Below are 72089 nucleotides of genomic sequence, written 5' to 3'. Positions count from 1 at the left end.
TCTCTGTCCATTCACCACCAGGTGGCACCCCGAAGGGTTCTGAACACAACTGGAGGTCCTCCGCCTGGTCGGAGGGGTGTAGAGACTCAGGAGTAACCTCTGCTTCGGAGTACACTAGGTTGGACTCACTGGACGAAGCGAGCGAGGTATCAGGTACAGAGTATAGGAGAGTCTCTGTCCTTTCGCTACCAGGTAGCACCCCGAAGGGTTCAGGAGACAACTGGAGATCCTCCGCCTGGTCGGAGGGGTGTAGAGACTCGGAGGTAACTACCACTTTGGGGTACCCATTGTCAGGCTCACAGGACGAAGCGGACAAAGTATTGTGTACCGGGTGTAGAGAAGTCTCTCTCCATTTGTCATCGAGTGGTATCCCGGAGGGTTCAGGAGGCAACAGGGGATCCTCCGCCAGGTAGTAGAGGTGCACAGACTCTGAGGTAACCACAGCTTTGGAGCATCCTTGGACATGCACACCGGTTAAAGAGAAAGAAGCATCTGATGCCGGGTGCAGGAATTTCTCCTGTGTGGAGTCTGGATGGGCAGAAGTCTCTTCGACCAGGAGAACTGGTGCACTACCCACGCACATTACCCATTGGGGTTTCTCCGGGATACAGGGAGATGAAGCTTCAGTAGGGACTTCAAGGTTGGGGTCAGGAGGTCTCAGGGAGGACAGACCCTGGCGTGACGGCTTGCCTCTAAGTCTAGCACGTCTGGACTGCCTCTTGAGGTTGAGAGAAGTATTCCGGAAAGCGTAGTCACCCTGTGAGGATTCTGGGTGGGCAGTAGTCTCATTGGGCTGGAGGACTATTGCGCTACCCACACACATTACCCGTCGGGGCTGCTCCGGGATATTGGGAAGTGAAGCTTCAGCAGGGGCTTTAGAGTTAGGGTCCTCGAAGACCATACGAAAGGCCACCAGGAAGGCCTGCAGGTCAAGGATGACAGGATCCCATGCTTCCCATAGGGGGGTGACCCATTTCAAGGCATCACCCGCTAGGTAGTCAATCATAAAGGCCACTTTAGCCCAATCGGAAGGAAAATAGAGAGGGTAGGCCTTAAAGTGTAGCATGCATTGCTCCACAAAAGCACGACACTGTCTTGGATCCCCATAGTAACGTGGCGGATCCGCAGGAACGAGGGCTGATAGATCCATCTGGACGGGTGCGTAACTCGCCTGGAACTGAGCTAAAGGGGGAAAAAAATTTTATTTTAATGCATGTATTCGCTGGAAAAACTTCTCAAAGAGCGAAGGCCGTGGGGCTCAACGGGAACCATGGCCTGAGCATGCTGTTATGCACACGCCCGGGCTAAGCGGCGTATGCGTGTGTTTGGTCGTGATTCCACTGGACCGTGCCGGAGAGTGAATGCCTGGAGGGGCGTGACTAAGTATTCACCCGATCCGACCAGGGTCGCACGACGGCATACGACGCCAGTGCACCAAGGAGGAACCGAGCAGAGGGACCAGGTGCTACTCCAGGACAGACCCCGGACACGGCTGTTGACCCACACAGGGGAATACAGGAACAGGCTGGTAGGCTGGCACACAGACTGGTGGGTATAGGCAGGCACGACTGGTATGCAGGCAGGCGGGTATGCAGGCAGGGGGGTAAAGGCAAGCACAGCTAGAGTGCAGACAGGGAGGCACTAGCAGGTAGGAACACAGGCGGGATAGGACCCAGTACACACCGGGACTCAGGAACAATACAGGCAGAGGGGTACAGGCAGGGCAGGACAGGACTGCCGGAGCAGCGGGCAGAAGCAGGGCAGGACAGGACTGCCGGAGCAGCGGGCAGAAGCAGGGCAGGACAGGACTGCCGGAGCAGCGGGCAGAAGCAGGGCAGGACAGGACTGCCGGAGCAGCGGCCAGAAGCAGGGCAGGACAGGACTGCCGGAGCAGCGGCCAGAAGCAGGGCAGGACAGGACTCTGTTCACACGGAACAGACAGGAAGGGAAAGACTGAGCCAGACACCCACAGGGTACTTGCAGAGACAACAAGCAGGAGTTAGGTACGAGTTCAGACTCTGCAGAAAAAGGAAGGGAACGGACATAGAGGCAAAACAGGTAAAGGACAGGAGAGAGTTCAGACTGGAACTGAGTGTACGGAGGAGACCGACACTGCAGAGGGATACAGGAGCGGGTCTGGGAATACGGCCCCCAGAGAGGCGGAACGAACAGGCAAGAAGCGTGTTCAGACAGGACAGACCAGACGCAGGAGCGGGTCTAGGAAATCGGCCACTAGAAGGCGGAAAGAACAGGCAAGGAGCGTGTTCAGACAGGACAGACCAGACACAGGAGCGGGTCTAGGAAATCGGCCACTAGAAGGCGAGAGGAACAGGCTAGGAGCGTGTTCAGACAGGACAGACAAGAGAGCACAGAAAGGACTCAGTTCAGACACGGGAGCTGATACCGCAAAGCAGGAGACATACAGGACTCAGTTCAGACACGGGAGCTGATACCGCAAAGCAGGAGACATACAGGACTCAGTTCAGACACGGGAGCTGATACCGCAAAGCAGGAGACATACAGGACACAGTTCAGACACGGGAGCTGATACCGCAAAGCAGGAGACATACAGGACTCAGTTCAGACACGGGAACTGATACAAAAAGCAGGAGACATACAGGACTCAGTTCAGACACGGGAACTGATACAAAAAGCAGGAGACATACAGGACTCAGTTCAGACACGGGAACTGATACAAAAAGCAGGAGACATACAGGACTCAGTTCAGACAGGCCTGGAAATACAGCCTCCAGGAAAGGCAGACAAGGAAACAAAGACGGGACCTGGCACCTTCAGAGTGCAAACACACACTGAAGGAAACAATATGCTCAGGCAGGGATAGAAGGGAGCTGCTGAGCTATATACCAAGTGTCAGACAGCAATAGGCTGAGGACGCACAAGGGGTGTGACCCACAGCAGGTACAAAAAGCAGGAAGTGATCGGGCGCCGCCCTTAAGCAGCAGAGACAGACACAAACAGACAGCATGGAGGGAAGCCAGAGAGACATTCTGGACAGGAGATCAAGTGCGCGCTCCTGCACAGTGGGAGATGGACCACTATGCAAGGACGCCGCCAGGTATGTTACACAGATGTTAGCCCTTCCGCATACAACTCCACCTCCTCTACTTCCTCCACCTCCTCTTGTGCCACCACCTGACTCCGAATTCTGTTTAACATGTGCTCCAGCATGTAAATCACCGGAATAGTCATGCTGATAATGGCATCTTCAGCACTAAACATCTTCGTCGCCATTTCAAAACTGTGCAGAAGGGTGCATAGGACCCTGATCTGAGAGCACTCCTCCAGCGTGATTTGCCCCACCTCTGGATCTAGTTGGCCCAGGCTATACGTCAGAACGTATTGCACCAGGGCTTGTCGGTGCTGCCACAGTCGCTGCAACATGTGCAGAGTTGAATTCCACCGGGTAGGCACATCGCATTTTAGCCGGTGATGTGGCAGGCCCAACGACTTCTGTAGAGATGTAAGTCACTGAGCTGCGGGATGCGAACGGCGGAAGTGAGCACACAGCGACCGTGCCCTCTGCAGAAGGCCTTCTAGTCCAGAATAGTGGGCTAAAAATTGATGGACAACCTGGTTCAACATGTGAGCTATACAAGGCACGTGTGTGACATTGCCCCGGTGAAGGGCCGCACCCAAGTTTGCAGCATTGTCGCACACGGCCTTCCCTGGTTTCAGGTCCAGTGGAGACAACCATTCATGTAATTGGTTCTCCAGAGCTGACCACAACTCCTCAGCTGTGTGACTCACATTTCCCAGACATTTCAAAGTAAAAACCGCCTGATGACGTTGAGCACTACTGCCAGCATAGTAAGGAGGTGTGCAGGATCCCTTCTGCGCAGTTAGAAAGCTTGTGGCATGACCAGACAGGCTTTGGGTGCAGGTGGAGGACCGAGAGGAGGTTGAGGAGGCAGAAGCAGTGGAGGAACTTTGAGATAAAGAGGATTGACGCACAACTCGTGGGGACGGCAAGACTTGGACAGCAGCCCTTTGTCCTGCTGTCACCATAGTTACCCAGTGCCCAGTCAGCGACATGTAACGCCCCTGACCATGCCTACTCATCCAAGTATCTGTGGTGAAATGCATCCTGTCACACACAGAGTTTCTCAAAGAAGCGGTGATGTTGTGTGCGACATGCTGGTGGAGCGCAGGCACACCTTTCTTTGAGAAGTAGTGCCGACTGGGCATCTTGTACTGGGGCACTGCGACGGACATAAGGTCTCGAAAATCCTCTGTGTCCACCAGGCGGAAAGGCAGCATTTCTGTAGCCAAGAGCTTGCAGATGGTGAAATTCAACCTCTTAGCTTTCTCATGGCTAGGAGGAAATGGTCTTTTACTTGTCCACATCTGAGGGACCGAGGGCTGGCTATTGTGCTTAGACGGGGTTGATAAGGGTGTCCCCGGCAAACTGCCGGTCTGTGAGGAAGATGCAGGTGGACATGTTAGGTTGCCTTGATCCAAAGGTGGTGCTATCGATGTCGGACAGCGCTCAATACCAGCTGGTGTTACCACCTCCAAAGAAAATGATGACCTGCCAATCACGCTGGCTGTTGCGGGTAAAGAGGTGGCAGGTCTGAGTCCCAAAACAGGTGTGACTGCTGTCCCCCCAGTCACAGAGGATGAAGAGGCCGCGGATGCACAAGATATGGCAGACGGTGGTTGGCCCGGCCGGCTAGGCCGCATTGTAGCACAGTGAGCTTCCCACTGCAACTTATGCTTCATGTCCAAGTGCCGGTTAATGCATGAAGTACTCAAACTAAGTATTTTTTGGCCTCTACTTAGCCTTTGCTGACAAATGTTACAGATAACACGAGTTGGGTCATCTTTATCGATCTGAAAAAATGCCCAGGCTATGCAAGGCTTAGCACCCATGCGACCTGAAGAGCCACCACGACTTGTGGTGAGAGGCAGAGTTGTGTTTGAGGATGCAGTTGTTGACGTGCTTCCAGTACTACGTCTCTGTCCAGGAAGGCGCAACCTGACTTTGTCGTCACTAGCATTCTCCTCCAACTCCTCTGCTGATCTCATCTCTTGGTTGACTGTGGGTTGACAGTAAGTGGGATCTCCAACCTCATCATCATCACCCTGTGCGTTGTCACACCCGTCGTCCTCAGAGCCAACCTGTTCCTGCCCTGGCAAAAAACTAAAGTTGTCGCTCCAATCAGGTATTTGAGTCTCATCATCGTCTTCCTCATTGTCTCCACCAACATGAGTTACAGTTTGGGAATGAGGGTCTACATTATGGTCAGAACCTTCAATGTCTGGTCCTGGATCCGACTCATAAAGATTCTGGGCATCAGTGCAGATCATTTCCTCGTCTGGATTCACAGAAGTGCTGGAGCCGACCTCTGATTCCCAGGCTATAGTATGAGTAAACAGCTCTGCAGACTCAACCATCTGTTCTACCTAATACTCAGACAGGCAGCTGGAGATTTGGGAGCTGTGAGGAAGCAAGTGCGATTGGGGTGACACCTTTGAGGACTGGAGTATTTGTGATGTTGAAGTTGATGTGGAGGAGAGCCCACTTAAAGGAGCACTTGATATCTGTTGAAGCACCTGCTGTTTTTGTGCCTCATCTGGAATTTGTAGCGATTGGCGTGGCCGTAAGAAAGGGATCTTATCACATTGTCCGCTAAAAGAAGTAGACATTTTAGTTTGGCTGGAAGATGGTCTTTCTTCTGCAGATGTTACTGCTGCTTTAACACCTACCCCACGGACACAACTTTTTTTCCCCTTCCCAACACTCCTATTCCCCTTTCCACCAGCAGCAGGCCTTTTTCCACTCATTTTGGTGGTTAACTAATTCACAACTCTGGAGTTGTTTGCACAAAAAACAATGGATGGTAACCGAGCAGAGCTGAGTGGCCAAACTGTGGTATTAGGCCAAAACTATAGGCTGGGTTAGATGCAGAAAAAAAATATATTCAATTTGCAACCTGATGGAGGTCAGTATAGATGGACTAATAGACCAAGTCCCACACACTGCTAGAAGCCTAAATATTTTTTCAGAGCTAGATGCAGAAATTTTTTTTATTCAATTTGCAACCTGATGGAGGTCAGTATAGATGGACTAATAGACCAAGTTCCACGCACTGCTAGAAGCCCAAATATTTTTTCAGAGCTAGATGCAGAAAAAAATTATATTCAATTTGCAACCTGATGGAGGTCAGTATAGATGGACTAATAGAACAAGTCCCACACACTGCTATAAGCCCAAATATTTTTTCAGGGCTAGATGCAGAAAAAAATTATATTGAATTTGCAACCTGATGGAGGTCAGTATAGATGGACTAATAGACCAAGTCCCACACACTGCTAGAAGCCCAAATATTTTTTCAGAGCTAGATGCAGAAAAAAAATATTTTTAATTTGCAACCTGATGGAGGTCAGTATAGATGGACTAATAGACAAAGTCCCACACACTGCTAGAAGCCCAAATATTTTTTCAGAGCTAGATGCAGAAAAAAAATATTTTTAATTTGCAACCTGATGGAGGTCAGTATAGATGGACAAATAGACCAAGTCCCACACACAGATAGAAGCCCAAATATTTTTTCAGAGCTAGATGCAGAAAAAAATTATTTTTAATTTGCAGCCTGATGGAGGTCAGTATAGATGGACTAATAGAACAAGTCCCACACACTGCTAGAAGCTCAAATATTTTTTCAGAGCTAGATGCAGAAAAAAATGATATTCAATTTGCAACCTGATGGAGGTCTGTATAGGGGGACTAATAGAACTAGTCCCACACACTGCTAAAAGCCCAAATATTTTTTCAGAGCTAGATGAAGAAAAAGTTATTTTTAATTTGCAACGTGATGGAGGTCAGTATAGATGGACTAATAGACCAAGGCCCACACACTGCTAGAAGCCCAAATATTTTTTTCAGAGCTAGATGCAGAAAAAAATATTTTTTAATTTGCAACCTGATGGAGGTCAGTATTGATGGACTTATAGACCAAGTCCCACACACTGCTAGAAGCCCAAATATTTTTTCAGAGCTAGATGCAGAAAAAAAATTTATTCAATTTGCAACCTGATGGAGGTCAGTATATATGGACTAATAGAACAAGTCCCACACACTGCTAGAAGCCCAAATATTTTTTCAGAGCTAGATGAAGAAAAAAATTATTTTTAATTTGCAACCTGATGGAGGTCAGTATAGATGGACTAATAGACCAAGTCCCACACACTGCTAGAAGCCCAAATATGTTTTCAGAGCTAGATGCAGAAAAAAATTATATTCAATTTGCAACCTGATGGAGGTCAGTATAGATGGACTAATAGAACAAGTCCCACACACTGCTAGAAGCCCAAATATTTTTTCAGAGCTAGATGCAGAAAAAAAATATTTTTAATTTGCAACCTGATGGAGGTCAGTATAGATGGACTAATAGAACAAGTCCCACACACTACTAGAAGCTTAAATATTTTTTCAGAGCTAGATGCAGAAAAAAATTATATTCAATTTGCAACCTGATGGAGGTCAGTATAGATGGACTAATAGACCCAGTCCCACACACTTGTAGAAGCCCAAATAATTTTTCTGAGCTAGATGTAGAAAAAAATTATATTCAATTTGCAACCTGATGGAGGTCAGTATAGATGGACTAATAGAACCAGTCCCACACACTGCTAGAAGCCCAAATATTTTTTCAGAGCTAGATGCAGAAAAAAATTATATTGAATTTGCAACCTGATGGAGGTCAGTATAGATGGACTAATAGAACAAGTCCCACACACTGCTAGAAGCCCAAATATTTTTTCAGAGCTAAATGCAGAAAAAAATTATATTCAATTTGCAACCTGATGGAGGTCAGTATAGATGGACTAATAGAACCAGTCCCACACACTGCTAGAAGCCCAAATATTTTTTCAGAGCTAGATGCAGATAAAAATTATCTTTAATTTGCAACCTGATGGAGGTCAGTATAGATGGACTAATAGACCAAGTCCCACACACTGCTAGAAGCCCAAATATTTTTTCAGAGCTAGATGCAGATAAAAATTATTTTTAATTTGCAACCTGATGGAGGTCAGTATAGATGGACTAATAGAACAAGTCCCACACACTGTTAGAAGCCCAAATATTTTTTCAGAGCTAGATGCAGAAAAAAATTATATTCAATTTGCAACCTTATGGAGTTCAGTATAGATGGACTAATAGAATGATGCTATGCCCAAAAGATTTTACTTCACTCGGTGCAGTAAAAAAATTGGTATTCTATACACAGGTGGTGTAGCTTGCAACACAGATAGGCTACTCCACTGACTAACACACTCTGCAATAGGCCAAAAAGGATTAGCTTTGCTAGATTTAGCCAAATGCTGTGAAAAAAAAATTGCACAGCACTGGCACAGACCTGCCTGGCAAAAACTGATAGGAACTGATGTAACTTAGTCATGAAAAGGACTGCAATTACAATTAGTCTTTACTCCCAACCTATCTATTTAAGAGCACAGACCTGCCTGTTAAAAGTCATAGGAAATGCTGTAACCTAGTCGTTAAAAGGACTGCAATCACAACTCTTCCCTACTCCCAAGCTATCTGTAGATTTGTGCGAAAATTGGTTTGAAATTAACAAGGTATAGCGCACACAGCAACAGCGGTGCCGTCTAACACGCAGCTGCAGCAGTGAGAAAATGGTGGCGACGGGGAAAATGGCTAGGTCTTATAGGGCAAGGACATGTGACATACACTGCCAATGACACATGCCCTTGCTTGTGTGAAAAAAAGCAGTTCGCTCCGTGTGTGCTCTGCTGATAGGCTGACAGATTGTACCTCCCCACTGTAAATGCGGGAAAGAGAAAAAAAAATGGAGATCTTCATTATTCCTGCAGAGATCCATCGCCTGCCCCTCCCCCCGCCCCGCTGAACACTCAAACTGCGGATTAACATTAATTTTCAGCATTACTGAGAAAAAATCCAGTTATGATTTTGGTGCACGAACAGTTATCGAACATAACCTCGAACAGCCGAATTTTTTTCAAATTGTTTGTGTTCGCCGAACGGCTCGAACACCGCTCAAAACAGCACCAATTTGAGATTGGCGAACAGTTCGAGTCGAACAACGCTCATCTCCAGTCTCCACCTTCCACAAGCGCGGGTCCCAGAAAATTACCCGTGCCCTCCCCAGTGCATTTACTGCGAAGGACAGCCTAACCACAAACACGTGGACAGGTGAATGTTGCCAGAGACAGTAGATTTCACCGACGCATCTCACTGGGTTAAAATTGTGCTCGGTCTCCTAGACAACAACCAAATTATTCATGAAGGTTTGATCATCCATCTCCTTAACTTTTTGTTCCTTGTTATGCAAGAGCAAGTATGCAGCCAGCCAGCCAGCCACCCACCCACAGGCTGCAATCATAAACTGCCACATTTCTGGACTACTTGCACTTGAAATGTTGCCTTTTTGGCTCGTGGAGGTGGAAGCTTTCCAAAACCTCATGGCGGCGGTCAGCTGTCCATACTCGGTTCCCAGCCACCACTATTTCTCCCGGTATCGTCTCCGCCTTCCACAAGTGCAGAATATTCAGAATATTACCAGTGCCCTCCCCACTGCACTTAAGTGGGAAGGACTGCCTAATCACAAAAACGTGGACAAGGAATGTGGCCCGGGACTGTACATCTCCCTGACGCATTCTACTGGGTTAATATTGTGGAAGCTGGGACCCAGTGGGACCCTGGGACAGAACCTGTCCTCCCGACGCAGAGGATTGCAGGCACTTTGTCAATCAGCGTTGCCCCTACATTCTGCAGCTCCTGCCCCACCTCCTCCTCTTCCTCTTTAGCCTCCATCTCCATCACTTGATTCATTTTTTCAGGACATATTCCAGATTATTTACTTAAACTTTGTGTGTGCAATAGCAATAAGCAGGACTGTATGATTAGGTGACAAACCGCACACTGTTGCAGAGTTGTTGAAAGATGTATCAGAAAACCTGGTGTGAGCTCTGAAGCTAGGCAAGTTCGCATATGTACTATGCCTGGCCCATGTGCTCAACTTAGTGGTTCTGCAGTTTCTCAAAATCTACAGGGATCTGTTAAAGCTGCTTGTGAAAGTACGCTGCATGTGTGTGTAGCACCCCGAGGGCTCGGCTGCTACAGGGGTATTGCACCTCAAACCAGAGGTGTGATATTCCACTCCCGGGTAAGGATGAAGTGTGGACCAGGACTCAGTAAGCTGCATGCACCACACACACCCCATTTCCGAGGGACAGCTCAACGGTGCTCCCACTAGACAGAAGTGCAGGCACGACAGCATCTGTTCCTGGCTGGAGTGGGGAGGGGGAGGAAAACCCAGTGGTGTAGGAGCAGATAGGGGTGGGTCTCTGAGCATAGGTAGGAGCCCATTGGTTGCTAGTCACCTGGACTCGGGTGTTAGAAGGAGGTATATAAGGTGGGCACCATCTTAGGACAGTAGTCAGTGCAGTGCAGAGAAGAAGTCAAGAGGGAGAGGAGAAGACAAGAAGCAGAGCCCCTGCATGGGCTCTGCTCCGCAGGCAGGCCTTGTCAGGAGGCCGGAGCCTGAGAGAGAGAGAAAGGAGAATGAACAGAAAGGAAAGTAAGAAAGGAAGCAAGGAACAGGAACACAGAGAAAGGCCCAGAGACACGAGGACAGAAGGAACCCCATATGCCCAGGAGATACAGGGTGAAGGGTTGGCAGAGCAGGGTACCGGAACCCAAATTGGTGGAGGCGACTAATCCTCAGCCAAAACCGGAGGTTGTGACCACATCTTGGTGCGACCCCTCACTACATCCACCAGGAAGGCATACCACATAGGGTCAGGGAAACCGGAGAGAGGTTTCGCCAACAGAAGGCCCGAGGAAGCTGGACAAAGGTGGGTCACTGGTGGGGACAGCCAGAGAAAGGAAAGGAAGGGAGTCCTGTGCCACGCTCTGGAATTGCCTGGGAGTTGGTCGAGCCCCTTGCCTGGTGGACGCAGCACGGCTTGGGCAGTCGCCGCCGGTACCGAGGTGACTAGAACCAGTAAAGAACTGTGAGTAAAGCATTGGAAACTGCAACCACACGTCTCTGTGTTTCATCGCCGCACCAGCACCATTAGTACTGGGACGCTCATACCATTACCACCATCATCCACATTAGCTGCCCTGAGGCAATACTTCTCCCGTGGGGAGTTATCCCATACTCGGCTGCGCAAACAACATCAGCCTCAGCAGTCGGCAGCGCAGCGGCGGTCCCCACTGACCGCAATCCACGGGTGGCGTAGTCGGACATTGTTCTTACCTATAGACTGCCACTAGTTTGACCACCCTGGGCACGGACCGGGTCAGCGCCACGGAGACTACAACCCCAAGCATCCTACAACAGGCCCGGTTCTGGGTTCCCCAGCACAGCACAGGCCCAGGGGGCACGTCAACTTTGGCGCAGTCGGCAGGATCGAGACCAACCCGCCACAAACGGGTATTGTGTGCCTGAAGAAAATTGTACATGTACCTGGAAAAGAAGTCTCCCGCCATTTCCCGAAGTTTCCCGCCGTCCGGAGAAGATTCCCGCCATCAGACGCCATCTTGGACCGTTTCCCGCCATCGGACGCCATCTTGGGTCGTTTCCCGCCGTCTTCTGCCGTCTTCCTGCTGTCCGCAGCCGCTTCCCGCCGTCGGGCGCCATCTTCGGGACGCCGCGCGGGAAGAAGAGGGGCGTGGACGCCGAAAGCGTGCGAGATCTGAAGCTCCGCCCCACGCACCGACGCTGCGTAAGGTCCTGGAAGGGAGAGGGAGCGACGCTGACGTCACAGGAGCGCGACGCAAGGTCCTCAACCCCGACGATCGACTGCGGAGCCGCGGCCTACGGAGGAAGATCAACGGAAGGTAGGCCACGGTCCACCAGGGGGGAGGAGGACACCAGGAACGGAGAGCAAGATGGCGGACCGGCAGCAGACTAAGCTGCCCAGCATCGGCAGTGCCCCAGCCGTCGCGGGCCCCGACCAGCGCCAGGAGAAGACGCGTGATGTAGGAGCGGTCGCGGGAGCAGGTAAAAGGAGTCTCCCTGTCCCGGACGCTGCCAGCGTCAGCCTGCTCCCGGGCCCCCTGGTGGAGCCGCCAATCCTGGGCGCTGCAGACACCGACCTGCTCCAGACCCCGCAATAAGCCCCACAGCCGAGCCCTCCAGCCCTGGGCACTGCCACCACCAGCCCGCGCCCAGGCCCAAAGTCGCTCCCTCTGACCCCGGGCGTCATTAACAGCGACCTTCTCCAGGCCCGGTCGCAAGGCCTGCTACACAAGGGCGCAAAGGGACTGTATGCCCTCCATGTCCACCATCTAACAGAGGAAGAACTGCGGTACCGCCCAGACATGGACTACCTTGAGGGCCAGGACGGGTCTGAAGAGTACAAGGAGGAAGCATCAGGAGGACACTGTTACAAGTGAATGGTAAATGGAACTGTATATAGTTACCCGTAAGGGTATAGAAACTGTTGCTGAGTGGAGTGTGGTCCCCTTTGGGACTGATATAGAACTGTGTAGAAGTTACCCCCTATATCCCTTATCTGGCTGGGGACTGAGAGCAGCCATTCCCCTAAGAAGAAAGAACACCTGGTCGCAAGTCGCACCACGGCCAGAACTCAAGAATGTGTTTTTGAAAAAAAAAAAAAAAAATGTTTTACTTAAGAATGTCTTATACTGAAAAAGTTTCATATGCTGCTAAAGGAGTTTATAGTATTCTATATGTGTGTGAAGAAAGTCTTATAATGTTTTACGATGTTTATACCAGTAACGTTTAAAAGGAAAAGAGTACCTCCCTTAAAGGGATGGGTTAATTGTTGAATGTCTTATATGCGAATGCATTCTAAAAATTTGTATGTTTTCAAATTGTTTTGTTCTCTTCCAGCCCGAGGACGTGCTGTGATTTACCAGGGGGGAATGTAGCACCCCGAGGGCTCGGCTGCTACAGGGGTATTGCACCTCAAACCGGAGGTGTGATATTCCACTCCTGGCTAAGGATGGAGTGTGGACCAGGACTCAGTAAGCTGCATGCACCACACACACCCCATTTCCAAGGGACAGCTCAACGGTGCTCCCACTAGACAGAAGTGCAGGCACGACAGCATCCGTTCCTGGCTGGAGTGGGGAGGGGGAGGAAAACCCAGTGGTGTAGGAGCAGATAGGGGTGGGTCTCTGGGCATAGGTAGGAGCCCATTGGTTGCTAGTCACCTGGGCTCGGGTGTTAGAAGGAGGTATATAAGGTGGGCACCATCTTAGGACAGTAGTCAGTGCAGTGCAGAGAAGAAGTCAAGAGGGAGAGGAGAAGACAAGAAGCAGAGCCCCTGCATGGGCTCTGCTCCGCAGGCAGGCCTTGTCAGGAGGCCGGAGCCTGAGAGAGAGAGAAAGGAGAATGAACAGAAAGGAAAGTAAGAAAGGAAGCAAGGAACAGGAACACAGAGAAAGGCCCAGAGACACGAGGACAGAAGGAACCCCATATGCCCAGGAGATCCAGGGTGAAGGGTTGGCAGAGCAGGGTACCGGAACCCAAATTGGTGGAGGCGACTAATACTCAGCCAAAACCGTAGGTTGTGACCACATCTTGGTGCGACCCCTCACTACATCCACCAGGAAGGCATACCACATAGGGTCAGGGAAACCGGAGAGAGGTTTCGCCAACAGAAGGCCCGAGGAAGCTGGACAAAGGTGGGTCACAGGTGGGGACAGCCAGAGAAAGGAAAGGAAGGGAGTCCTGTGCCACGCTCTGGAATTGCCTGGGAGTTGGTCGAGCACCTTGCCTGGTGGACGCAGCACGGCTTGGGCAGTCACCGCCGGTACCGAGGTAAAGCATTGGAAACTGCAACCACACGTCTCTGTGTTTCATCGTCGCACCAGCACCATTAGTACTGGGACGCTCACACCATTACCACCATCATCCACATTAGCTGCCCTGAGGCAATACTTCTCCCGTGGGGAGTTATCCCATACTCGGCTGCGCAAACAACATCAGCCTCAGCTGTCGGCAGCGCAGCGGCGGTCCCCACTGACCGCAATCCACGGGTGGCGTAGTCGGACATTGTTCTTACCTATAGACTGCCACTGGTTTGACCACCCTGGGCACGGACCGGGTCACCGCCACACGGAGACTACAACCCCCAGCATCCCACCAGCGATCCGGCTCCGGGTATCCCCCGCACAACACAGGCCCAGGGGGCGCGTCATGTGCATATTTAAGAAAGTCAGCTACAGCTTCTGCCGCCCTGGCAGGGTTTCAGAAACATTTTCAGCTTCCTGCTCACCGACTAGTGTGCGATGTGATTATGCATAGGAAATCAATGTTGCAGAGGTTTGGAATGATGTTGAGCAGCAGAGAGCAGTTGCTGAGCATCAGTTTCAACACGTCCGTCGGCATTCAGGTCAGCCTCCGCACATAAGAGATGATGAGTGGGCATGGATGACTGACATCTGTGCCCTCCTCCAAATCTTTGAGGACTCCACAATGATAGTGAGCGGCGATAATTAGCGTCATCATCCCGCTTCTCTGTCTACTGAAACGCTCGCTGCTCACAATTAAAGAGGAGGCATTGCAGGGGGAGCAAGGAACTGTACAGGGTGATGCTACCCAGCCCAGTCTCATCTCAGTGCACATTGGGTGATAATGAAGAGGAGCAGTAAAAGAACATAGACAGTAATACTCTTGGTGAGAACAGGGAAGTCTTGGCTGTTGGCAGTCTGGCACACAAGGCCGACTTTGTGTTACCCTGCCTTTACCGTGACTATTGCATTGTACGCATTTTGGCATTTACAGAAAATTGGCACGGCATGAGAGAATTCTCGGAGATGGAGGTTCTTATTAAGGAGGATGTCTGTCTTAGATCAGTTGCAGAACAGAGGGCACAGGAGGGGTGATACACAGAATTGAGGGAAGAGATATAGGCTGGTGCAGAACTGTGGACAGCTTGATGGGTGAGAGAGATGAGTTTGTATTGTATTCTGTAGTGATTGTTTAACCTAACCCATGCAATGACTGGCACAGGGTAGAGGCATCCGTGAAGCAGTTTGATAGAAATACAACCCTGGCTGCTACATTCAGAAGGGATTGGAGAGAAGACAGTTTGTTTAGAAGGAGACAGATTAGAAGAGAGTTGCACTAGTGAAAAAGAGTGACAGTAAAAGTTTTTGCAGTATCAAAAGTGAGAAATTCTTCTGGAGAAGTTTTTAAGGTTCAGGTGACATGAGCGAGTGAGTGATTTTCCAAGCTGAATAAGGGATAGGTGTGTGTCAAATATGACTCCAAGATAGCAGGCATGCCGAGTGGGAGATCTGTCCCTACTATAAGACTCAGCTGAATCCCTACGATGTAACAGGGAACCTGATCCTGCGATCAGACCTGCTAAAGTCCTAATCTAGTCTGTACGGAGACCTATAGATGTGAGGAGGGAATCCCTACAAGTACTAAGGACTGGGAGGAATATGGGACACCTCCTAACAGAAATAGTAGCAGACAGACGAACAAACAAAATAGATAGAACATAGAGGTCCGTAGACCAAGCAAACTAACAGAGTTAGATACAGAGCACAGGCTAGCTAGAAAGTAGATATACAATGAAGTCCAGCAAAGCCAGAAGGGCGGAGCAGGATTAAATAGGCCAACAAGGTCATGTGACCAGCAAAGGAAAAAAAACCTAACAGCAAGGTTCTAACAGTACCCCCCCTTCTAAGAGGATCCTCTGGATCCCCTAGGACCAGGCTTATCAGGAAATCTCCTGTGAAACGCTCTGATAAGTCTGGACGCGGAAACATCATCTGACCTCACCCAAGAGTTATCCTCGGGTCCGAAACCTTTCCAGGCCACAAGATACTGCAAACTACCTCTATACCGTCTAGAGTCAAGGATGCGAGAAATTTCATATTCCCCGTCCTCCACCACCGGAGGAACAGAGGCAGAGGCGTCACCATCCGACACAACAGCTTTTTTTAACAGAGAGACATGAAAGACCGGATTAATTCTCCAGGAGGTAGGAACCTCCAACCTAACAGCAGATTGGTTGACAACCTGAAGCACCTTAAAGGGCCCTACAAACTTGGGACCCAATTTCTTAGAAGGAATCCTCAACCGCAGATTCCTAGAGGACAACCAAACCATGTCACCAACAGCGAACAAAACCTCCTGTCGTTTCCTATCAAAGTAGTCTTTAGATTTTCTGTTGGCCTCCTGAAGATTACCACGCACATCCGTCCAAACTCTTTCCAAATCACCGGAAAAATTCTCCTCCTCAGGCACGGCAGATCCCAACTTGGAGAACGACCCAAACGACGGATGTCTCCCAGAACAACAAAAAAAAGGCGAACAACCAGCAGAAGAAGATGTATGATTGTTCAGAGCAAATTCGGCAAGTGGCAGAAACTCAGACCACCCCTCTTGATTGTCTGCCACAAAACAACGCAAGAACTGCTCAACATCCTGGTTTTTCCTTTCTGTCTGGCCATTAGATTCAGGATGATATCCGGACGAAAACGACAAATGAATTCCCAACCTGTCACAAAAGGCACGCCAAAAACGAGCCACGAACTGAGGACCCCTATCAGAAACAATGTCAGTAGGAACGCCATGAAGTCTGACAATTTCCTTGACAAAGGCCTTAGCGAGAGTTTTAGCGCAGGGCAGTTTGACGAAGGGAACCAAGTGACACATCTTGCTAAAACGGTCCACGACCACCCAGATGACAGTAAAACCCTCAGAGGAGGGAAGGTCAGTTATAAAGTCCATAGCCAAATGTGTCCAAGGAGCACTGGGGACCTCCAAAGGACAAAGCAACCCCGCAGCAGGAGTATGTGAGGACTTAGATCTAGCACATATAGTACATTGGCGCACCCACTTAATGACTTCCTTCTGCCATCCAGGCCACCAAAAACTGCGACCCACCAGTCTCTTGGTCTCAGAGATTCCGGGATGACCTGCCAACCGAGATTCGTGACACTCAACAAACAAATCTCTCCTAAAGGTCCCAGGCACAAACAACCTCCCATGAGGAGTGTTAGATGGGGCATTCTCCTGTGCTTTAAGAATCTCATCTTCCAAAACGGAGTCTAAAGCAGCTATCACAACACCTTCTTGTAAAATGTTTTCCTCTTTCTCAGCACCGACTATGGGAGAAAAACTGCGAGACAAGGCATCCGCCTTAACATTCTTAGTACCAGGGATGTAAGTAACGGAGAAATTAAACCGCGAGAAAAACTGTGCCCACCTAGCCTGACGGGCATTCAGGCGCTTGGCAGCATCAAGATATATCAGATTTTTATGATCCGTAAGAACCTGAACGGGAAATTCCGCACCTTCCAAGAAGTGGCGCCAGTGTTCAAATGCGAGTTTAATAGCCAATAATTCCCGATTACCAATATCGTAATTCAGTTCAGTCTCCGAAAAATTTTTTGAAAAAAAGGCACAGGGATGTAATCCATCCCCGTTATCCTGAGACAATACTGCGCCAACCCCCACAGAGGAAGCATCAACCTCAACCAAAAACGGCCTAGTAACATCAGGCTGCATAAGGATGGGAGCAGAGGTGAACCTCTCCTTGAGATACACAAAAGCTTCAATGGCCTCAGAAGACCACTGAACCGCATCAGCACCTTTCCTGGTGAGATCGGTCAGAGGTTTGACAATACTAGAAAAATTTTTTATGAATTTTCTGTAGTAATTGGCGAAACCCAAAAACCTCTGTATCGATTTCAAACCAATAGGCCTAGGCCATTCCTGCACAGCCTGAACCTTAACCGGATCCATCTCAAAACCTTTGCTGGAGATAATGTAGCCCAAAAAACTAATTCTCTGTACAGCGAACTCACATTTCTCCAGCTTAGCAAAAAGCGAATTGTCCATTAAAAACTGTAATACCTCACGCACGCTCCGCCAATGAGACTCCAGATCTGGCGAATAAATCAAAATGTCATCCAAATAGACAACCACATTTTTACCGATCAAAGGTCTAAGGATGTCATTAATCAGATTCTGAAAAAATGCAGGAGCATTAGTAAGACCAAAAGGCATAACCAGATTCTCAAAATGACCCACAGGAGTGTTAAAAGCAGTCTTCCATTCATCACCCTCCTTCATGCGCAACAGATTGTATGCCCCCTTAAGGTCAATTTTAGAGAACCACTTGGCCCCCAATAACTGGTTAAACAGATCAGGAATCAATGGCAGTGGGTAAGGATTGCGTACCGTAATTTTGTTAATCTCACGAAAATCCAGACAAGGACGTAAACCGCCGTCCTTTTTTTTTACAAAAAAAAATCCAACCGCCACAGGAGACTTAGAGGGCCTAATGTGACCGGCGGCCAAACTTGTCTGTATGTATTCCTCCAAAGCCTTCCTCTCAGGAATGGTAAGGTTAAATAAACGACTTTTAGGAAGAGTCGCTCCAGGGACAAATTCAATAGAACAATCATAGTCTCTATGGGGAGGCAAAACCTGCGATTCCTTCTCAGAAAAAACTCTCCAAAAATCCTGAATAGCAACAGGCAATTCTCCCCTATCCAAAGCTGCAATACGCCCGTTACAACACTTGTCATAACATTTATGGCTCCAGGATTTAATTTCACTGGTAGACCAATCCAGTACAGGATTGTGAAATTTTAACCAGGGCAAACCCAATATTACTGGAGAAGGCAAGTTATTCAACACTACCAAATCCAATTTCTCATGGTGAACACCATTAATAGTGAGAGGAAATTCACTGACCTTGAGAGTAATATTCTTCAAAGGGGAGCCATCCACAGAAACCACAGCAATGGGGGATGATAAAGGTTCAGGTTTTAAATTGAGTTTTTCCACGAATCCCCCATCAATTACATTCAGTGTAGACCCGCAATCAACAAACACCCGAAATTCCATTAATTTTTCCTGAGCAATCGTGGAAGCAGCTAAAAATATACCCTTGGAATTTAAACAGGCAATACGGGCGTGACTGACCATTTTTTTTTCTTTCTTCATACGAAGCTCACAGCCTTTAATCAAATGACCAGATTTTCCGCAATAGAAACACAAGCCTTCTGAAAAACGATGGTCTTTTTCTTGAGAGCGAGGTCCCACCGATCCAATCTCCATCGGTTCACCACTGTTAGTACACACATTATCATAACCAGAAACTGACATAGCAGAGGATTTGCTCTCATTAACCCTAGCACGCAGTCTTCTATCCACCCGTATAGCTAATTGCATAGCCTGTTGCAAATCCTCAGGTGTAGGATAAGCAATTAGCAGGTCTTTAACCCTTTCACTGAGCCCAGCAAGAAATAGACTTTTCAGAGCAGAATCGTTCCACCCTGTTTGAGTGGACCAACGACGAAAATGAGTACAATATTTTTCGACATTACCTGATCCTTGTTTTAAACGTCTCAACTCAGTCTCAGCTGATGCCACACGGTCAGGATCATCATATAATAGTCCTAAAGCAGAAAAAAAACTATCCACTGATCTGAAGCATGTATCACTAGGTTGCAAAGAAAAGGCCCACTCCTGAGGCTCTTTGCGCAAAAGTGACATTATGAACCCTACGCGCTGGGATTCATCCCCAGAGGACTTGGGTCTCAAACGAAAATACAATAAGCAAGCATTTTTAAATGAAAAAAATTCTCGATGTTCACCAAAAAATAAATCCAGCAAACATACCTTAGGCTCCAAGAAATATGCTCCAGGACAGTTACTCACGTGCTGACGGAGCTCGGCCACTTCCAGAGAGAGCCCCTGCAGGTGTTTAGCCAAATCCTGAACCGACACCATGATGGAACAAAAAAAAAAAAAAAAAAAAAATATCTTTCCTTAGAGAATTTGCAGGCTGGACTTACTGTTATGTTCTGCTACCAAAGCTAAGGAAAGAGAGGAGATCTGTCCCTACTATAAGACTCAGCTGAATCCCTACGATGTAACAGGGAACCTGATCCTGCGATCAGACCTGCTAAAGTCCTAATCTAGTCTGTACGGAGACCTATAGATGTGAGGAGGGAATCCCTACAAGTACTAAGGACTGGGAGGAATATGGGACACCTCCTAACAGAAATAGTAGCAGACAGACGAACAAACAAAATAGATAGAACATAGAGGTCCGTAGACCAAGCAAACTAACAGAGTTAGATACAGAGCACAGGCTAGCTAGAAAGTAGATATACAATGAAGTCCAGCAAAGCCAGAAGGGCGGAGCAGGATTAAATAGGCCAAAAAGGTCATGTGACCAGCAAAGGAAAAAAAAACCTAACAGCAAGGTTCTAACAATCGCAGGTTTTGCCTCCCCATAGAGACTATGATTGTTCTATTGAATTTGTCCCTGGAGCGACTCTTCCTAAAAGTCGTTTATTTAACCTTACTATTCCTGAGAGGAAGGCTTTGGAGGAATACATACAGACAAGTTTGGCCGCCGGTCACATTAGGCCCTCTAAGTCTCCTGTGGCGGTTGGATTTTTTTTTGTAAAAAAAAAGGACGGCGGTTTACGTCCTTGTCTGGATTTTCGTGAGATTAACAAAATTACGGTACGCAATCCTTACCCACTGCCATTGATTCCTGATCTGTTTAACCAGTTATTGGGGGCCAAGTGGTTCTCTAAAATTGACCTTAAGGGGGCATACAATCTGTTGCGCATGAAGGAGGGTGATGAATGGAAGACTGCTTTTAACACTCCTGTGGGTCATTTTGAGAATCTGGTTATGCCTTTTGGTCTTACTAATGCTCCTGCATTTTTTCAGAATCTGATTAATGACATCCTTAGACCTTTGATCGGTAAAAATGTGGTTGTGTATTTGGATGACATTTTGATTTATTCGCCAGATCTGGAGTCTCATTGGCGGAGCGTGCGTGAGGTATTACAGTTATTAATGGACAATTCGCTTTTTGCTAAGCTGGAGAAATGTGAGTTCGCTGTACAGAGAATTAGTTTTTTGGGCTACATTATCTCCAGCAAAGGTTTTGAGATGGATCCGGTTAAGGTTCAGGCTGTGCAGGAATGGCCTAGGCCTATTGGTTTGAAATCGATACAGAGGTTTTTGGGTTTCGCCAATTACTATAGAAAATTCATAAAAAATTTTTCTAGTATTGTCAAACCTCTGACCGATCTCACCAGGAAAGGTGCTGATGCGGTTCAGTGGTCTTCTGAGGCCATTGAAGCTTTTGTGTATCTCAAGGAGAGGTTCACCTCTGCTCCCATCCTTATGCAGCCTGATGTTACTAGGCCGTTTTTGGTTGAGGTTGATGCTTCCTCTGTGGGGGTTGGCGCAGTATTGTCTCAGGATAACGGGGATGGATTACATCCCTGTGCCTTTTTTTCAAAAAAATTTTCGGAGACTGAATTGAATTACGATGTTGGTAATCGGGAATTATTGGCTATTAAACTCGCATTTGAACACTGGCGCCACTTCTTGGAAGGTGCGGAATTTCCCGTTCAGGTTCTTACGGATCATAAAAATCTGATATATCTTGATGCTGCCAAGCGCCTGAATGCCCGTCAGGCTAGGTGGGCACTGTTTTTCTCGCGGTTTAATTTCTCCGTTACTTACATCCCTGGTACTAAGAATGTTAAGGCGGATGCCTTGTCTCGCAGTTTTTCTCCCATAGTCGGTGCTGAGAAAGAGGAAAACATTTTACAAGAAGGTGTTGTGATAGCTGCTTTAAACTCCGTTTTGGAAGATGAGATTCTTAAAGCTCAGGAGAATGCCCCATCTAACACTCCTCATGGGAGGTTGTTTGTGCCTGGGACCTTTAGGAGAGATTTGTTTGAGTGTCACGAATCTCGGTTGGCAGGTCATCCCGGAATCTCTGAGACCAAGAGACTGGTGGGTCGCAGTTTTTGGTGGCCTGGATGGCAGAAGGAAGTCATTAAGTGGGTGCGCCAATGTACTATATGTGCTAGATCTAAGTCCTCACATACTCCTGCTGCGGGGTTGCTTTGTCCTTTGGAGGTCCCCAGTGCTCCTTGGACACATTTGGCTATGGACTTTATAACTGACCTTCCCCCCTCTGAGGGTTTTACTGTCATCTGGGTGGTCGTGGACTGTTTTAGCAAGATGTGTCACTTGGTTCCCTTTGTCAAACTGCCCTGCGCTAAAACTCTCGCTAAGACCTTTGTCAAAGAAATTGTCAGACTTCATGGCGTTCCTACTGACATTGTTTCTGATAGGGGTCCTCAGTTCGTGGCTCGTTTTTGGCGTGCCTTTTGTGACAGGTTGGGAATTCATTTGTCGTTTTCGTCCGGATATCATCCTGAATCTAATGGCCAGACAGAAAGGAAAAACCAGGATGTTGAGCAGTTCTTGCGTTGTTTTGTGGCAGACAATCAAGAGGGGTGGTCTGAGTTTCTGCCACTTGCCGAATTTGCTCTGAACAATCATACATCTTCTTCTGCTGGTTGTTCGCCTTTTTTTTGTTGTTCTGGGAGACATCCGTCGTTTGGGTCGTTCTCCAAGTTGGGATCTGCCGTGCCTGAGGAGGAGAATTTTTCCGGTGATTTGGAAAGAGTTTGGACGGATGTGCGTGGTAATCTTCAGGAGGCCAACAGAAAATCTAAAGACTACTTTGATAGGAAACGACAGGAGGTTTTGTTCGCTGTTGGTGACATGGTTTGGTTGTCCTCTAGGAATCTGCGGTTGAGGATTCCTTCTAAGAAATTGGGTCCCAAGTTTGTAGGGCCCTTTAAGGTGCTTCAGGTTGTCAACCAATCTGCTGTTAGGTTGGAGGTTCCTACCTCCTGGAGAATTAATCCGGTCTTTCATGTCTCTCTGTTAAAAAAAGCTGTTGTGTCGGATGGTGACGCCTCTGCCTCTGTTCCTCCGGTGGTGGAGGACGGGGAATATGAAATTTCTCGCATCCTTGACTCTAGACGGTATAGAGGTAGTTTGCAGTATCTTGTGGCCTGGAAAGGTTTCGGACCCGAGGATAACTCTTGGGTGAGGTCAGATGATGTTTCCGCGTCCAGACTTATCAGAGCGTTTCACAGGAGATTTCCTGATAAGCCTGGTCCTAGGGGATCCAGAGGATCCTCTTAGAAGGGGGGGTACTGTTAGAACCTTGCTGTTAGGTTTTTTTTCCTTTGCTGGTCACATGACCTTGTTGGCCTATTTAATCCTGCTCCGCCCTTCTGGCTTTGCTGGACTTCATTGTATATCTACTTTCTTGCTAGCCTGTGCTCTGTATCTATCTCTGTTAGTTTGCTTGGTCTACGGACCTCTATGTTCTATCTATTTTGTTTGTTCGTCTGTCTGCTACTATTTCTGTTAGGAGGTGTCCCATATTCCTTCCAGTCCTTAGTACTTGTAGGGATTCCCTCCCCACATCTATAGGTCTTCGTACAGACTAGATTAGGACTTTAGCAGGTCTGATCGCAGGATCAGGTTCCCTGTTACATAGTAGGGATTCAGCTGAGTCCTATAGTAGGGACAGATCTCCTCTCTTTCCTTAGCTTTGGTAGCAGAACATAACAGTTATGGTGGCAGCACCAACAGGAAATTGTAAAGCAGGTAAAGGTAGGTTACTAGAGGGAGGAAACTGAAGGAGTTAATTTTGGGAGATATTAAGTTCAGGCTCTTGATGAAGAATTAAAACAAAAAAAAAATTCCCATCTGACAACGCTGGCGGCAGAGGTCACAGTCAGACAGTTCATTGGACAACCAAGGAGTACAAGCGAGGAAGACACAAACCAGATGCTGCAGAGGCAGGAGAACGCTGTCAAAGGTCAGGGACAGTTTTCTCAGACCCTCCCAGCTCCCAGGCCCTGATTCATGGGATACTTTGACAAGGAGGGAAAAGTTTTGGAAGATGCAAGCTGGACACGTGGCATGAACTGACTTTCTACACCTTGGAGGTCCTGGCCTCTAGCATTTTGTCAAAGATAGTTTTTAGTGCCGCCGGGGACGTTATAGCTGATAAAACTGATAGGCACATCTGCCTGTCAACTGAAAATGCTGTCAGGCTGACTTATAAAAATGAACAAGGGCCGAATTGGGCCAAACTTCTCAACACCACCAGAATGATAGCATCAAACACAAAGTCAAATCAAGTGGTTATTTTTGTGGGGGTCTAATCCCATGCACCCCTTCACACCCAGACATGGGTATACCCTTCAGGAATTGTTCTATTTTATGTCTCCCTCCTCCTTCTCCTCATCCTCCACCACCACCATATCACCAGGGAGACTACAGGCAAGCGAATATTTCAATATTTGTTTTGGATTACAATCGCCTTCTTTGCAATATTTGCCAATGTAATTGTTGAATATTCGCCGAACATTGCCAAATGCCATTTGATTCAATGGGTGCTAAACCAAACATATACACAACACCTTAAAACAGGACAAAAGGCTGCAAAAACACATCAATTTAGAGGCAGTCACCAGGAAAGTTCCATCAATTGACCCAGAGTACAAATAGTTTAATTATTATTATTATAGCGCCATTTATTCCTTTGCGCTTTATATGTGAAAAGAAGTCACTGACTGGTACAAGAGCAAAGAGGACCCTGCCCGTGAAGGCGCACAAACAGTCTGTATGGGATGGGAGAGAATGCAGTAGTTGGGGGCACAGCTGGTCAGCAAGTTGTAGGCTTATCGGAAGAGGTGTCTTCAGCTTCCTTTAAAAGGTTTCAACAGTAGGCGAGAGTCTGATATGTTGGGGTACACAGTTCAAGAGTAGAAGGGATGCACAGGAAAAATCTTGTATGCGATTGTGGGAAGAGGAGAGAAAACGGGCGTAAAGAAAGAGATCTTGTGAGGATCGGAAGTTGTGTGCTGGTATGTACCAGGAGACAAGGTCACAGATATATAGAGCAGACAGGTTGTGGATGGCTTTGCATGACATGGTTACGATTTTGAACTGAAGTCTCTGGCCAATGGGGAGCCAGTGAAGGGATTATAGATTGCAATCTTGTAGATTGCTGGAGCCAGTCCACAGTAAAAAAAAAAGCAGCCATAGAGTGTCCAGGAACGTTCCCACACACTTTTCTTAGCCAGGGCTGTTTCTCGGCAGGGTTGGAAGGTACCACCTGAGAATCATCGGGTGGGCCCTGTCTTCTCTATCTGGAGCATTCAAGATAGCGCAAACTTTGCAGCTGCTATGGGGCTCTTGAGCAGGGGAGAAAGATGGGCCCTAAAATCAAATCCTCTTGTGGGCCCAATGTTTTTCACTGACACTGCTTCATGGTAACAGTTGTATTTCACCACAGGAATATACTTTAGCTTGGTGAAAGGACTGGCATAGAGGGAAACCGTATATTCTTTGGCTGTCATTTCTCTGCCACCAGGTTCTGCCCATTGTCACACATGACCATGTCTGGCTGTATGTTCAGTGGTGAGAGCCACAGATCAGGCTGCTGTGTTACAGCTTTCAACAACTCTGCAGCGGTGGGCGGTTTGTCACCTAAGCATTAAGCATATTATCTTCAGCACAGATTGTTGCCGCTTGGCCAAGGCAGTGATGCAGTACTTCCAGCTTGTGGTCATTTCAGATATGGAGAATGAACCGGAGTAGGAGGTGCAGGAGCTGAACAATGTGAATACATTGAGGTTACATTGGCGAGTCTGGTTTTTATACTAAAGAAAGATCCTACTGTGTTTTTATTTTTTTTTTACGTCTCTTCAAATGTGTATTAGAGTGCGTCCTAATTTTTAAAATTGTTGCATATGCAATAACAGTATAGGAGACACACTCCTTAATAATGGGAAGGACAATTAAAATAGATTCTATGTTCTAGAATATTAACTGTCTTATCTGAAATTCTTTTGCGAGTGAGGTATAGCAGTATGGATAGCGTATTACACCGATCCAGTCAGGTATTATTGTCTTTTACTGCATGCTGCTGATGCTGCAAAAATAAAATCTATTCTATTAATTTACTAATACTATTCTTCACAGACACACAGTGTGAATAGCTTGACCAATACACTGCAACAGAATGGAATAGGAGGCCAATATTTTCCACTTTCTGTTTAAATGGAGCAGAAAAATGTTGTACTCTGGATTGCTTTTTAAGCAAATAACCAGGATTAAGATAAAAAAAAATTGTCCTGGCCCCTGATATATGGGGCTATGACTACAAATATCTGTAATTATTACAGCAGCAGCAGACAGAACGTTCATTGTACTCCCTTGTGCTGTATCATGCAATGGAGTCTGCCACATACACTGCCTGCTTGCCTAGCACTGATTATATACAGCTGGATTATAACTCAGAAGGACTGTTAGTTCAGATGGATATATATACTGTACACTGCTCAAAAAATAAAGGGTACACTCAAATAACACTTTCTAGGTCTGAATGAATGAAATATTCTCATTGAATACTTTGTTCTGTACAAAGTTGAATGTGCTGACAACAAAATCACACAAAAATCATCAATGAAAATCAAATTTATTAACCAATGGAGGCCTGGATTCACACCCAAAATTAAAGTGGAAAAACACACAAGAGGCTGATCCAACTTTGATGTAATGTCCTTAAAACAAGTCAAAATTAGGCTCAGTATTGTGTGTTGCCTCCACGTGCCTGCATGACCTCCCTGATGAGGTTGCGGATGGTCTCCTGTGGGGTCTCCTGTGGTATCTCCTCCCAGACCTGGACTAAAGCATCCACCAACTCTTGGACGGTCTGTGGTGCAACATGACATTTGTGGATGGAGCGAGACATGATGTCCCAGATGTGCTCAATGGGATTCAGGTCTGGGGAACGAGCGGGCAAGTCCTTAGTTTCAATGCCTTCATCTTGCAGGAACTGCTGACACACTCCAGCCACATGAGGTCTGGCATTGTCATGCATTAGGAGGAGCCAAGGGCCAACCTCACCAGCATATGGTCTCACAAGGGGTCTGAAGATTTCATCTCAGTACCTAATGGAAGTTAGGCTACCTCTGGCGAGCACATGGAGATGGACGGGCTGTGGGGCCCTTCAAAGAAATGGCACCGTACACCATTACTGACCCACTGCCAAACCGGTCATGCTGAAGGATGTTGCAGGCAGCAGATCGCTCTCCATGGCATCTCCAGACTCTGTCACGCCTGTCACATGTGCTCAGTGTGAACCTGCTTTCATCTATGAAGAGCACAGGGCGCCAGTGGCGACTTTTCCAATCCTGGTGTTCTGTGGCAAATGCCAAGCGTCCTGCATGGTGTTGGGCTGTGAACACAAGCCACATCTGTGGACGTCGGGCCCCCATACCACCCTCATGGAGTCAGTTTCTAACCATTTGTGCAGACACATGCACATTTGTGGCCTGCTGGAGGTAATTTTGCAGGGCTCTGGCAGTGCTCCTCCTGTTCCTACTTGCACAAAGGTGGAGGTAGCGGTCCTGCTGCTGAGTTTTTGCCCTTCAACGGTCCCAACCACATCTCCTGGTGTACTGGTCTGTCTCCTGGTAGCGCCTTCAGCCTCTGGACACTACACTGATAAACACAGCAAGCCTTCTTTCCACAGCTTGCATTGATGAGTTATCCTGGCTGAGTTGTACTACCTGAGCAACTTATGTTAGTTGTAGAGTCCATCTCATGCTACCACGAGTGTGAAAGCACAACAAACATTCAAAAATGACCAAAACAGCAGCCAGAAAGCATTGGTACTGAGATGTGGTCTGTGGTCCCCACCTGCAGAACCACTCCTTTTTGAGGGTGTCTTGATAATTGCCAATAATTTCCATCTATTGTCTATTCCATTTGCACAACAGCATGTGAAATTGATTGTCAATTAGTGTTGTTTTCTAAGTTGGCAGTTTGATTTCACAGAAGTTTGATTTACTAAGAGTTATATTCTGTTGTTTAAGTGTTCCCTTTATGCTTTTGTGCAGTGTATATACTAGCTATTGAGACCGCTTCACGCCTGGAAGGCGAGCATTTTTATTGGTATATGGTGTCCCATGTTGGTATTTGTGCTGCCTCCAACCTGAAATTTTTGCTACCCCCATCCTGATCTTTGTGCTGCCCCCATCCTGGTATTTGTGCTCCCCAATCCTGTCCCCCCATCCTGTTATGTGCTGCCGTCATCCCTATCCTGGTATGCATGGCATGCCTCATCCCTATCCTGGTATGCATGGCATCCCTCAACCCCAATCCTGGTATGCATGGCACCCTCACCCTCAATCCCGGTATGCATGGCACCTCTCACCACTAATCCTGGTATGCATGGCACCCCTCATCCCTATCCTGGTATGCATGGCACCCCTCACATCCAACCTGGTATGCATGGTACCCCTCAGCCCCAATCCTGTATGCATGGCACCCCTCACCAACAATCCTGGTATGCATGGCACCCCTCACCTCCAACCTGGTATGCATTGTACCCCTCACCCCCAATCCTGTACGCATGGCACCCCTCACCCACAATACTGGTATGCATGGCACCCCTCATCCCCAATTCTGGTATGCATGGCACCCCTTATCCTCAATCCTAGCATGCATGGCACCCCTCATCCCAATCCTGCCATGCATGGCGCCCCTCATCCTGATATGCATGGCTCCCTCATGCCTATCCTGGTATACATGGCACTCCTCATTCCTACCCTGGTATGCATTTCAGCCCTCATACCCAATCCTGTATGCATGGCACCCCTCACCCACAATCCTGGTATGCATGGCACTCCTCACCTCCAACCTGGTATGCATTGTACCCCTCACCCCCAATACAGTACGTATGGCACCCCTCACCCACAATACTGGTATGCATGGCACCCCTCACCTCCAACCTGGTATGCATTGTACCCCTCACCCACAATACAGTACGTATGGCACCCCTCACCCACAATACTGGTATGCATGGCACCCCTCATCCCCAATTCTGGAATGCATGGCACCCCTTATCCTCAATCCTAGCATGCATGGCACCCCTCATCCCAATCCTGCCATGCATGGCGCCCCTCATCCTGATATGCATGGCTCCCTCATGCCTATCCTGGTATACATCAGTGAATATGAATAGCGGTACCAGAGCGCCAATAACAGGGCAAAAATATTAAAAGGACTGATTTATTAATACACACACACAACGCGTTTCGGTGGACACAGTCACCTTCATCAGGTGTGACAAGCAGCAAACAATTGATCCTTATATACATTTGACTAGGTATACAATTACTTAAAAGGGGCGGGGCCAGATACAGAGTATTACCTCTATATTAAACCCTTGAGTTCATATATGCTCAATAGAGTAAAAAGGATTGTTATAAAATAATGCCTAATGAAGCATATAGGGTTCTTATAAAAAGGATTCGCTGTAAAAAAAAAAAAAAAAAAAAAAAAATTCAAAAAAAAGAGATCAGGATCTGTGAACGCCGCTGGAAATAGATGACAGCCACCAACAGAGCGGAGCTTGTGGAGCTTTACACTGGGGTTGTGCAGAGGTGCACAACTTCATAAGGTTAGTAGCCATCCCCACACCCCTCTACAATTGCAATACTGAGTCACCCATTGCGCCTTGTTCTCTCCTCTCTTTACATATCCTGGTATACATGGCACTCCTCATTCCTACCCTGGTATGCATTTCAGCCCTCATACCCAATCATGGTATGCTTGGCACCCCTCAATACTATCCTGGTATGTATGGTACCCCTCATCCCTATCCTGGTATGCCACCCCATCCCTCATCCTGCTATGCAAGGTACCCCTCATCCCTATCCTGGTATACATGGTACCCTTCATCCCTATCCTGGTATGCATGGCCCCTCATTTGTATCCTGGTATGCATGGTCACCCCAGATCCCTATCCTGGTATGCATAGTACCCCTCATCTCTATCCTCGTATGCATGGCACCCCTCATCCCTATCCTGTTGTGCATGGCACCCCTCATCCCCAATCCTGGAATGCATGGCACCCCTCATCCCTATCCTGATATGTATGGTACCCCTCATCCCTATCCTGGTATGCAGAGCACCCCATCCCTCATCCTGGTATGGATGGTACCCCTCATCCCTATCCTTGTATGCATGGCACCCCTCATCCCCTATCCTAGTGTGCATGGCACTCCTCATCCCTATCCTGGTATGCATGGCACCCCTCACCCCAATCCTGGTATGCATGGCACCTCTCACCCCAATTCTGTATGCATGGCACCGCTCACCCCTAATCCTGGTATGCATGGCACCAGTCATCCCCAATCCTGGTATGCATGACACCCATCATCCCAATCCTGGTATGCATGGTGCTCCTCATCCTGGTATGCATTGCTCCCTCATACCCAATCCTGGTATGCATGGTACCCTATCCCTCATCCTGGTATGCATGCTATCCCTCATCCCTATCCTGGTATGCATGGCACCCAATCCCTCATCCTGGCATGCATGGTACCCCTCATCCCTATCCTGGTATGCATGGCACAAAATCCCTCCTCCTGGTATGCATGGTATCCCTCATCCCTATCCTCGTATACATGGTACTCCTCATCCCTATCCTGGTATGCATGGCCCCTCATCCGTATCCTGGTATGCATGGCCCCACCAGGTCCGTATCCAGGTATGCATGTTATCCCTCATCGCCCAATCCTGCTATGCATGGTACGCCTCATCCCCCAATCCTGGTATGCATGGTACCCCTCACCCCTCAATCCTGGTAAGCATGGCACCCCTCATCCCCCTATCCTGGTATGCATGGCACCCATCATCCCCAATCCTGTTATGTATGGCACCCTCAATCCCAAATCTTGGTATGCATGGCATTCCTCATTTAAAATCTGGTATACATGGCACCCCTCATCCCAATCCTGGTATGCATGGCACCCCTCATCCCAAATTTTATATACATGGCACCCCTCATCCCAATCCTGGTATGTATGGAACCCCTCATCCCCCCAATCCTGATATGCATGGCACCCCCCATCCCCCAATCCTGGTATGTATGTTACCCAATCCCTCATCCTGGTATGCATGGATTTCTCATCCCCAATCCTGGTATGTATGGCCCCCTCATCCCTATCCTGGTATGTATGGCACTGCTCATCCCCCAATCCTGGTATGTGTGGGCCCCTCAACCCCAGTCCAGTTATGCATGTCCCCTCACCCCCAATCCTGGTATACAAGAACCCCTCATCCCCCAATCCTGGTATGCATGGTACCGCTCATCCCCCAATCCTGGTATTCATGGTGCCCCTCTTCCCCCAATCCTGTTATGTGTGGTCCCCTCAACCCCAATCCAGGTATGCATTGTGCCCTCATCCCAAATCCTGGTATACATGGTCCATCATCCCACAATCCTGGTATGCATGGCACCCCTCACCCTCCAATTCCTGTTTGCATGGTACCCCTCATCCCCAATCCTGGTATGCATGGCACTCCTCATCCCAATCCTGGCATGTATGGTACCCCTCATCCTGGTATGCATGGTACCCCTCATTCCTATCCTGGTATGCATGGCACCCCATCTCTCATCCTGGTATGCATGGTATCCCTCATCCCTATCCTGGTATACATGGTACCCCTCATCCCTATCCTGGTATGCATGGCCCCTCATCCGAATCCTGGTATGCATGGCACACCCAGGTCCCTATCCAGGTATGCATGGTACCCCTCATCCCCCAAACCTGCTATGCATGCTACCCCTCATCCCCCAATCCTGGTATGCATGGTACCCCTCACCCCTCAATCCTGGTATGCATGGCACCCCTCATCCCCCTATCCTGGTATGCATGGCAGCCCTCATCCCCAATCCTGTTATGTATGGCACCCTCAATCCCCAATCTTGGTATGCATGGAATTCCTCATTTAACATCTTGTGTACATGGCACCCCTCATCCCAATCCTGGCATGCATGGCACCCCATCTCTCATCCTGGTATGCATGGCATCCCTCATCCCAAATTTGATATACATGGCACCCCTCATCCCAATCCTGGTATGTATGGCACCCCTCATCACCCAATCCTGATATGCATGGCACCCCTCATCCCCCAATCCTGGTAAGTATGAAACCCAATCCCTCATCCTGGTATGCATGGATTTCTCATCCCCAATCTTGGGATGTATGGCCCCCTCATCCCTATCCTGGTATGCATGGCACTGCTCATCCCCCTATCCTGGTATGTGTGGTCCCCTCAACCACAGTCCTGTTATGCATGGTCCCCTCACCCCCAATCCTGGTATACATGGTCCCCTCATCCCCCAAATCTGGTATGCATGGTAACACGCATCCCCCAATCCTGGTATTCATGGTGCCCCTCATCCCCCAATCCTGGTATGTGTGGTCCCTTCAACCCCAATCCTGGTATGCATGGTCCCCTCACCCCCAATCCAGGTATACATGGTCCATCATCCCCCAATCTTGGTATGCATGGCACCCCTCACCCTCCAATTCCTGTTTGCATGGTACCCCTCATCTCCAATCCTGGTATGCATGACACTCCTCATCCCAATCCTGGCATGCATGGTGCCCCTCATCCTAGTATGCATGGCTCCCTCATACCCAATCCTGATATGCATGGTACTCTATCCCTCATTCCTGGTACCCCTCATCCTGGTAAGCATGGTACCCCTCATTCCTATCCTGATATACATGGCACCCCATCTCTCATTCTGGTATGCATGGTATCCCTCATCCCTATCCTGGTATACATGGTACCCCTCATCCCTATCCTGGTATGCATGGTCCCTCATCCGAATCCTGGTATGCATGGCCCCCCCCAGGTCCCCATCCAAGTATGCATGGTACCACTCATCCCCCAATCCTGCTATGCATGCTACCCCTCATCCCCCAATCCTGGTATGCATGGTACCCCTCACCCCTCAATCCTGGTATGCATGGCACCCTCATCCCCCTATCCTGGTATGCATGGCACCCCTCATCCCCAATCCTGTTATGTATGGCACCCTCAATCCCCAATCCTGGTATGCATGGCATCCATCATTTCAAATCTGGTATACATGGCACCCCTCATCCCAATCCTGGTATGCGTGGCACCCCATCTCTCACCCGGTTATGCATGGCACCAACCATCCCAAATTTGATATACATGGCACCCCTCATCCCAATCCTGGTATATATGGCACCCCTCATCCCCGAATCCTGGTATGTATGGCCCACTCATCCCTATCATGGTATGCATGGCACTCCTCATCCTCCAATCCTGGTATATGTGGTCCCCTCAACCCCAGTCCTGGTATGCATGGTCAACTCACCCCCAATCCAGGTATACATGGTCCCCTCATCCCCCAATCCTGGTATGCATGGTACCACTCATCCCCCAATCCTAGTTTTCATGGTGCCCCCTCATCACCAAATCCTGGTATGTGTGGTCCCCTCAACCCCAATCCTGGTATGCATGGTCCCCTCACCCCCAATCCTGGTATACATTGTCCATCATCCCCCAATCCTGGTATGCATGGCACCCCTCACCCTCCAATTCCTGCTTGCATGGTACCCCTCATCCCCAATCCTGGTATGCATGACACTCCTCATCCCAATCCTGGCATGCATGGCGCCCCTCATCATGGTATGCATGGCTCCCTCATACCCAATCCTGATATGCATGGTACCCTATCCCTCATCCCTATCCGGGTATGTATGGTACCCCTCATCCTGGTATGCATAGTACACCTCATTCCTACCCTGGTATGCATGCCAGCCCATCATTCATCCTGGTATGCATGGTATCCCTCATCCCTATCCTGGTATACATGGTACCCCTCATCCCTATCCTGGTATGCATGGCCCGTCATCCGAATCCTGGTATGCATGCCCCCCCAGGTCCCTCTCCAGGTATGCATGGTACCACTCATCCCCCAATCCTGGTATGCATGGTACCCCTCAATCCTGGTATGCATGGCACCCCTCATCCCCCTATCCTGGTATGCATGGCACCCTCAATCCGCAATCCTGGTATGCATGGCATCCCTCATTTCAAATCTGGTATACATGGCACCCCTCATCCCAATCCTGCTATGCGTGGCACCCCATCTCTCATCCTGGTATGCATGGCACCCCTCATCCCAAATTTTATATACATGGCACCCCTCATCCCAATCCGGGTATGTATGGCACCCCTCATGCCCCAATCCTGTAATGCATGGCACCTGCATCACCCAATCCTGGTATGTATGGTACCCAATCACTCATCCTGGTATGCATAGATTTCTCATCCCCAATCCTGGTATGTATGGCCCCCTCATCCCTATCCTGGTATGCATGGCACTCCTCATCCTCCAATCCTGGTATATGTGATCCCCTCAACCCCAGTCCTGGTATGCATGGTCAATTCACCCCCAATCCTGGTATACATGGTCCCCTCATCCCCCAATCCTGGTATTCATGGTGCCCCTCATCCCCCAATCCTGGTATGTTTGGTCCCCTCAACCCCAATCCTGGTATGCATTGTCCCCTCACCCCCAATCCTGGTATACATTATCCCTCATCCCCCAATCCTGGTATGCATTGCACCCCTCACCCTCCAATTCTTGTTTGCATGGTACCCCTCACCCCTCAATCCTGGTATGTATGGTACCCCTCATCCCCCAATCCTGGTATGTGTGGCCCCCTCACCTCCCAATCCTGGTATGCATGGTTCCCTCACCCCAATCCTGGTATGTATGGTACTCCTCATCCACCAATTCTGGTATGTGTGGCCCCCTCATCCCAAAATCTTGTTATGCATGGTCCCCTCACCCTCAATCCTGGTATGCATGGCACCCCTCACTCCCCAATCCTGGTATGCATAGTCCCCTCACCCCTCAATCCTGGTATGTATGGAATCCCTCATCCCCAATCCTAGTATGTGTGGCCCCCTCATCCTCCAATCCTGGTATGTGTTGCCCCCTCACCTCCCAATCTTGGTATGCATGGTACCCCTCATCCCTTTCACGCTACACACATACAAAAAAACCCCACTTATACTCACCTTTCTTCCCTGTGCTCCAGCACTGCTGTGTCCTGCTCTGCCGGGGCTGGGGGAGGAGTGCGGCGCCGGAGTATGAGCGTGCCCATACCACGCTGTCCAGAGCCATTTTGCTGAAGACACATTGCAAATGTATATGTATATAACGTACAGACCAAAAGTTTGGACACACCTTCTCATTTAAAGATTTTTCAGTATTTTCATAACTATGAAAATTGTACATTCACAATGAAAGCATCAAAACTATGAATTAACACATGTGGAATTATATACTTAACAAAGAAGTGTGAAACAACTAAAAATATGTCTTATATTCTAGGTTCTTCAAAGTAGCCACCTTTTGCTGTGATGAATGCTTTGTTCACTCTTGGCATTCTCTTGATGAGCTTCAAGAGGTAGTCACCGGTAATGGTCTTCCAACAATCTTGAAGGAGTTCCCAGAGATGCTTAGCACTTGTTGGCCCTTTTGCCTTCACTCTGCGGTCCAGCTCACCCAAAACCATCTCGATTGGGTTCAGGTCTGGTGACTGTGGAAGCCAGGTCATCTGGCGTAGCACCCCATCACTCTTCTACTTGGTCAAATAGCGCTTACACAGCCTGGAGGTGTGTTTGGGGTCATTGTCCTGTTGAAAAATAAATGATGGTCCAACTAAACACAAACCGGAAGAAATAGCATGCCGCTGCAAGATGCTGTGGCAGCCGTGCTGGTTCAGTATGCCTTCAATTTTGAATAAATTACCAATAGTGTCACCAGAAAAGCACCCCCACACCATCACACCTCCTCCTCCATGCTTCACGGTGGGAACCAGGCATGTAGAGTCCATCCGTTCACCTTTTCTGCGTCGCACAAAGACACGGTAGTTGGAACCAAAGATCTCAAATTTGGACTCATCAGATGAAAGCACAGATTTCCACTTGTCTAATGTCCATTCCTTGTGTTCTTTAGCCCAAACAAGTCTCTTCTGATTGTCACCTGTCCTTAGCAGTGGTTTTTCTAGCAGCTATTTTATCATGAAGGCCTGCTGCACAAAGTCTCATCTTAACAGTTGTTGTAGAGATGTGTCTGCTGCTAGAACTCTGTGTGGCATTGACCTGGTCTCTAACCAGCTGCTGTTAACCTGCAATTTCTGAGGCTGGTGACTCAGATAAACTTATCCTCAGAAGCAGAGGTGACTCTTGGTCTTCCTTTCCTGGGTTGGTTCTCATGTGAGCCAGTTTCTTTGTAGTGCTTGATGGTTTCTGCAACTGCACTTGGGAACACTTTCAAAGTTTGCCAAATTTTTCGCACTGCCTGACCTTCATTTCTTAAAGTAATGATGGCCACTCGTTTTTCTTTACTTAGCTGCTTTTTTCTTGCCATAATACAAAGTTCTAACAGTCTATTCTGTAGGACTATCAGCAGGGTATCCACCACATTCTGCACAACACAACTGATGGTCCCAACCCCATTTATAAGGCAAGAAATCCCACTTATTATACTGACCTCCACAGTCACCAGACCTGAACCCAATCGAGATGGTTTGGCGTGAGCTGGACCGCAGAGTGAAGGCAAAAGGGCCAACAAGTGCTAAGCATCTCTGGGAACTCCTTCAACATTGTTGGAAGACCATTTCCGGTGACTACCTCTTGAAGCTCATCAAGAGAATGCCAAGAGTGTGCAAAGCAGTCATCAAAGCAAAAGGTGGCTACTTTGAAGAACCCAGAATATAAAACATATTTTCAGTTGTTTCACACTTTTTTGTTAAGTATATAATTCCACATGTGTTAATTCATAGTTTTGATGCCTTCAGTGTGAATGTACAATTTGTTGTGGAATACCTATACTAACTATAAGCAAGCAAATCTCTCCCTGACGCAACAGCACCTATCCCTACACTGCCTGATTCCGGGGTAGACTGTGACGAGCCTAGCGGCGCCAGGTTTTATATAGACCTGATGATGCTGTGAAGCCAGCCAATCACTGTAATGCCAAAACCAACATGGCTTCGGCATTACAGTGCATGGCAGGCAATCCCTGCATGTTCATTGGCTCTCTAAAGAGCGCCAAACATGCAGGGAGGGGACCCGAGTTCCAAAAATACTTGCCGAGCTTTTCGAGCACAGTGATGCTCGGGCAAGTACCGAGCAGTTGCGAGCACGTTCGCTTATCACTAGTGGGGTAATGGTCTCTTTGCGTTCAATGTGACAAGAATATTGTAAAGCTATTTAGATAACCTTTTTAGGATAGCCATGAGATTTAAATCTTGGTGTCAGGTCTTTTGTTTCAGTCTTGAAGTCCTCCAATATACTACAGTTTCTCCGAGCCCAGAGGAACTGTCCCTTCGAGATAAAATCACGGAGGCGACCTGGGTCAAAGTTGGTGTAATGTAAGTGACTATCAGTCATAATTCGATAGGTTATTAATTCTCAAATTACCTTCAGCTGCATCTGCATTTGTTATTACTTCTTCTTGGGGTACCTCAATTCCCGTTTGTAGGACGGAGACCAATTTCTGAACTTCCGAGTAATTTTTCTTGTATTAGGTTCATTTCCACCTTCCCCTTTATTTGCGTTGCCTGACTCGCTTATCTCTTAGGATAAAAAGTCATTGCTTGAAGAAAGTTAGCATGCAATCGTTGGATTTACTGTTTTTAAGTTTTTGACTGGTTGAATGGTCCTTGGTTCACTTTATGTGTCCACTTGAAGGCTTTATTGGAATCAAAATTTTTTTATCTCGTAGGAATTTTTTGCCTCGTATAATATCCCTGTCAAATAAGTCAATACTGGTTTTCAGCTGGTCACGAAAGGGTGTAACTTCTTTCTCAGTATCATAAGAGAGGAGACATTTCTCCTTTTCCTTAATCTCGGCCCTAAACTTCTCTAGCAATTTTTGGTCATGATCAATGATCATGTCCAAAAGAATCACAGAATATCTAGAGAGACGAATTCTCATATCTGTCCAAACTCAGGATGTTTCCCATGCTGGAAATATCTGTACCCTTAATCCCCTGGGGGACAGACCCATTTTTTTATATTCTTGTAGAGTTTTGACAGTCCACCATGTTTTTGTTACTGTCTTTTATACAGGTAACAAATTCAAGCAGGTGCAATAAATACAGGTAATGAGTGCAAAGTAGGAGGGCTTCTTAAAGAAAAACTAACAGGTCTGTGAGAATTCTTGCTGGTTGGTAGGTGATCAAATACTTATTTCATGCAATAAAATGCAGCTTAGTTATGTGAAAATTATACAATGCGATTTCCTTAATTTTTTTTATATTCTGTCTCTCACAGTTGAAGTGTACCTATGATAAAAATTACAGATCTCTCCATTCTTCAAACCCGCAAAATCGCCAGTGTAACAATTTTTTTTGGCCACTGCAACAACATAAAAAATGTAATAACAGTGATCAAAACACTGTATACACTTAAAAATGATATCAATAATAACATCAGCTCAGGTTGTAAGAAACAAGTCCTCACCAAGCCCAATATCCCAAAAATGGAAAACGTTACAGCTTTTGGAAAAAGGTGTCACAACTAGTGATGAGCGTGTATCTTCGGTTAACCCTTTCGGCGAGTATGCTCGGGTGAGTACCGAGTATCCTCAGAGTGCTCGGTGATATGTTTAAATCACTCCCGTGTGCATGATTTGTGACTGTTTGACAGCTTTAATACATGTGAGGAATGCTTGTTTGTTAAGCATTCCTTACATTTATTAAAGCTGTCAAACAGTCGCAAATCATACACACGGGAGTGATTCAAACATATCACTGAGCACGCTGAAAATACTCGGTACTCGCCTGAGCATACTCGACGAAAGGTTTAACCAAACATACTCGCTCATCACTAGTCACAAATAGAAATGAGCGAACCTCTCAAGGTTCGATTTGTTTCAGATCGGCAAACTTCCCAATGTTTTCCAAATAATTTGACGAACAGTTTGACGAACATATCCGAATCTCATTGGATTCAATGGGAGGCAAAAACAAACACATACACAATGCTTTCAAAGGGACCTACAAGCTGCCAAAACAGCTCAAATTAGGAATAAACACCAGGAAAAGTGGCATCAATTGACCCACATTTTAAAATGGAACAGCGGCAATCAGCCGTGGGCCATGCGTGAGGTATCAGGGTCTGGGCTAGCATTTACAACTTTGAATTTAACTTCAAATTACTGTAAGCTGAGTTGGGTGAGGGATCGGTGTAGGCCTGCTGTCCTGGGAGCCCTGATACCACATGCAACAGCTCAAGCTGCTTTTCTGCTCAGCTACACTCTGATAGCAAAAAAATTAGTTTTATAGCGTAGTATTGGTACAAAAATTTAATGATAGTAACAGAGGTATTTGATTGAAAGTAAGTGGTGACCTGTCTGTCTGGGAGCCCAACTGCTACAGGCAACACACATGAAGGAGACCCAACCACGAGTCTTCACATTTCCAAAAATTAGAGGCAGAGACCATCAAAGTGGCATCAATTTCACTAGAGTAGAAATAGTATAATGGGGACCGACACTTCTTCCACTACAGCCAGCCAAGCAGATAAAGACCCAATTAGGAGTCTTCACATTTCCAAAAATTAGTGGCAGACACCACCAAAGTGGCATCAATTTCACCAGCATAGAAGTAGTATAATGGGGATCGACACGTATTCCACTACAGGAAATACACCAGATGGAGACCCAACCAGAAGTCTCCTCATTTCAAAACGTTAGTGGCAGACACCTCCAAAGTGGCATCAATTTCCCCACAGTAGAAATAGTATAATGAGGACCGACACCACTTGACTACAGCCTACCCAGCAGAAGCAGACAAAACCAGAAGCCTCCAGATTAAGAAAAATTATTGTTAACATAGGCAGCAGAAACTGCAGGTACAGAAGCCACGACAAAGATATCACAGACTGCAATTACGTGAGATCAATGCAGCACACTAAAAACTACATCATCAACTAGTCTGCACAGTCTGTGATTGAAGTGCAAAATTCCTTGTGACAGGCAAGCTCAGGAAACTCTTCCATTTTTGAAGACCAAAATGTAAAAGGTCCAAACCCTCCATGATGGTATTGATATTGAGATTGAGATACTCCAACACCATCCTCTCCAGTCATTCACCACGTTTCAGACTTGTACTCTGTTGTGCTGGTGCATGAGCTGGTCTAAAAAATGTGTGATAGGACTCACATAAATTGCTTTTGCCACTTACACTGCTGCTGCTGCTAATGTGTTTGCACTGATAAATTGACGTTCCTGAGGTTGGAATTCTAGAGCTGTGATGCACACTGTGTGCCTCATTGCTGTCTTGGGGAAAACCTCTCTTAAGATTGTGTAAAAGTATGTTTCGATACTTCAGCATGCGCGGCTCCCTTTTCAGGGCAGGAATCATCAGGCAAAAGTTATTCTTATAACATGGATCAAACAGAGTGGCAACCCAGTAGTCAGCACTATTTTGAATCCTAACAATAAGGGGATCATGTTGCATACAGTGCAGCAAGAAGGCACTCATATGTCGGACTCTTCCATGAGGTCCAAGCCGATGTTGTGTTGGTGGCTGGGTAACACTGATGCTCGTTTCCTCCGTCCCCTTCCGCCAATCACAAACAACAGAGAGGGGATGATTATCTTCTTCATCGCCTGACTGTTGCTCGCCTATCCACTCTTCCTTCTCCATTTGTTCCTCGGCTACTGCACCTTCACTAACAGTTTATCTGGTATCACCAGCACCCCGTGATCGCTGTAATCTACCCTTCCTTGGCACCCACCTGTGTGACCACAGTCTGGAACTTAGAAACATTGTTATCCCTTCCGCATCCTCCTCTGCTTCCTTCTCTACTTCTAGGACCACCACCTCCTCACGCAGGCTATTCAAAGTCTGCTCCAGCATGTAGATGACAGGAACAGTGATGCTGATGACAGCATCATCAGCGCCAACCATCTTTGTAGCCATTTCAAAACTGTGCAGAAGTCCTTGATCTGTACCCACTCTGCAAATGTGATTTGCACCACATCCGTATTGTGCAGGCCCAGGCTATATGACATGAGATACTGCATCAGGGCTCGTCGCTGCTGCCACAGTCACTGCAACATGTGCAGAGTGTAATTCCACCTTGTCGGCAAATTGCATATCAAGCGGTTAACTGGCATAGACAAAGACCTTTGTATTGATTCAAGTCGATGACCTGCGGGGTGCGATTGGCGGAAGTGAGCACACAGCTTCCGTGCATTCTGCAGCAGCGCTTCTAGGCTGGGATAGTGGGGAAGAAATTGCTGTACCACCAGGTTGAGGATGTGAGCCATGCAAGGCATGTGTATGAGCTTTCCCCAGTGTAGAGATGCCACCAGTTTCCCACCGTTATCGCACACAGCCTTCCCTGGTTACAGGTTCAGGCTATCTGGAGAGTCTTTAAAAAAGAGTCAGACTCTGGAAGACCTAACAGTTGGACTGGCAACTTCCCTCGTGTTGGTGTTCCGGGGAACAGTTGCCCACCTTGTGTCTGTGACCACCCCTATGCTTGTTCCGGCCTGTTGCGGTGCTATGCCTCCCTCCCCCTCTGTGCTGCTGTCCTCGCTATGCATGTCACCTTGCCAGGTTGGGTAAGTGACTTCATAATCCACCTCGTTTTCTTCCACATATTCACCCTGGGCCTTCTCCTGACATGTTGGCAATTGTGTTTCATCATCATCATCCACCTTGCGACAGTAATTGCACTTTCCCACCGTCACCTTCATGTGACTGTGGCTGCTCAAATATTTGGTCATCGCTAAATGCGATCTCCTCTTGCCCCTCTTGAAGCGGGCTGGCCAAGAGACCCGAATCTATAAATGGAAAAGTGTACAGCTCTTCAGAGTGTCCAAGTATGGGATCACTTGTCTCCAGGCACTCAGCATGGTGGGAGGAAGGAGGATCAGGGATATGTGGTCCAGACCCATGGCTACTGAGACAGGACCATGTGGAAGACAGGGTGGTGGTGGTGGAATAGTGACTGGAAGCATTATCTGATATCCAGCAACCAACCTTTTCACACTGCTCTAGCTTCAAGAGTGGTGTTCCGCGTCCCCTATAAATTGGGACAGGAAGGTAGTTCGACATGATGTGGGTGTTTGTTGTGCTTCCTCAGCAAGCACAGTTTCATCTTGCCTATGGTCTCGGCCTCTGCATGCACCATCATGTCCACTTCCCCGTCCCTTGCTACGTGCCTTGCCTATTTTAAATGTAGTGTAATATTTGGCACACTCCACCAAATGTCTATATTATTACCCCAGAAATATTGGATCATGTGTGATGACCACAGTTTTAGGCAGTGGCGTTAGAGATATGGTATTGGTCAGCGACTTTAACTGGAGTGTAAACACGCTCCAAAAAATGTCACGATTATTATCACAGTCATATGGGATTACGTATGATGACCACTAGTGATGAGCGTGTTTGTTCTGTTAACCCTTTTGGAGAGCATGCTCGGATGCTTGCCGAGTATCTTCAGTGTACTCGGGTGTTATGTTTCTGTCACTCCGTGCTCATGATTTTCAACTGTTTTACAGCTTTAATAAATGTGAGGAATGACTAAGAAACAGTCATTCCTCACATGTATTAAAGCTGTCAAACAGTCGCAAATCATGAGCACGGAGTGACTGAAACATAACACCCGAGCACGCTGAAGATACTCGGAAAACACCAGAGCATGCTTGTAAATCTTGAGTAATGAGCATGCTTGCTCATCACTAATGACCACGGTTTTAGGCAATGGCATTGTACTGTGGTATTGGTCAGCAACCAAGTGTGAATAGGTTCAACAACACACAGCTGGCAGTCTTGAAATGGAGTATATGTGGCACGCTGCACAAAATGTTTGCGTTATTAACACAGTAATATGGGATCACGTCTGATGATAGACAAGTTTATCTGCTTCCACAATACAGCAATGTGAATAAAATAAAAAAACCTGTCTGTATTCTGCTAACAAGCAAATGGAGCAGAAAATGATGTACTGTGTTGCTTTATAAGCAAATAATCGGGATTAATAGCAAAAAAAATTAGCCCTTATATCAAGGGCTATGGATATTTGTAACAACGGCAGACAGAATGTGCAATGGACCCTATTCTGCCTTATACAGTGTCCACAAACTTTGCCTGCCTAACTCCTGCTATCACCAGTAATACCTATATGCATCTGAATTAGTCCTTAGAAGGACTGTTAGTTAAGAAGTATATTGAATATGTGACTAAATCAAACGCCAATTATCTCCCTCACTCAGCTGCAGCTCTCCCTACTTTGTCTGTCTGAAGGGTAGACTGTCATGAGCATAGGGTCACCGGATCTGATATAGACCCGATGACGCTATGTGGCCAGCCAATCACTGTAATACCGTAACCAACATAGCTGCGGCATTATAGTGAGTGGCAGGCAATCCTTGCATGTTTATTCACTGTTAAAACAGCGCCAAAAATGCGGGGCAGGGACTCGAGCTCCCACGGGAACATCCCGGAAGTACTCGCCAAACATCTCGAGCAGCGAGATCCTTTGGCAAGTAACGCGCAGTTGCGAGCACGCTCGCTCATCACTGATACTGGGGGACTGCGACAGCTTTCAGAAACTGTCTGTATCCATCAGGCGGAAAGGCAGAATTTCTGTGGCCAATAGATTGGAGATGGTGAAGTTCAAACTCTTAGCTTTGTCATGTGTAAGAGGAAACAATCTTTTACATGACCACAACTGTGGGACCGAGGGCTGGCTGCAGTGCTGAGAGAGGACAGAGTAGGGTGAACGCAACAAACTGCTCGACCGTGAGTAGGGTGCAGGTGGAGTTGTTATGGTGGATTGAGAAAGATGTGGTGTGCTCGTTTAAGCAAAAACAGCAGGCATGTCCACTTCTGTTACAGCTAATGGGTTCTCACTCAGCCTGACTGAAACGGGTAAACAAGTGGAGGTTCTGCGGTCGGAGACCTGCGTGACTACACTTGGCATGCTGACAGAGGAGGAGGAAGAAGAAGCAGCAGATGCAGTTGATGGGGCAACCTATAGTTGGTGAGGCCCGCTGGTCCACATTTTATCACAGTGAAATTGCCAGAGTAACACATGTTGATCGCGCTTGTGACGGTTCATGCATGTAGTAGTCAAATTATTGCAATTTTTCCCTCTATTAAGTCATTTTTTTTGCAAAGTTGGCAGAAAACGTGAGTTGGCTCATCCTTTGCGGTGTCAAAAAAGGCCCAGGCTAGGCAATCCTTGCCGCCCCTGCAAGCTGAAGACCTGTGACCACTGCTGGTTACAGCCACAGTTGTCTCTAAGAATGCAGTGCTCGTCTTGGTGGCAGAACTCCATGTCTGTGCGGGAACCGCAACATAGCCTCCTCGTCTTTCTCCTCCACCTCCTCAGTTGAGCTACTCAGCTGCATGCCTCTGGAGTCACACCAAGTGGGATCTACAACCTCATCATCATGCTCTCTGTTCTCCTCTTACTCGCCCTTGAAGCCAGCCTCCTCCTCTTCTTGCCTTGACAGCATAGTATAGTCCGTGTGAGCCTCAGGTATCTGAGTCTCATTAGGATCATTTCCCCACATGAGGGTTAACATCTGGTGATGAGGGTCAGTATTCTGGTCAGACCTTACTTCGTCCTGCCCCGGATCCAACACAAAAGAAAATTTGGGGCAACGGTGCAGATGCTTTCCTCCTCTTGACTTTGTGAATCTTTGGAGCAGACCTCTGATTCCAGTGGCATAGAATGTGTGAACAGATCGGCAGAATCGCCAATCTATGGTTCCCTATAGTCAGTTGGGCAGTTGGAGAGTTGTTACATGGGGGGGAAACAAGGATAGTTGGGGTGCCACCTCTGAAGACAGTACTATGTGTGATGTAGAGGTGGAGGAAGAGGAGGAGAGGCCATTTGATGCAACACTTGCCATCCACTGGAGCACATGCTTTATCTGGTAGTCATGTACAAGCCATATCACTGTGCAGCTGCCAAAGAAAGAGAATGGAGTAGCCCATCCAGTAATAGAAGTTGTCAGTTGTCTTTGGATAGGACATGATGGTGTTGGTTCACTAGAACTTTCACTAACATTACCACCTAACCCACATACGCTTTGAACACCAAGTCTATTTCCCCTTCCACCATGACCTTGCTTTTTCCCACTAATGTTGGATGTACCCTTCCCCTTTTTAACCAGCTGTTAAAGAAATCTATGCCCAGACCTGTGAGTCACCTGTCAGTACATTACCAATCAGTATTTATTTGCTCAGATAGTGTTCCTGGAGCACTCTATTTGCAACTAAAAAATTAGATTTTAGATTGTTGAGCCCTGGATACTGCAGAATCTCAGCACAAAAGAATTAGAGACTGAGATGTGGCCTGCTGTATGTATCATGGTAGTAACAGACCAAATTAGATTTTTCTTACTGTGGACGAGCCCTGTTTACATCTGAATCTCACAGCAACAAAATTACAAGCTAAGATGTGGCCTGCTGAATGTATCACGGTAGTAGCCAAAAAAAAATGATTTTTTACTGTGGTGTCCTAGATACAGCTGAATCTCAGAGCAAAAGAATGGCAAGCTCAGATGTGGCCAGCTTTATGTAGCATGGTAAAAACAGAAAAAAATAGAGTTTCATAGGTGTACTACTGCATGGAGCACAATATCAGCTGTGCACAACAGAGTTCTATGCTGAAATATGGCCTGCTGTCTCTGTACCACACTAATAGCAAAAACGATTCATCTGCTAGAAGGTCGTTTTCCCAGCTACACAGGATCTATCTAAACTATCTGACTTACAAGCAACCACCTAGCTAACTATCTCAATCTCTAAGTACCCAGGAGCAGCATCAGGAGTAGCCTCTCTTCGCTGTTAAACTAACAAAATGGCACTAAAACAACATATCCGCTCTTTATATGGAGAGGGTCATGTGACTTCAGCAGCCAATGGCTCAAGCCCTCATGTCTAGACATTGTGGAAGGTTCCTGCGCCCTGATTAACTTGCCGGAATCTGCACACATTAAGTTAAGAAAAAAAAAATTAAGATTAACAGCCCACAACTACTTTGACCTTTTCCACCACTCCCCTCAAGCACATCCACCCAACTCAAAGTCATAAAAAATACAGTAGTGGAAACCCTATCATTTATCCCACTTTTGCTGAATTGGGCTAATTTTCAATAAAAATGCACAGGTGTCCGATCACGATTCTGAACTCGCAATGTTCGTGCCAAATTTGAAAAAAATGAACGTTTTTCGAACATGTGCTCTTATCTCTAGTCACAAACAAAATTTGTTTTCTTTTCAAGTTTCAGAATTTTTTTTCAACACTTAAATATAGCAAACACCATGCATGTTTTATATCACTATAATTGTACTGACCTGAAGAATCATATTGACAGGTACGTTTTACGGTAAACTAAACTCTGTAAATAAAAAAAATAAAAATTCCTGAATTGTGTTTTGTTTGCTATTTCTCCACACTTGGAATTTTTTTCCCTCTTTCCAGTATATCTCATGTTAAAAGGGATAATGTGATTCAATAGTACAACTCGTCCCACAAAATTAAGTCCTCATGTGGTTTTGTCATGAGAAAAATAAAAAAGTTATGGCTTTTGGGTTTAAGGGAAGGTAAAATTGAAAGCAAAGAAAGAAAAAAATCCCCCAGTCCTTAATCGGTTAAGAGGTCTTAGTTCAAGTAAGCATTTTTTTTTCTTAATGTAATCCAGTTTTACTAGATATTTATTATGGCTCTGCACCTTCAGAATTCAGTTGATAAAATATGCTTTTAGATCCTAATGCCCTTCTATTAATGCTGTATCCTTTATGCATGTGTATTTCCACCACACACACAAAAATACACATTAACATATAACATTTCACACTCCCTAGACTGCTTGTGGGTGATAATCATTGACTATTAGCTGTCTCAGTGGGAGCATTTTAATAAAAATGGTAAAAAAAATGTAATCAAGACTGTTTATCAAGGTTTTTGCAGCACCATTACAAGCAAAAAATGCACACAATGTTATGCTTACCTTCATTTTAACACTTTTTATGAGAAAATGTAACATGTTTTACTTTGGAGGAAAAAGGTTTTCTTGTATAAATTACTTATTTAGGGTAGTTACTCAAGTGAGTTTAAGTCAGAACTTTAAATAGGCTAACTATAAAACTGTTTTTATTTTTGATCTTCTCAGCCTTTAAGCTATACACTTACTTTGATCATTGTCTGCATAACCCAATTACCTTTCAGTTTTATTTTACTGATGAATATTCTAATTAAAATACAGTCCAGCATCAATGGCTTCTTAAATAATTGCGAGTTGTTCATATTCTGAAAAAGCAAAGTATATCCATGGTTTTTACCACTATTCTTTTATGTTTATATAATGTTCATGCAGTTAAATGCTAATGTAACTTTAACCCCTTCATGACATTTGATGTAAGTTTATGTCATGATTGAGAAGGGGTTCCCGAAAAATGACATAAATTTACGTCATGGCGATTAAGAGGGCACAGGAGCCGTGCCCAAACAATCATTGCCTGGAGACATGCTTAAGTATAGCCGAGACCCAACTGTCAGTGCCAGGAGCGGTGCCCCGGGCCATTTAACCCACTGAATGCCGTGAGCGATTGTGATTACACAATCTAGATGAATGGGAGGAAGGGACTCCCTCCCTTCAGCAAAACACTCTACTTTCTAATGAACGCCAGCCTCCCCAACATGTTTCACCATACTTGCACCCTCAGCCTAATTCCCCTTGATGACTCCAGTATGGTGAAAAATGTTGAGGAGGCTAGTATTTGTTCCTTTTAATAAGCATATGTTTAGTTAGGTAGTCAATAAGGATGAGCAAGCACTATACTGCTCGGGTACTCGTTGCAACGAGCCCAATGTAAATCTATAGGAAACTTGAGCATTTTTTCAGTGCACCCCTCCGGCCGACTGCAGAGGGCCTAAAAATTGCCCAAATCGATGGGAACAGTGCTCACATGACATGGGAACAGCATGGGCAAGACACCTGGAAGCATCTCTGACTCGCAGGTCACTGCTTTCAACAATGCTGTCAGAGATATTACGCCACTTTTACGGACTCACAATAATGTATACAAAAATAAAACCAAAATGGATTTTCCTGGGAAAAATGTTAAGGAACATCCTTTCCAGAGTAATGACTTGTCTCTAAGGCAAAATAAATATACAAAAATGCTCCTCCATACCTTGTGCTATGTTCAGACATGGCATTTTTGATGCATTTTTGCAGTTTTGCATTGCTTTCAACGGTGAAAAATACATTCACCGGCAAATGTAATTTTAACATTTTACAATGTTATCTGGCCATGTGGTGTGTGAGTCTTGATCAGACGCATCCTGTTTCATTTATGAAGGAGGGACTTGGAAAGTCACAAACACTATTTTTATAGGGCCATCAGGCGACCCTTACTATTCTTAAAGGGCCAGAAGTCAGCCCTCACTATTGTTAGAGGACCATTAGTCGGCTATGCTTTGTTGTTTCCATTATTAAAGAGTTGGCTTCCTATACCGTTATGCAGTGACTGCAAGGGCTGCCAAAAATTTGGATGCACCCCAATACACCTTTGAAGAGGCATAGAGGAGGCCCTCAGTAAAAAAAAAATGTTCCAATTATAAAGGAGTGGGTCTCCTATAGAAGTAATGCCCATGCCGTGACTGAAAGGGCTGAAAAAATATAGGAAAAACCCCAATAACAATTTAAAGACGCATTGAGCAGGGCCACAGTAACGACATGTTCCCATTAGAAAGGAGAGGATCTGCTATACAGTTATACGGTGTGTAGTGAGTGCAACTGCTGCCAAAATTTTGGAAAAACTCCAATGACAATTTAAAGACACATAGACGTGTGCCACAGTAATGACATGTTCCCATTAGGAAGGTAGCGGGTCTGTTAAACAATTATAGGGTATGCAGTGAGTGCGGTGGCTGCCAAAATTTAGGAAAAGCCCCAATAACAATTTAAAGACACATAGAGGTGGGCCACAGTAATGACATGTTCCCATTAGAAAGGAGCGGGTCTGCTATACAGTTATAGGGTAAGCAATGAGTACAGCGGCTGTCAAAATTTCATAAAAACCCCAATGACAATTTAAAGACACATAGAGGTGGGCCACAGTAACACCATGTTCCCATTAGAAAGGAGCGGGTCTCCCACACTGTTCTTGCATATGCAGTGAATGCAACCGCTGCCAAAAAATTTGGAGGCACTCCAATGCCCCTTGCAAGAGATGTAGAGGTTGGAGGGCCTCTTCAAAACAATGTTCCCATTATTAGGAAATGGGTCTCCCATACTGTTTGCCTATGCAGTGAATGCAACGGCTGCCAAAAATTTGGAGGAACTCCAATGCCCCTTGCAAGAGACGTAGATATGATAATATGGTAGATAACGTGGTAATATGGTGGTGGAGGATGAGGAGAAGGAGGAGGACAAGAGCAAATAGACAAAATCAGGATGTGTATACCCATGTCTGTGTGTAAAGACAGAGGTGCATGGGAATAGAGTTCGACCTCCCCAAAAAAAAGACACTGGATTTGAGCTTATGTTATGCTGCTATCATTCGGTGGTGTTGAGAAGTCTGGCCCAATCCAGCCCTAGTTCATTTTTATAAGAGTCAGCCTGTCAGCATTTTCAGTTGATAGGCGAATGCACCTATCAGTTATAATTCCACCAGCGGCACCAAAAAGCCTCTATGACAAAACGCTAGCGGCAGGACAGGCCAGGACCTCCAAGGCTTAGAGAGCCAGTTCATGCCACGTGTCCACCTTGGATACCCATTAATTATCAGTCACAGAGAAATCACGGAGGACATTGGTACGGTCGGCAAGGTACTCCCTCACCATCTTCCGAAACTTTTCCCTCCTTGTGAGAGTACCCTACGCCTCAGGGCCTGTGCGATGGGAGGGTTTGAGAAAACTGTCTCAGAATTTTGACAGTGTTCCCCTGCCTCTGCTTAATAGGATTTGTGTCTCTCTCGCCTGTACTCCTTGGTTGCCCAATGTACTGTGACCTTTGCCGCCAGCATTTTTAGATGGGAATTTTTCCTCAACAAGGGCCTTCTGGTGCTGCCCCATTTTATTAGGTTTGTCCAGTGTGGGAATAAGAGACAGGAAGTTCTACTTGTAGCATGGGTCTAGAAGTGTCACCTACCAGTAATGACTGTCACCCAAAATTTGGACAATGAGAGGGTAACGGGAAAGGCAGCATAACTTAAATTCAGCCATGTGTGCCAGACTGCTAACAGGCAAGATTTCCGTGTCCTCACCAAGAGGATGACTGACCATGCTCTACTCCTCATCCTTCTCTTCTTCCTCCCTGTCCTCAGGCCATCCACGCTGAATAGACGATATGACTGTTGCACAGGTAGTACCGTCCATAGCACAGTAAATTGGCTCCTGTTCTTCCTCCTCCTCCTTTTCCTCATTGTCACCCAATTCACATTGGGATGAGATGAGGCTGGGCTGTGTGGAATCACCCTGTATGATTCCTTGCTCCATCTCATCGTGCTCTGCCTGCAATGCATCCTCTTTAATTGTGAAGAGAGAGCGTTTCAGAAGACAGAGAAGCGGGGAAGCAAATTGTGGCGCCTTCACAGCTCACCATCTTGGTGAACTCCTCAAAGCTTTGGAGGATGGTACAGATAGCTATCTGACATCTATGTCCACTCCTGAGGTCTCATGTGTGGAGTCTGACCTGAATACCAATGGCCGTGTTGTTGCTGGTACTCAACAACTGCCCCCTTCTGCTCACAAATCATTCCCAACATCTGCAATGTAGAGTTCCAATGCGTGGGGACATTGCACACCAGACGGTGAGCTGGAAGCTGCAAACGCGGCGTACTTTGACAAGCAGATCCGGCAGATTCTGGTAGGTTTTGAGAAACTGCTGATCCACGAGGTAAAGCTCATGTGCCAGACATGGTACATGTGTGAGCTCGTCTCGCCTCAGAGCCGCCACCAGGTTCTGTCCATTGTCACACATGACCATGCTTGGCTGTAGGTTCAGAGGTGTCAGCCTCAGATATGCCTACTCTTTCAGAGCTGTCCACAATCTTCAGCGTTTTCCGGTTTGTCACCTAAGCATATTAGCTTCAGCACAGCCTTTTGTCACTTGGCTGGAGACTGAAGAGGAGAAGGTGCAGGAGATATGGAATATGGGGACAACACTGACTGACCAACGACCCTCAATCCTCGGTGTCGGGAGGATGTGTTCTGTCCCAAGGTCTGACTGGGTCCCAGGTTCCACTATATTTACCCAGTGTGCCGTCAAGCACTTGTCCACGTGTCCGTGGTTAGGTGGGCTTTCCCAGTAATTGTGTTTTTGAGGGCACGGCTAATGTTTTGGAACACATGCTTGTGTAATACAGGGACGGAACACCGGCAAAAATAATGGTGGCTGGGGACAAAGAGACGGCCGCCGCCATCAGGTTGCGGAAAGCTTCCATCTCCACGAGCCTAAAAGGCAACATTTCGAGTGCAAGCATTCGAAAAATGTGTAAATTTAGTAGTGTGGCTTCATGGGCGTTGTCTGCATATTTGCGCTTGCGTTCAAAGGGCTGGGGTAGGGACTACTGAATGCTGCGCTGGGACAAGGACGTGGTTGTGCTTGCTGATGCTGCTAGTTGAGAGTGTGCAATGACAGGTGCAGGGCAGGAGGCATCTTCACATGCGCCATTGACAGGGGATTGGCATGCACGCACAACAGCGGAAGAAGCAGTGGTGTCACCCGCAGACACTGTTTCTGGACCCTGGAGTTTGGCCCACTTAGTCAAGTGTTTTTCTGCCATGTGCCTGATCATGCTGGTGGCGGTCAAGCTGCTAGATTTGCTACCCCTGCTGATGCTGACCTGGCAGTTGGTGCAAATGGCCTTTTTGAAGTTATCTGCAGAGTCTTTAAAAAACAGCCAGACTCGGGAAGACCTAACAGTTGTATTTGCAACTTCTGTCGTGTTGGCATTACGCTTTCCCGCCTTCTGTCTGTGGCCATCAAACTGCTTCTTCCTGCTTGTTGTGGTGTTATGCCTCCCTCCCCCTGTGTGCTGCTCTCCTCGCTCTGCATGTCCCCCTGCCAGGTTGGGTCACTTACTATATCATCCAACACCTCATCTTCCACTTCCACACCCTGGTCCTTCTCCTGACTTTCTGTCAGTTGTGTCTCATTATCCTCATCCACCTCTTGCACTTTCCCACTGTTGCCTTTATGTGACCGTGGCTGCTCAAATATTTGGGCATCGTTACACGCGTTCTCCTCTTTACTCGCTTGAAGCTGGCCGATCGAGAGGCCCGAATCTACAAATGGAAAAGTGAACAGCTCTTCTGAGTGTCCAAGTGTGGCATCAGTTGTCTCCGGGCACTCGGCATGGTGGTAGGAAGGAGGATCAGGATGCGGAATACGCAGTCCAGACTCACGGCTACTGAGACTTGACCGTTTGGTGGTGGTGGTGGCGCAGTGACTGGAAGCATTATCTGCTATAGAACCAACAACCTTTTGACACTGCTTTGGGTTCAATAGTGGTGTTCTGCGGTCCCCTAGTAATTGGGACAGGAAGATCGAGCGGGAAGATGTGGATGTTTGTTGTGGCACAATTTCTGCTTGCCCACGGCCACGACCTCGGCCTCTGCATGCACCATCACCATCACGTCCACTTCTCAGTCTATTGCCACGCACCTTGCCCATTGTAAATGGAGGACAATATTTTCCACGTTCACAAGAAATGGCTGATTTTAGAACGCAATTATACGTGATACGTTTGACAGAGAGCCACTGTTTTAACACTAGGACTACTGGACTCGTGACCCCGCCTAGAACTACTGAAAGGAGTCATTTTGACTCCTTGCTTGTTTTCGTTTATTTTTAGAGTTTAATTTGTGGTTATTTATTAATAATTATATTTTTTGTAATGTATTATTATTGTGAGATCCAACAGTAATGCTTTTGATTGTTTTTTTTCTGCTTTTCTTATTTTTCTACAGAAAATAACAATAATTATAATAGACGTTTTTCAAACATTTTTTTTTATTCAAGTGCACACATATAAACAACAACTGAAGAACAAAAAGCAGAGAAAATGTAGGTGGAGGAGCATAAAAATGAAAATATGGCGCAGAATTCACCTTCTAAACATTTGGTGTTTCGCATTTTAGGCATTGCCTTTGATTTATGGCAGTACATTGCCCACACAAAGACTTACCACAAGTCTTACAATTTCCGACAGATCTATTTTTCTTGCACTTTTCTTTGATCTGGCAAAATTTTGTTTGAACCATCACTTCTGAGCATGTAGAAACTTGGGACGTGGAACCCTTTTCCCTATCTGTGACATAAGGACCACTCAACTCTCTCACAAGCGTTTGCAAAAATGCCTTGCGTGACATTTTTTGGTGGGTAATCTCCTTGAATATTATCCATGCATTTATACCCGCAAAGTCTAAGGCATTTTCAAATGCATGAACAGGCCATCTCCTTGTGCATGTTCGTGTGGTATATTTTCGTGCCATCTGATCCACTACATCTACTCCATATTTTGTTTCATTGTAAAGCTTTACCGTTTCTGGATTTTTTTTAGCGGAATCAGACGCAACAACAACATCTGGATGGACGGAACTCAAAATGACAACATTTTTGTTTGGCTTTCCTTGATATACTGTAAGTGTAAAATTGTCTTCATTTCTAAACACTTTAGTGTTGTACAATTCCTCTTTCATGGATTTTATTTCTTTAGGCACTTCTCGCCTTATCTTGTTCAGTGTTCCCACGACGGTTGTTCCTTTGCTTTTTAGCTGTTTAGCTAATTTTACTGAAGTAAAATAATTATCGGTTGTAACATTGCGACCTTTTTTCAAAAACGGGTCCAATAACTTCATTACCACATGGTCAGCTAAACGGTCCTCAGCACGGCGTGTGTCATCTTTGACTAGATAAGGGAAGCCATTTGCCAGATATTTGCTCCTCTTATCAACAGCTAGCCAATATTTGTGGCCATATTTATCTGGTTTGGAAGGCATGTACTGCGTGAATGGACACCTAGTTTTGCTTGGGAAAAGTTGCTCATCCACCGTTATGTATGGGCCAGGTTTGTAACACGCAATACAATTTTCAATAAACCTGTCCCACACAGTAGAAAATAGAGCAAACTTGTCCGTTTGCAGTCTCTCCGATCGAGTAGATTTCTCATCAAATCTGAGAAACCTCATAATTTCAACAAAGCGGTCCCTAGACATTGTCGCTTTGCAAAACAGTATTCCCCAGTCATTACACCAACTACTGCTAATCGAGTGACGGTTCGTGCCAGATATTCCACGAGCATAGAATATCGCAATGAATGCATCTAGCTCCTCATCAGAGTAAACTGTAAATTATTGTTCCTGCATGCTTCTGCAAGCGTACAGTTCTTTATATGTGTCAATATATATGAATCAAAAAATAAACGCCATGCGCTCAAAGGACTATCGATAATGATATTTCTTCTGGCGTATCCTGTAGGGCCAGGTGCTTCTCGAAGAATATTTTGGCTGTCACGCCTACCAGGCAAGTGTTCTCCAATTTCAACAGGGTTCCATTGAATACCATCCGCTGAAACTAGTATTCCTTCAGATTCACCTTCTCTGGTGTTTGTTGTTGCATTACCTTCGCCGCCATCGTTATCTGTTGTTCTTTCATTTCTGGGACGTTTTGCTGATTTTTTCTGTCCACGACCAGGAGGATGGTCACGAGGCAACATAACTGCATGAGCCCGATCCCCAGTTGATGTGCTTGGAATATCTGGAAAAAAGTTGATGAATATTTAGAATTTTTGTTTTGTAAGGGTCCTTGCACACTGGCTGGATTAGCGGCGGAATATCCGACCGGATATTCTCACCACAATCCGGCCCGTACCTGCCCGCTCAGGTACAGAGCGGAGTTTCATACCTGAAGCTCCGCTCCAAACCCCGGGCTGGAGCCGCTGTCTGGGACGGAGCCGTGCTCGCGCGTAAGCAAGCGCTGCTCTGTCCGTGACAGCGGCTCCAGCCCGGGGTTCGGAGCGGAGCTTCAGGCATGAGCGGGCAGGTACGGCCTGTATTGCGGCAAGAATATCCAGATGGCTATTCAGCCAGAATTCTGCTAGTGTGCACAGGCCCTAACTCAGTGTGTGGAAGAACAAATAAATACACATAACTACTTACCTTCTGGATTTGTTCCTTCTGAGTCTTCAGATTCACTTGATATGTTCTGAGGAATGAAATCTTCATCACTGTCAGAATCAAATACATGTTCCTGCAATTCGGATTCCGATTCATCCTCCGGTATGGATTGCAAAGTAGCCAGAATATCCTGAGGCTTTATCAAACGTCTTCTCTCCATATTCCTCACAAATTCCATAATTCTATATAGTTCCCTGCTGAAAAATAGAAATGAAATGAAAACTAAAAGAAATAATAACTGTTCTGCCACCTTCAAAAGTAGGTGGGCTGAATCAGTTGACAGACAGCTAAACTATTTCATAACAATTCATACCTGTATGAGTCTTCAGAGCTCGTATGTCTGCGTCTGTTCTCTTTGTCTCTTCAGCTGAACTGAAAGTAAAGTTACTATCCAGAATACTGTCTCCTGCTAGGACCTTAGAAAAACACCACCCTTCATTAGCATAAGATAAGAGCCTAGAGTAAACAAGCTATTTTGTTCAGCATTACACAGTAATACAAGCAGGTAAAACACAAGGAAAATGTGAAAAGTTGACATGTAAATTGAACTACATCTATATGAACATCAGGGTAAATAAGACAGAGTGAAAAAATTATGCACAAAACTTTATAGCAACATTTAGTGACAAAAGGACCTCAAAATATAGTAGGGAGTCAAAATGACTCCCTTCAGTAGTTCTTGGTAAATTTTGAAAATAACGCGCAAATTTTTCACCAAAATTATTTATTCTCACAAAATCTTTTTTCACATCATATTTGAGGAAAAGTCACCGAGTTTCAAGCCGGAATTCTGAAAAATGTAGTCACAGAAGAGAAATAAAAAACGAAAGGAGTCAAAATGACTCCATCAGTAGTTCTAGTGTTAAATAACGGGCCTGTAGTTTACTAATACTATTCTTCACAGAGATCTCGTGTGAATAGCTTCACTGGAACACTGCAACAAAATGGAAATGGAGGCCAGAAATGCGGATTTTGGAACGCAGTTATATGTGATACGTCTGACGGAGAACCACTGTTTTAAATAGCAGGCCTGTAGTTTACTATTACTATTTTTCACAGCGACCTCGTGTTAATAGCTTGACTGACACTCTGCAACAAAATAGAAATGGAGGCCATTATTTTCCACGTTCGGTTCAAATTTCTGGATTTTTATCTTTGTAATATGAAAAAGATCTGGTGGTATTCTGCAGTGCTAACAAGCAAATGGAGCACTAACATGGTGTACTCTGTATTGCTTTTTAAGCAAATAATCAGGATAAAAAAAAATATATTAGCCCTGGCCCCTGATATCTGGGGCTATCTTTACAAATATTTGTCACAGCAGGATCAGTCAGAAGTTGAACGTGCAATGGACCCTCTTGTGCTGTATCATGCACTGCAGTCAGTCACATACCCTGTCTGCCTGCCTAACTCCTTCTATTATCTTCACCATTGAAAATATGCAGCTGGATTAGTCCTCAGAAGGACTGTTAGTTCAGATAGATATATATATGTTGTGGAATACCTATACTAACCATAAACAAGCAAATCTCTCCCTGACTCAGCAGCAGCTCTCCGTACTCTTCCTGTTTCCGGGGAAGACTGTGATGAGCATATCGGCGCCAGGTCTTATATAGACCTGATGACGCTGTGCGGCCAGCCATTCACTGTAATGCCCACAACCAACATGGCAATGGCATTACAGTGCATGGCAAGCAATCCCTGCATGTTCACTGGTGCTCTAAAGAGCGCCAAACATGCAAGGCGGGGACCCGAGCTCCCACCCAAGCAACCCGGAAATATTCGCAGAGCATCAAGCTTGTCGAGCACCGTGATGCTCAGGCAAGTACCGAGTAGTGGCGAGCACGTTCGTTCATCACTAGTCAATATATGCATCAATAGAAAGTAGAGTGCTGGTCCATGGCCGCACAAGGTTTAAGCAAATGGATTAGGATTTACATAGTTTTGGGGATCATTTAGTCAGATAAAGTAGTACATTAATTTGTCTGACTAATTAATCTGGGTTACAAAACCACTGTTGAGCATAATAATTTAAAGAATTATTGTGCTTAGAGACATTCATCTGACATATAATACCATCAAAAACAACAAATCAGGTGCATAATGTCTCAAAGAATGTAACCTATATTGAAAAATATTTAAAATAAATACAAACAAAAACAGAGTCATCCTATGATGAACCACAAAAAATGGACTATAATGTTACTAATATTGCTTATATGTATGAAAAATTGTATGTAGTTTAACTTACTCTCTAACATGCCAAACGCTCTTTTAATAACAAAGTGTTTTTGCCTAGTAAATTAAACTAGATAAATGCGTTAGTACATATAACCAATATTAGTAACATTGTAGTACACATCTTGTGGTCCGATATAGGATGACTCTATTTTTGTATGTATTTATTACAAATCTTTTTTAATATATTTTAAAAATTAAATTTTCTAAAATTTTTTGCACATGATTTGTTCTTTTTAATGGTTAATAATCTTGGTAACTGTATCCCAGTAGTGACAGACTACCGCTAACCTATGTGTTTTTAAATTGCACATAAATTCCTATTAATAAATATAATTAAAAGTTATACAGAGTGGTCCAAAAGTAGGTGGACAGAAAATAATAACATTTATTTTGATTTATATCTAAAATTATATTTACTAACACAAGCATAACATTGACAATTAGATTTTATTCTGAACAATAATACAAAAGCTGTTAAATTTTATCAAAGCTGGTGCTCAAACTGTTTTCCATTACAATTTTCACAGCTTTGAAGTCGACCTCTTACGCTTCGACAAACTTTTTTTCACAAGTCTCTTTGGGTATTAATTTCTTGAAATGCATCTCTTATGTAATTTTTCAAATCACTGACACTTTTTGGTTTTCGACTATAAACTTTGTGAGGAATGAAAAGTGGAATCTGATTGGTTGCTAAGGGCAACTGAGACAGTTTCACTTTACACCATGCTTGATAAATCTCCCCCTTTATAACCTTATTACACTGTCTGTCTACTGACTTTTGAACCACCCTGTATTTTAATATTCTTTAGTTAGGGTGTCTTTTGCCTCTGAAAATAAGGTTACTGCTGAAAGGAGGACAGTGTTATGAACTGCTACAAGCACTAAGGAAAGAAAGGAAAACTGTCCCTACAATAGAACTAAGCTGATTCCCTGCGATGCAGCGGGGGACCTGTTCCTTGTGAACAGACCCGCCTAAGTCCTCGGCTAGTCTGAACGCAGACCTATAGATATAAGGGAGGGGTCCCTACAAGAACTAAGGACTGGGATATAGTTGGACACCTCCTAGCAGAAATTGTAACAGAGCAAAGACAAACAAACAAAAAGTACTAGTGGTCAAAAGACCAAGCAAACTACAGAGTTAGGTACATGGCACATGGCTAGCTTGAGAGTAAATGTAATACTGAAGTCCAGCAAGGCCAGAAGGGCGGAGCTGGATTATATAGGCAGAAAGTCATGTGACCAACAAAATAGAAAAAGAACTAACAGGAGGGTTCTAACAGTACCCCCTCTTCTATGAGGATCCTCCAGATCCTCCATGCCCAGGTCTATCAGGAAACCTCCTGTGAAACGCTCTGATACTTCTAGGAGCAGAGACATCATCCGCCTTTACCCAGGAGTTATCCTCGGGACCGAAACCTTTCCAAGCGACGAGATACTGCAATCTCCCTCTATGCCATCTAGAATTAAGAATGCGAGAAATTTCATATTCACCGTCTTCTACCACCGGAGGAACAGAGACAGTGGCGTCCCTATCCAAAGCCTCAACTTTTTTCAATAAGGAAACATGAAACACCGGATTAATCTTCCAGGAGCTGGGAACCTATAACCTAACAGCAGATTGGTTAACTACCTGAAGTACCTTAAATGGCCCTACAAATTTCGGGCCCAATTTCTTAGAAGGAATCCTCAACCGCAGATTCTTAGAGGACAAACAAACCATGTCACCAACCGTAAACAAAACCTCTTGACGTTTCCTGTCAAAGTACCTCTTAGATTTTTCGTTAGCCTCTTGAAGGTTACAACGTACATCAGTCCAAACTCTATCCAAATCACCGGAAAAATTCTCCTCCTCCGGCACAGCCGATACCAATTTGGAGAATGACCCAAACGACGGATGTCTCCCAGTACAACAAAAAAAAGGAGAACACCCAGCAGAAGAAGATGTATGGTTGCTAAGAGCAAATTCAGCAAGTGGAAGAAATTCAGACCACCACTCTTGATTGTCAGCCACAAAACCATGCAAAAACTGTTCAACATCCTGGTTCTTTCTTTCTGTCTGTCCATTAGACTCAGGATGATATCCAAATGAAAATGACAAAAGAACTCCCAACCTGTCACAAAAGGCACGCCAAAAACGAGCCACGAACTGAGGTCCCCTATCGGAAACAATGTTGGTAGGAACCCCATGGAGTCTGACAGTTTCCTTAACAAAAGCCTTAGCTAGAGTCTTAGCGCAGGGCAGTTTTATGAAAGGAACCAAGTGACACATCTTGCTAAAACGGTCCACGACAACCCAGATGACAGTGAAACCCTCAGAGGCAGGAAGGTCAGTAGTAAAATCCATAGCAAGATGCGTCCAAGGTGCACTAGGAACCTCCAGAGGGCAAAGCAACCCCGCAGCAGGAGCATGTGAAGACTTAGATCTAGCACACACAGCACATTGACGCACCCACTTAATGACTTCCTTCTGCCACCCAGGCCACCAAAAACTGAGACCTACAAGTCTCTTAGTCTCAGAAATTCCTGGATGACCTGCCAACCGAGACTCATGACACTCCACAAACAAATCTCTCCTAAAGTTCCTAAGCACAAACAACCTCCCATGGGGAGTGTTAGACGGGGCATCCTCCTGGGCTTTCAGAATCCCATCTTCCAAAACGGAGTCCAATGCTGCTATCACAACACCTTCCTGTAAAATGCTCACCTCCTCCTCGGTACTAACCATGGGAGAAAAGCTGTGAGATAAAGCATCAGCTTTTACATTCTTGGTACCCGGGATGTAAGTAACAGAAAAATTAAACCGTGAAAAAAAAGTGCCCACCTAGCCTGACGGGCATTCAAGCGCTTGGCAGCATCAAGATAGATCAGATTCTTATGATCAGTGATAACCTGAATGGGAAATTTATCACCTTCCAAGAGATGACGCCAATGTTCAAATGCGAGTTTAATAGCCAGCAATTCCCGATTACCAACATCATATTTAAGTTCGTTCTCAGAAAATTTTTTTGAAAAAAAGGCACAGGGATGTACTCCATCCTTGTTTTCCTGAGACAAAACAGCCCCGACCCCCACCGAAGAAGCATCAACCTCGACCAAAAAAGACTTGGTCTCATCAGGCTGCATAAGTATGGGAGCAGAACTGAACCTCTCCTTGAGATACACAAAAGCTTCAATGGCCTCTGTAGTCCACTGAACCATATTCGCACCTTTCCTGGTGAGATCGGTCAGCGGCTTAACAATTATAGAAAAATTCTTAATGAATTTCCTGTAATAATTGGCGAAATCAAAAAATCTCTGTATCGATTTCAAACCAATAGGCCTAGGCCATTCCTGCACCGCCTGAACCTTCACCGGGTCCATCTCAAAGCCCTCGCTGGAGATAATGTAGCCCAAAAAACTAATTCTCTGCACAGCGAACTCACATTTCTCCAGTTTAGCAAAAGTGAATTGTCACTTAACAACTGCAATACCTCACGTATGCTCTGCCAATGAGACTACAGATCCGGCGAATAAATCAAAGTGTCATCCAAATACACCACCACATTCTTACCAATCAAAGGTTTCAGGATGTCATTAATAAGGTTCTTAAAAAATGCTGGTGCATTGGTAAGACCAAAAGGCGTAACCAGATTCTCAAAATGACCCACCGGAGTGTTAAAGCAGTTTTCCATTCATCACATTCCTTCATACGTAACAAATTGTATGCCCCCCGGAGATCAATTTTAGAGAACCACTTGGCCCCCACTAACTTGTTGAACAAGTCAGGAATTAATGGCAGTGGGTAGGAATTGCGTAAGTTAATTTTATTAATTTCGCGAAAGTCCAGACATGGACGTAAACCACTGTTCTTTTTTTTTACAAAAAAAAATCCAACAGCCACAGGAGACTTAGAATGTCTAATGTGACCGGCGGCCAAGCTTGTCTGTATGTATTCCTCCAAGGCCTTTCTCTAAGGGATAGTCAGATTAAATAAGCGACTCTTGGGAAGAGTAGCTCCAGGAACAAATTCAATGGTGCAATCATAGTCCCTATGAGGAGGCAAAACTTGCGACTCCTCCTCAGAAAAAACCTTCCAAAAATCCTGAATAGGTACAGGAAATTCCCCTCTTTCCACAGCAGCAATGAGACCGTTACAACATTTATCATGACACTTAGGACTCCAAGACTTAATCTCATGGGTAGACCAGTCCAGTACAGGATTGTGCAATTTTAACCAAGGTAACCCCAAAACCACTGGAGAAGGCAAATTATTTAATACCGCCAAATCCAAATTCTCTTGGTGAATACCATTAATGGTGAGGGGAAATGCAAAAACCTTGTGAGTAATACATTTCAATGGAGAGCCATCAACAGCAACCACAGAAATAGGAGATGACAAAAGTTTGGATTCGAATTTAAAATTTTCCAAAAATCCCTTATCAATCACATTGAGTGTAGAACCACAATCCACAAATACTCGAAATTCAATCAACTCCTCCTGGAATGAGGTGCTTCCAGAAAGAAATAGTCCTTTTGAGTTTAAGCAAGCTATACGGGCTTAACTGACCTCTTTTTTTTTTCTTTGTTCAAACGAAGCACACAGTTCTTAATAAAGTGGTCAGATTTACCGCAATAAAAACACAATCCCTTAGCAAATCTGCGGTCTTTTTCCTGAGAGTGGGGTGACATCGCCCCAATCTCCATCGGTTCTCCACCTTCCGAGCAGACCCTCTGAAAACTAGAAGCTACCATAGCAGAAGATTTCTCCTCATTCATCCTAGCACGCAGTCTCCTGTCCACACGTATAGCTAATTGCATTGCCTCCTGCAAGGTTCCAGGTTTTGGGAAGGCAATCAGCAGATCCTTAACCCTGAGTCATTCCATTCCACTTCGACCGACCATCTTCTGAAGTATGTACAATAATTTTCCACATCACCTGATCCCTGCTTCAAACGTCTTAATTCCGTTTCAGCAGATGAGACTCGATCAGGATCATCATACAACAACCCCATAACAGAAAAATAATCTTCCACAGATCTAAAACATGGATCTTTAGGTTGTAGAGAAAAGGCCCATCCCTGTGGTTCTTTACGCAAAAGTGACATTATAAACCCAATGCGCTGTGATTCATTCCCTGAGGATCTGGGTCTTAAACGAAAATATAATTAACAAGCGTTTTTAAAAGAAAAAAAATCTTGCAGTTTTCCATAAAATAAATCTGACAGCTACTCATGTGTTGCTGGAGCTCGGCCAACTTCAAAGACAGTCCCTGCAGGCGTTGAGCCAACTCCTGAACCGACAACATTCTGATATCTGGATTACTTTCCTTAGAGTGTTTTATTTTTGGCTGGATTTACTGTTATGAACTGCTACAAGCACTAAGGAAAGAAAGGAAAACTGTCCCTACAATAGGACTAAGCTGATTCCCTGCGATGCAGCGGGGGACCTGTTCCTTGTGAACAGACCCGCCTAAGTCCTCGGCTAGTCTGAACGCAGACCTATAGATATAAGGGAGGGGTCCCTACAAGAACTAAGGACTGGGATATAGTTGGACACCTCCTAGCAGAAATTGTACCAGAGCAAAGACAAACAAACAAAAAGTACTAGTGGTCAAAAGACCAAGCAAACTACAGAGTTAGGTACATGGCACATGGCTAGCTTGAGAGTAAATGTAACACTGAAGTCCAGCAAGGCCAGAAGGGCGGAGCTGGATTATATAGGCAGAAAGTCATGTGACCAACAAAATAGAAAAAGAACTAACAGGAGGGTTCTAACAGACAGATGGAGTACATATTAACTTTGCTTCCTCATTATAGCGAATGAATCCCTCAGGAGCACCATCTGATCCACGTCATTCTGACATTTAGATGTAAATCCCGATGTAAGTGCTCAGTATTCGGCACATGATAAAAAAATGGAAATGCCTGATCTTAAGGAAATGTGCCCCCATGGAGGTCTCAGGTGGGAGATATTAATGCCATATTTCCGGTCATGATTTTAGCTTTCTATACATATGAGACATGGCATATACAACTTTATTCAACTGGCCGATATTAATTCTGGGCTGATGCGCAGACCGCATAGTGATCAAAGTGAATGTATTGCATTCGGCATTGTGCCATGATGCTGAAAATATGTCTCCCATATCTGTAGACCCTACACCATTCACAAATAAAAACAATATTTATATCTGGTAAAAACACTGCCGTGTAAACTGTAAGTCTGATAGATAGCGCTTTAGAGGAAATATAGCTGCTGGTAGAGAAAACAAAACTGTTTGCTGGTCCGTTGAAATGTATAAAAATAGAGATGTTTGTCCACTACCGCGCTAAAGCATATAAACTATATTAGAAAATATGGGTGAACGATAGGGCTATTTGTGGTGCCAATAACTAAATATTGTGTGTATATAAGTGCAGCTATTCACGACTGGCTTCACTCCAACACATAAGATATTTGTTTGCAGTTAGTGTAGATGCTATACTTATAATAATAGAGGTCTGTGAGGCTATTCCCATGATGAAGTAAAAATAAAAAATCAGGTAAGGTATGCACATAAAAAAATTAAAGAGTGTGAATTCAGACTTCTGAATCCCCCAGAGCAGGTATTGTGCACTGTGGGGATTTGCTAGTATGAGACCCGGTAATGGAGGGTATGTATGTGTTATACATGCCAGTGGGCATGGCCTTGCTCTCCATACACTTACAGTCATGGCCAAAAGTTTTGAGAATGACACCAAAATTATATTTTCACATGATCTGCTGGCCTCTGGTTTTTATTAGTGTTTGTCTGATGTTATATCACATACAGAAATATAATTGCAATCATATTATGAGTATCAACAGGTTATATTGACAGTTAGAATGAGTTAATGCAGCAAGTCAATATTTGCAGTGTTGCCCCTTTTTCTTCAAGACCTCTGTAATTCTCCCTGGCATGCTTTCAATCAACTTTTGGACCAAATCCTGACTGATAGCTGTCCATTCTTGCTTAATCAATGCTTGCATTTTGCCAGAATTTGTAGGTTTTTGTTTGTCCACCCGTCTCTTGATGATTGACCACAAGTTCTCAATGGGATTAAGATCTGGGGAGTTTCCAGGCCATGGACCCAAAATCTCTATGTTTTGTTCCATGAGCCATTTAGTTATCACCTTTGCTTTATGGCATGGTGCTCCATCATGCTGGAAAAGGCATTGTTGGGCGCCAAACTGCTCTTGGACGGTTGGGAGAAGATGCTCTTGGAGGACATTCTGGTACCATTCTTTATTCATGGCTGTGTTTTTTGGCAAGACTGTGAGTGAGCCGATTCCCTTGGCTGAGAAGCAACCCCACACATGAATGGTTTCAGGATGCTTTACAGTTGGCATGAGACAAGACTGGTGGTAGCGCTCACCTCTTCTTCTCCGAATAAGCTGTTTTCCAGATGTCCCAAACAATTGAAAAGGGGATTCATCAGAGAAAATGACTTTTCCCCAGTCCTCAGCAGTCCACTCCCTGTACCTTTTGCAGAATATCAGTCGGTCCCTGATGTTTTTTCTGGAGAGAAGTGGCTTCTTTGCTGCCCTCCTTGAAACCAGACCTTGCTCAAAGAGTATCCGCCTCACAGTGCGTGCAGAAGCACTCACACCAGCCTGCTGCCATTCCTGAGCAAGCTTGGCACTGCTGGTAGTCCGATCCCGCGGCTGAAACAGTTTTAAGATACGGTCCTGCCGCTGGTCTTTCTTGGGCGCCCTGGAGCCTTTTTGACAACAATGGAAGCTCTCTCCTTGAAGTTCTTGATGATGCGATAGATTGTTGACTGAGGTGCAATCTTTGTAGCTGCGATACTCTTCCCTGTTAGGCCATTTTTGTGCAGTGCAATGATGGCTGCACGTGTTTCTTTAGAGATAACCATGGTTAACTGAAGAGAAACAATGATACCAAGAACCAGCCTCCTTTTAAAGTGTCAAGTGATGTCATTCTTACTTAATCATGACTGATTGATCGCCAGCCCTGTCCTCATCAACACCCACACCTGTGTTAATGGATCAATCACTAAAACGATGTTAGCTGCTCCTTTTAAGGCAGGACTGCAATGATGTTGAAATGTGTTTTGGGGGTTAAAGTTCATTTTCTGTGCAAATCTTGACTTTGCAAGTACAGTAATTGCTGTTAAGCTGATCACTCTTTGACATTCAGGAGTATATGCAAATTGCCATTACAAAAAATGAAGCAGTAAACTTTGGAAAAATTACTATTTGTCTCATTCTCAATACTTTTGGCCATGACTGTATATTGAGTGAGGCCGCACCTTCTAGTCGGATGCACCCACTGGCCGTCCACATCACTAGACGGGGCGTGGCGGCACCGAATGGCCAGGGGTAAGTATAACATATACAATACATAGCCTCCGGTCTCAGGTTTCATACCGGCGAATCCCCGCAGCACACAGTGCGTGCACTGGGGGGATTCATAAGTCAGCCATCACACAGAGTGACTGCAGACTTATCACGTTTGACAGGACAACCCCTTTAACAATAACACTACCACAATATGTTCTGCTTTAGAATATAAGATTTAAAATGAACCTATTACATGGGCTTAGTAAATAAACATGGCAAAACAGTGTTGGTTAAATTGCTGTCTGTAGTTGCACTGCAGTAATTATTGTCCCGTGAGGATATTAGTAGTGTTGAGCCACCCCCGTAGTGTTCGAGTTCGGTTCGGTTCGTCGAACACCCGTGTGTTCGCCGAACTGTTCGTCGAACTGTTCATCGAACACCTTCGAACACCGTTAAAACCAATGGCAGGCAAACAAAAACACATAGAAACACATAGAAAACACCTTCAAAGGTGTCCAAAAGCTGACAAACTGCTCAGAAGACACAACTAACACATGGAAAAGTGACAAGTACATATAGTCATGCGAAAAGAAAAGAGGTGGAGGAGTAAAAGGAGGGGGAGACACAGATATAGGCATGTCATGCCCTTCTAAAATCCAAAAAGTGAGAAGCCGAGACGGCCAGTCCGCTCCTGCCCGTGCCACCTCCGTGTCGCCGGGTTTGTGCCAGAGCCGCGGTGAACCCTGACGGCCAGCCCCCCTCTCCCAATACTGGTGCCTGTCCGCTGGTGGGTCGAGAGAGCCCCCCTGTGGTGGAGGCAGCTCTAAGCTTTTTAATTTAAATTGTCCCTCTAATTTGAATGAATACACTTTAAATCCATTTACAAGGATCTATTGGAGGGCAAGTCTCATGCCAGCAGCCGCGTAATTCCAGCTCCAGTAGCGTCCACTAAAGCTGCTGCAGTTAAAAAGCTTTTATAAGGATCGAGCTCGGCTGTCCACCGCAAGGCATCCTAGTGCCAGTCCCAGCCCCTATGCCTTGGGGTGCCTCCTGATGCTCTTCACTAAGTATCCCGTGGTCCCGAAGCATTTCCTTTGAAAAAATTAAGTGTCCAAACTACAGGTGGTGTAGCTTGCTTAACAGCCGGGATAATCCGCTGACTAGCAGACACTGCTACTAGGCACAAAGTATTTCCTGGGCTAGATGCAGTTAAAAATTTGTAAGTAGATACTCTCGTTGGATGCTGAGAAAGCATTCCATAGAGTCTCCTGGCACGCCATATATGATTCTCTTAAAAAGCTTGGGGTAGGGGTCTAGGGGACCCTTTTATAGCCAAAATCACGGCCCTGTATCACAATACGTCACCTAGGCTGAAGATAAATGGAACTGTAGCACCGAGGGCTAGGTTGCTACAGACGTATTGCACCTCACCCAGAGGTGTGATATCTCACTCTCAGATAAGGATGGAGTGTGGATCAGGACCCGACACCTGCATGCATTACACCACATTGCCGTGGGGCAGGGCGACCAATATGCCCCTGAGATGGGCACGACAGTCCCTGTCCCTGGCTGGAGTGGGGGGAGGGAACACTGAGGAAGGGGAACCCTGCAGTGCAGGAGCAGGGAGGAAGCAGTTCCTGGGTGCATTGAGAAGGGAGTATAAAAGGTGGGCACCATCTTAGTTCAGTGCAGAGAAGTCTGAGCAGAAGTGGCAGGGAGCAGGGGCTCTGCATGAGCTCTGCTCCGGAGGCGGGCCTAGTAACAGAGGCCCAGGCCTGCAAGAGGGAGAAGGAAGGAAGAGGAGCGGAGAAGGCTCCAGGAACGAGGAATGAAGGGATCCCAGGGGTGCGGACGGGCGAGTCGCCACCGCACGCCCGAATCCACCTGCGTGGAGGGGTCAGGCCAAAGGGGGAGACCGGTCCCCGAACTAGTGGAGGCAGGAAACGACCCTCAGCTAGAAACCGGAGGCTCTGACATTTTATGTGGCGCAGCCCCTTGCTCCACCCGCTAGGAAGGCACCACATAGGGTCAGGGAAACTGGCGCCAAGTTTACCAAGAGGAGGCCCGAGGCAGCCGGACAGAAGTGTTGGTAAGAAAGGCCAGACAAAGGACACACAAAGGGGGTCCTGTGAAGCGCTCCAAAGTTATCTGGGAGTTGTCTGAGCCCCTCACCTGGTGAGCACAGTACGACGTGGGCAGCCGTTACCTGCAGACGTGGTCTGGATAATAAGAACTGTGAGTAAAGGCCCTGAACTGCATCACTGACTCCGTGTCTTTACTGCTGCTGCCCTGCACCATCACCCCCATCCTCCGCATACACTGCCCTGAGGCTATACTCCTCCCGTGGGGAGTTATGCTACGCTCTGCTGCACCCACAACACCAGCCTTAGCGGTCTGCCCTGTAGCGGCGGTTCACTCTGACCGCAATCCACGGGTGGCGTAGTCGGACATTTAAACATCAAAACCACATAAATAGTTCCGCCACTGGTTTGACCGCCCTGAGCCACGGAACCGGATCGCCGCCACGAAGACTACAACCACCAGCATCCACCAAAAAGGGTCCGGCTCCGGGTGTCCCAAGGCCCAGGGGGTGCGTCAGAACATTTTCATCATCTTTCACAATCACCAATGGGACAAGGCAGGGATGTCCTCTGTCCCCTCTCTTATACATCCTAGTGACGGAGCACCTGCTCTCATCAATTCGCCATAACCCCAATATTAGGTGGATTGAGGTGGGAGGCACCGAGTACAAGTGCTCTCTATTTGCTGATGATGTCCTAGTATATATCACTCAATCACATATATCCATCCCTGCTGTTATGGCTGAAATAGATCACTTTGTTACATGGTAAAATTTTAAAATCAATGCAGCGAAGTCTGAGGCCCTCGATGTCTCCCTACCTAAATCCATATAGGATTCCATCCAGTCCAACTTTCCCTTTGCCTGGCCCTCACAGGGTATCAAATACTTAGGAACTCCTATTCATAGAGACCTCTCCCATCTATGTTATCTTAATTTTGGGCCCTTTATTGAACAATTCCATACAGACCACGGTTGGCAAGTTGGAACTGTGAGATTCACTACGTGCACCACTGGTATTTTGTGGAAAAGCACATGTAAGATTCTGCAACAGTCTCTGCTGATACTCCTGCATGCGTGCATCCCTTTCTATGGCAGGAATAATTTCTGCAAATTTACTTTTGTACCGGGGATCTAACAGTGTGGCAACCCAGTAGTCAGGATTATTTCTAATTCTCACAATTCGAGGGTCATGTTGCAGGTAGTGCAGCAAGAAGGCACTCATGTGTGTTGCGCATCCAGGAGCACCAAGTCCCTGTTGTGTTGGTGGCGAGGTAACAATCATGCTTCCTTCCTCTGTCCTCTCCCCCCAACCTCGCACAACAGAAATGTGATCAAGGTCTCCCTCATCTGAAGAGTCTTCCATCAGTTCGTCCTCCACTTCTTCCTGGGCTCCTGCACCTTCCTCACTAGTTTGGCTGCTACCATGCGCCCTGGTAAAATCATCTCCCCCACCCTCACATGCCTGCCGCCCTGGTGCTGCCGACCGTCTGGACCTTGCAGATGTTAGCCCTTCCGCATACAACTCCTCCTCCTCTACTTCCTCCACCTCCTCTTGTGCCACCACCTGACTCCGAATTCTGTTTAACATGTGCTCCAGCATGTAAATCACCGGAATAGTCATGCTGATAATGGCAACGTCAGCACTAAACATCTTCGTCGCCATTTCAAAACTGTGCAGAAGGGTGCATAGGTCCCTGATCTGAGACCACTCCTCCAGCGTGATTTGCCCCACCTCTGAATCTCGTTGGCCCAGGCTATACGTCAGAACGTATTGCACCAGGGCTTGTCGGTGCTGCCACAGTCGCTGCAACATGTGCAGAGTTGAATTCCACCGGGTAGGCACATCGCATTTTAGCCGGTGAAGTGGCAGGCCCAACGACTTCTGTAGAGATGTAAGTCGCTGAGCTGCGGGATGCGAACGGCAGAAGTGAGCACACAGCGACCGTGCCCTCTGCAGAAGGCCATCTAGTCTGGGATAGTGGGCTAAAAATTGCTGGACAACCAGGTTCAACACGTGAGCCATACAAGGCACGTGTGTGACATTGCCCTGGCGAAGGGCCGCACCCAGGTTTGCAGCATTGTCGCACACGGCCTTCCCTGGTTTCAGGTCCAGTGGAGACAACCATTCATGAAATTGGTTCTCCAGAGCTGACCACAACTCCTCAGCTGTGTGACTCACATTTCCCAGACATTTCAATGTAAAAACCGCCTGATGACGTTGAGCCCTACTGCCAGCATAGTAAGGAGGTGTGCAGGATCCCTTCTGCGCAGTTAGAAAGCTTGTGGCATGACCAGACAGGCTTTGGGTGCAGGTGGAAGACCGAGAGGAGGTTGAGGAGGCAGAAGCAGTGGAGGAAAAATGACATAAAGAGGATTGACGCACAACTCGTGGGGACGGCAAGACTTGGACAGCAGCCCCTTGTCCTGCTGTCACCATAGTTACCCAGTGCCCAGTCAGCGACATGTAACGCCCCTGTCCATGCCTACTCGTCCAAGTGTCTGTGGTGAAATGCACCCTGTCACACACAGAGTTTCTCAAAGAAGCGGTGATGTTGTGTGCGACATGCTGGTGGAGCGCAGGCACACCTTTCTTTGAGAAGTAGTGCCGACTGGGCATCTGGTACTGGGGCACTGCGACGGACATAAGGTCTCGAAAATCCTCTGTGTCCACCAGGCGGAAAGGCAGCATTTCTGTAGCCAAGAGCTTGCAGATGGTGAAATTCAACCTCTTAGCTTTCTCATGGCTAGGAGGAAATGGTCTTTTACTTGTCCACATCTGAGGGACCGAGGGCTGGCTATTGTGCTTAGACGGGGTTGATAAGGGTGTCCCCGGCAAACTGCCGGTCTGTGAGGAAGATGCAGGCGGACATGTTAGGTTGCCTTGATCCAAAGGTGGTGCTATCGATGTCGGACAGCGCTCAAGACCAGCTGGTGTTACCACCTCCAAAGAAAATGATGACCTGCCAATCACGCTGGCTGTTGCGGGTAAAGAGGTGGCAGGTCTGCGCCCCAAAACAGGTGTGACTGCTGTCCCCCCAGTCACAGAGGATGAAGAGGCCGCGGATGCACAAGATATGGCAGACGGTGGTTGGCCCGGCCGGCTAGACCGCATTGTAGCACACTGAGCTTCCCACTGCAACTTATGCTTCATGTCCATGTGCCGGTTCATGCATGAAGTACTCAAACTATGTATTTTTTGGCCTCTACTTAGCTTTTGCTGACAAATGTTACAGATAACACGAGTTGGGTCATCTTTATCGATCTGAAAAAATGCCCAGGCTATGCAAGGCTTAGCACCCATGCGACCTGAAGAGCCACCACGACTTGTGGTGAGAGGCAGAGTTGTGTTTGAGGATGCAGTTGTTGACGTGCTTCCAGTACTACGTCTCTGTCCAGGAAGGCGCAACCTGACCTCGTCGTCACTAGCATCTTCCTCCACCTCCTCTGCTGACCTCATCTCTTGGCTGACTGTGGGTTGACAGTAAGTGGGATCTCCGACCTCATCATCATCACCCTGTGCGTTATCACACCCGTCATCCTCAGAGCCAACCTGTTCCTGCCCTGACAAAAAACTAAAGTTGTCGCTCCAATCAGGTATTTGAGTCTTATCATCGTCTTCCTCATTGTCTCCACCAACAGGAGTTACAGTTTGGGAATGAGGGTCTACATTATGGTCAGAACCTTCTGCGTCTGGTCCTGGATCCGACTCATAAAGATTCTGGGCATCAGTGCAGATCATTTCCTCGTCTGGATTCACAGAAGCGCTGGAGTCGACCTCTGATTCCCAGGCTATAGTATGAGTAAACAGCTCTGCAGACTCAACCATCTGTTCTACCTCATACTCAGACGGGCAGCTGGAGATTTGGGAGCTGTGAGGAAGCAAGTGCGATTTGGGTGACACCTTTGAGGACTGGAGTATTTGTGATGTTGAAGTTGATGTGGAGGAGAGCCCACTTAAAGGATCACTTGATATCCGTTGAAGCACCTGCTGTTTTTGTGCCTCATCTGGAATTTGTAGCGATTGGCGTGGCCGTAAGAAAGGGATCTTATCACATTGTCCGCTAAAAGAAGTAGACATTTTAGTTTGGCTGGAAGATGGTCTTTCTTCTGCACCTACCCCACGGACACAACCTTTTTTCCCCTTCCCAACACGCCTATTCCCCTTTCCACCAGCAGCAGGCTTTTTTCCACTCATTTTGGTGGTTAACTAATTCACAACTCTGGAGTTGTTTGCACAAAAAAACAATGGATGGTAACCGAGCAGAGCTGAGTGGCCAAACTGTGGTATTAGGCCCAAACTATTGGCTGGGTTAGATGCAGAAAAAAATTATTTTTAATTTGCAACCTGATGGAGGTCAGTATAGATGGACTAATAGACCAAGTCCCACACACCGCTAGAAGCCCAAATATTTTTTCAGAGCTAGATGCAGAAAATTTTTTTATTCAATTTGCAACCTGATGGAGGTCAGTATAGATGGACTAATAGACCAAGTCCCACACACTGC

At 46.3% G+C, this 72089-nt stretch overlaps 1 protein-coding gene across 1 annotated transcript; it reads right to left on the bottom strand.

Annotated features, from left to right (window-relative positions):
- Nucleotides 1-53411: 53411 nt before the first annotated feature.
- Nucleotides 53412-55147, bottom strand: LOC141264363 (uncharacterized). The gene is made up of 2 exons (XM_073676645.1): nucleotides 54942-55147; nucleotides 53412-54540 (listed from the first exon to the last, which is right to left on the bottom strand). Exons 1-2 carry the CDS (start codon nucleotides 55135-55137, stop codon nucleotides 54107-54109), a joined length of 630 nt encoding a protein of 209 aa, XP_073532746.1. The 5' UTR covers nucleotides 55138-55147; the 3' UTR covers nucleotides 53412-54106.
- Between the last annotated feature and the right edge of the window lie 16942 nt (nucleotides 55148-72089).

The sequence above is a fragment of the Phyllobates terribilis genome, unplaced genomic scaffold (assembly GCF_046119375.1).
Source record: "Phyllobates terribilis strain yellow unplaced genomic scaffold, ASM4611937v1 Scaffold_4__5_contigs__length_816908805, whole genome shotgun sequence".
Taxonomy (NCBI): domain Eukaryota; kingdom Metazoa; phylum Chordata; class Amphibia; order Anura; family Dendrobatidae; genus Phyllobates; species Phyllobates terribilis.
Note: the sequence above shows the minus strand (reverse complement) of the source record. Positions and strands in the feature narration are given on the sequence as shown.

Coding starts and splice junctions, on each gene's coding strand:
- LOC141264363 (XM_073676645.1), bottom strand. CDS start 55,137: ATGGAATTTGTGAGGAATATGGAGAGAAGACGTTTGATAAAGCCTCAG. Junction 54,541..54,941: donor AGAAGGAACAAATCCAGAAG/GTAAGTAGTTAT, acceptor ACTTTTTTCCAG/ATATTCCAAGCACATCAACT.